Source organism: Copadichromis virginalis, linkage group LG23, assembly GCF_057382275.1.
Source record: "Copadichromis virginalis isolate Kocher_CV1m ecotype Utaka linkage group LG23, C_Virginalis_male_GT1.1, whole genome shotgun sequence".
Taxonomy (NCBI): Eukaryota; Metazoa; Chordata; class Actinopteri; order Cichliformes; family Cichlidae; genus Copadichromis; species Copadichromis virginalis.
In genome coordinates this window covers 46,352,900-46,424,988 of record NC_140639.1, presented here as the reverse complement: position 1 = coordinate 46,424,988, position 72,089 = coordinate 46,352,900, and the positions used below count along the sequence as shown (strand labels likewise).

At 42.8% G+C, this 72,089-nt stretch overlaps 2 protein-coding genes and 4 long non-coding RNA genes across 6 annotated transcripts; 4 read left to right on the top strand and 2 right to left on the bottom strand.

Moving 5' to 3' along the window:
• Positions 1–717: 717 nt before the first annotated feature.
• On the top strand, positions 718–3,256 carry LOC146681801 (uncharacterized). Its single transcript, XR_014917948.1, has 3 exons — positions 718–1,282; positions 1,586–1,724; positions 3,035–3,256. It is a non-coding gene; the product is annotated as an uncharacterized LOC146681801 (long non-coding RNA).
• Positions 3,257–15,382: 12,126 nt separating this feature from the next.
• LOC146681800 (uncharacterized) lies at positions 15,383–18,424 on the bottom strand. Its single transcript, XM_085448417.1, has one exon. The coding sequence runs from the start codon at positions 18,194–18,196 to the stop codon at positions 15,860–15,862; it is 2,337 nt and encodes a 778-aa protein (XP_085304543.1). The 5' UTR covers positions 18,197–18,424; the 3' UTR covers positions 15,383–15,859.
• Positions 18,425–34,981: 16,557 nt separating this feature from the next.
• LOC146681799 (uncharacterized) lies at positions 34,982–39,850 on the top strand. Its single transcript, XR_014917950.1, has 2 exons — positions 34,982–36,024; positions 36,131–39,850. It is a non-coding gene; the product is annotated as an uncharacterized LOC146681799 (long non-coding RNA).
• Positions 39,851–44,428: 4,578 nt separating this feature from the next.
• Positions 44,429–45,036, top strand: LOC146681798 (uncharacterized). Its single transcript, XR_014917949.1, has 2 exons — positions 44,429–44,788; positions 44,868–45,036. It is a non-coding gene; the product is annotated as an uncharacterized LOC146681798 (long non-coding RNA).
• Positions 45,037–52,630: 7,594 nt separating this feature from the next.
• On the bottom strand, positions 52,631–55,202 carry LOC146681797 (uncharacterized). The gene has a single exon (XM_085448418.1). The coding sequence runs from the start codon at positions 55,039–55,041 to the stop codon at positions 52,705–52,707; it is 2,337 nt and encodes a 778-aa protein (XP_085304544.1). The 5' UTR covers positions 55,042–55,202; the 3' UTR covers positions 52,631–52,704.
• A 332-nt stretch (positions 55,203–55,534) lies between these two features.
• LOC146681796 (uncharacterized) lies at positions 55,535–59,966 on the top strand. The gene is made up of 2 exons (XR_014917947.1): positions 55,535–55,954; positions 57,899–59,966. It is a non-coding gene; the product is annotated as an uncharacterized LOC146681796 (long non-coding RNA).
• Positions 59,967–72,089: the final 12,123 nt, after the last annotated feature.

Here is a 72,089-nt window from a genome sequence, read left to right as displayed (position 1 = left end):
GGAAACATGAACCTAGTCAAAAAAGTAATGCATTACACAGAACAGTGTTCTTAAAAGTATTGCAATGCATTATTTACTCATTACATCTGTCATTTTTTACAGTGTGGTATGTTGGAGCAGCAGTTTATCGGCAGCTGAGAGGAAGAGGTTGGATAAACTCATCAGGAAGGCCAGCTCTGTTCTGGGATGCACCCTGGACCCAGTGCAGGTGGTGGGAGACAGAAGGACTCTGGCCAAAATAACATCTCTGATGGACAGAGTCTCCCACCCCATGCATGTAGATGTTGCTGAACTGCAGAGCTCCTTCAGTGAGAGACTGCTGCATCCTAGATGCATGAAGGAGCGTTTCCGCAGGTCCTTCCTCCCTGCAGCTGTCAGACTGTACAATCAGAACTGCTCCCAACAAACATAGATGTTTACATCAATGCTGTAACTGCAATAAGTTAGTTAATTAACCAATTCGCACTACAACCTGGTTTGCCTCTTACCTGTAATTATTTTTATTTAATTTAATAACTGTACAGTACTCTCTGTTTATAGTAACCATTGTCCTTAATGTAAATATGTAAGAAAAATTGTGTATGTTTCTGTTCTGTGTCCTGTGTACTGTTTGTTTGTATATTTGTCTTTTTGGCTGCTGTTACAACCAAATTTCCCCTTGTGGGACAATTAAAGGATTATTCTATTTTATTCTACTTTTGTGTTACTCTGTAAAATAGCTGAAACACATTGTCACATTATAACCAGTAACAGTATAAACCTTAGGAAACAGTCCCACACACCAACACAAATCCCGGTCCTAATGAGGACACACATATGAACTTTCTCTTAGTATTTAGGTATGAACACAATGTAACAATGAAAGCCAGCCTTTAAAGCGATCGCCACAGTGATTCTACTTTGGAAACACGAACAGGTAGAAATGGAGGCGTCAAGCCTGATCGTTCAACCTGATTGTTTGGCCTGCAAATATGCAAGAAAACTTTTTTTTTCGTAAAACAGTAGAAAAGCCAGCTATGAGTGACAAACTACATTTGCGTGATGCTGTGGTCATGTTGCATTAAGTTTCTGAAACACAAACAGAGAAGTGGTACATTTTCTTAGAACTGGTGCACTGGTGATGTAGGTGATAATTTAAATGATTACATAAGGCGGTGCTGCTGAAATGTATAAAAATGAAAGTGACAAGAACCAAGTGTTCTTTGTTCCAGTTTGACTGACTTGAACGTAACAGCGTGTCTCAGCTACACTCTGCTCATCTCGAGTCTTCGCTCCTCATTTGGTAAGAATGTTTTGTTTGTGCAATAAAAATATTTAATTCTCAACAGGCTCATGTTCTACACCTCCAAGGAAGTATAACAACCCTCGCTCCTGCCACACTTTACCTACTTTTACAATCCAGACACGGGCTTAAAAACATGCTGACATTATCTGGGTTCTGTGAGCACACAAATCCTGCATAAGCTACATGCATGTACAGTTTGAGACCAGTCTTTATGTTAGATAATCTTTCATTTTCATTCACACTGACTATCAGATGTTGCCTATTCAGTCATGTATTTGATTTATTGTAATCTTTCGCCAGCTTCAGAGCCTTTCACCTGCTGCTCCACACGACCCACTTGTGCCTGAACCGCTGCAGGTTAACCAACCAACCAACCAACCAACCAACCAACCAACCAACCAACAACCACTCATTCACTCATCAGTGAAGCAAAAATAAGGTAATCTCATGCTGGATGCCTTTTAGTGCAGCAAAGGTCGTGAGGTTCTTGAGTTGAGTTTTATTCGTTTTCAGATGTGCAGTGCAGATTTGTTATTACAGACCAAGCCACAATACACGAGGAGATGTGAGGAAAGCTTCCAGCGTTTACATTTATGATGATTTCATGTCCGAGTCGACGTTTAAGTTCTTGCAAATTGTTTCATTGTGTGATGTAAAGATTTCTGGCTGGCGATCAGTTTGTGAAAAGACAAAATCAAAATTCTAATGTGTCTCACTATAAGACATTTAGATTCAACAGCAATTTAAGACTCGGCCCCTTAGTTCCAGTAAAAGATACTCTTAATGCTTCTACACACCAAAACACTTATGATACGTTCATGCTCCATAGTCTGTGGGAACAGTTTGGGGATGGCCCCTTCCTGTTCCAACGTCACTGCACACCAGTGCACAAAACAAGATCCATAAAGACATGGATGAGCGAGTTTGGCCTGCACAGAGTCCTGATCTCAACCTGAAAGAACTGCTCATAAATAGAGCAGAGACTGCAAGTTAATGTGTGAGATCAGTGGCTGACCTCATAAATTCCCCATACACTCCTAAACGCTGTGGAAAGCATTTACAGGGAGGTCGACATCATATGGATTAAAAATAGGATGTAATTCAAGTTTATATGTGTGTGTGAAAGCAGAGGAACAGAATCTTTTGGCAACATAGTGTATGTAACAGTAGAATATGAATGAAGGGGAAGGAGTGTATGAGAAGTCCCTGAGCACCCAAAGACAAAAGCAAAGTAACTAAGCAATCATTCAGCAGCTGATCCGACGCTTCTTGCTGGGCTTGAAGCCAGAATAGGAGCAGGCTCAACAGGAGAGGGCTGGGTGATAGTTGAAGCCTCTGCTTCCTGTTAGATTTGTATTGTTGGATTGTCATTTATGCTTAGAAATATATATTTATATATGCTTAGAAGTATATATTCATTTGTAGATTGAAAGAATGTCTCATCCTAGGAGGTCTGTAACAACTCTGTGTAGCATGAAGAGGGGGGTGCGTTCACTCCTCTTCAGAGAGACACTTGGCTCCAGGCAGGTCTCTCTCATGCATGAGTAACACAAAGAACTTTGCCTACTTGTGTCTTGATTTTTGCTGTGTAGTAAACTGTGGTTTATGCTACAAACCTATCACTTCCCATTCTACTTTAGGAACCACAAGTTAGCATGTAGACTCAAATTTATTACATATTTGTTGCAATAATTTGTGCTTTTTCTGGATAAAATTCTCAGAATATTGTTTCTGTTTTTTCTTCACCAGGTAATAATGAGGATCCTGTTTATCTGTTTGCTGCTCATTGCCACTGAGAGTTCAACGCTTGAAGAAGACGGCTATGGCCAGTTTAGAAGACAGCACATAAATGCCAAGATGACTGCAATGGATTGTGATACGGTTATAAGAAGGAAACAGATCTACAATGTTGACAACAGCTGTAAAGATACCAACACGTTCATCCTTGATAATCCAAGTGAGATCAAAAACATGTGTTGAGGGAATATTTGATGAAACACTTCAAATGACAAAAAGTCACAAGAAGTTCAAAGTTGTTAAGTGTGAACTAAGGAAGGAGGGAGCCAGAAAACCCAGATGCCAGTATACTGGTAATCTCCTCACTAACAGATATGTTGCAGTTGATTGTGAAAATAATTTACCTGTACACTTTGCAAGAGACATTCTGGTCTTAGACGGCTAACAACTAGTGTTAAGTATGTTCAGGAAAGCCCCTAATATTATTTTTTCTTTTCTCTTTGGTGGAAGCAAAACTTAGCTGTGAAGACTGTTAACCTGTAGCTAAACACACAATGAATTTGAATCTCTCTAAAACTGCAAAGTAATCACAGAACATCGAACGATTCCTGAAGCTCGTGTTGCTTTGAGTTTGTGGTCCAAAGCATTAACATGTCGTAACAGTAACATGCTGCCACTTGTTCAGTGATTCTGTCATCAGCCATGGCTGGCTTGTGACGCAGTGCCAAAGGTGACTGTTTCTGTGATACTTTTACAGTCTGGACGATGTCAATGACTAGTCTCATGATCACACACATTTCACTGAACACACATGAGCTGTTTCTGTCATGAATCGCTGTGCGGCAGGCAGGAGTTGGACCCAAAGTGCAGGACTCAGACTCAGGGAGGTGAACTCAAAACTCAGCTTTATTTGCTGGCAGGGAAAAAAACATACAAACTAATCTAAACTGGGAACTTGGAAAACTCACAGAGAGACACACAGGGAGATCCACACAGCATGAGGGACGACGCGACACTGACTCAGAGAAACACAGGGTTTAAATACACTGGGAAGTAACGAGGGGACAAGCAAAGCAGGACGCATTCACATGAGACACGGACCATCAAAGTAAAACAGGAAGTATCACACAGAGACGCGAACTTGACACAGTGGAGACAGCAACTAAGAAATACAGAGACATAAACCATAAGGCAGAGGTCTAAGAACCAAAATACACAGGGAAATACTCAGCTGGGAACACAAGAGACTAGACTAGAGAGAGTAACAAAAAAAACCATGAGAACATAATGCACAATGCAGAGTGACAGAAAACAAGAAACTCAAACATGCAAAGACACACAATTACACAGAACAGAGGGGACACAGAGAGACATGAAGGGCAAGGGATCAAAACTAGAAGCCATAGAATAAATCACACACACACACACACACACACACACACACACACAAGTACAATAATACAAAAATCACAAAGAACTAAAAACGCTGGGTCAGGAGACCCAGGACCGTGACAGTACCCCCCCCCCTCTCAAGGGCTGGCTCCAGACAGCCCAAACACAGAAAAACAAAACCAAACAGAAAACAACCCAGGGCGGGCGGCGGGGGCCCAGGACGGAGGGCTCGGAACAGAAAACAAAAGAAGAGCACAGCAAACACCGGAGCCCAAGAAAACAACCCAAACAGAGCAGTTCAGGGGGCCGACCATGCGCAAGGCAACGGCGGCGACGTGGAAACAGTTCAGGAGGCCGGCCGCGCGCAAGGCAACGGCGGCGGCGAAGGAGACAACGGAGCAGTTCAGGGGGCCGACCGCGCGGAAGGCAGCGGCGGCCCTCCAGTCTCAGGCGTGCTGGCCATGGCCTGGTGGGCACAGGACCAGACGAGGCAGGACCAGGCGAAGCACAGGCTGAGGCCGGACCAGACGAGGACGAAGAGGCTGAGGCCGGACCAGACGAGGACGAAGAGGCTGAGGCCGGACCAGACGAGGACGAAGAGGCTGAGGCCGGACCAGACGAGGACGAAGAGGCTGAGGCCGGACCAGACGAGGACGAAGAGGCTGAGGCCGGACCAGACGAGGACGAAGAGGCTGAGGCCGGACCAGACGAGGACGAAGAGGCTGAGGCCGGACCAGACGAGGACGAAGAGGCTGAGGCCGGACCAGACGAGGACGAAGAGGCTGAGGCCGGACCAGACGAGGACGAAGAGGCTGAGGCCGGACCAGACGAGGACGAAGAGGCTGAGGCCGGACCAGACGAGGACGAAGAGGCTGAGGCCGGACCAGACGAGGACGAAGAGGCTGAGGCCGGACCAGGCGGAGCTGCAGAGGCTGAGGCCGGACCAGGCGGAGCTGCAGAGGCTGAGGCCGGACCAGGCGGAGCTGCAGAGGCTGAGGCCGGACCAGGCGGAGCTGCAGAGGCTGAGGCCGGACCAGGCGGAGCTGCAGAGGCTGAGGCCGGACCAGGCGGAGCTGCAGAGGCTGAGGCCGGACCAGGCGGAGCTGCAGAGGCTGAGGCTGGACCAGGCGGAGCACAGGCTGAAGCCGAAGCTGGACCAGAAGCAGAGGCTGAGACCGGACCAGGCGTAGCAGAAGCACAGGCAGATGCAGCCGGACCAGGCGACGACGAGGCGGTCGCAGGTGGCGGCTGGACAGGCTCCTCGGGCCCTCCAGCTGATGCGGCGTGAGGCTGAACGGGCCCCTCGGACCCTCCAGCGGAGACAGGAGGCTGAACGGGCCCCTCGGACCCTCCAGCGGAGACAGGAGGCTGAACGGGCCCCTCGGACCCTCCAGCGGAGACGAGGAGGTGCTGGCCGGGCTCACTGGAACCCCCAGCGGACGAGGTAGATGGCGGCGTGGGAGCCGCGGAGTCCTGGATGAGCTCATCCAAGCTTCCAGCAGGAGCTGATGTAGAGCCAGAGAGGTTTGGGACCCCTGGCTGAATGTTAAGCCGAACAGAAGACCGTATTGCTATCGGGGACTGGGCCAATGGTTCAGGTGCGAGCTGAGCTACTGGAGATGCGGATGAGAGTGGGAGCTGAGCTACTGATGGTGGTGAAGTAGATAACTGCACGGGAGACTGAACTGAGGGCGTCTGCACTGGCACAGGGGACTGAACTGATGTCTGTTGTAACGGAGGTGGTGAGAGTGGAGTAGGCAGTGGAGTTGATGACTTCACAGGAGACTGAACCAGAGGTGAGTGCACAGGAGACTGAGCTAGAGGTGGTAGTGATAGTTGAGGGGAAAGTGGAGCTGGTGATTGAGTGGATGACTGTGCTAAGGGATGCTGCACTGGGGACACTGGAGACTGCACTAGAGACTGCAGTGACGGTTGTAGTGGAGGTGTAACGGGTGGAGGAGTGGCTGAAGTGGCTGCGGGTCGGGCAGCTAGTGGCTCAGCTACAGAGTGTATTAACGGCAGGGCTATGGGTTGAATGTCTGACTGAGTAGCAGCCTGAATGGCTGGGTGTAGTGATGGTGGTGGTGGAGGCGGCGACTGGGCTTTAGGCCGGGCGGCTAACTGAGCTGAGGGCTGGGGAACACACAGTTCATTTTTAACCGAACCCTCAGGACCCTTCATTTCAGTTTGTAGCTCACAACCATCTGAGTCTAAAACAGTCTTTGGATCCTTGGAGTTATTGAGCACAGAGACACCAATCTTCCTAGTTTCATGGATAGGCTCGAAAGGAACAGGAGTGACGCAGTTTGAATGGCTCAATGGGCCAGAATAATTGTCCTTAAAATAAGCAGTTCTTTCATTTCCGGTGCCGCTTACACAACAAGCCGGCCCGGAATTAACAGTTTTTATTTCTGCAGGAGCCAAAAGAGTAGCTCCACCACTCACCCTAGCCGACTGTACAGGAAGAAATCCAGGCCCTCGCTGGGGCTGTGAATGCTGGCGGGGTGTCTGCCGCTTCCCTGTTGAAGAGGGAGAAGGGCTGGCTGAAGGTGATGTGGGAAAACTCGGCTGCAGTTGCTCCTGCTGCGGTGTGGAAATGTTGGGTGCACTGGGGGGAACAATGATAATCCCCAGCATTTTATAAAATGCCTGTGCTGGCGTGAGCTGGTTGCTCGCAGGCTCATAGTATTCCTCGCGGTGCCGCCTCGGGTGCTTTCCTCGGGTCCGGGTCGCAGGCGTCAACAGTGGAGAGGAAACAGAAAAGTGAGTAGACGGGTTAGTGGCAAACGAAGACGACCGGCTACACGGAGGACCCCCAAGAACCAACCGGGTCCCATCAAAAGCCAAGCGGCGCCTCCTCATTGAGTCCGCTGGATCCTTTTTGTGGTCGCGTCGTTCTGTCATGAATCGCTGTGCGGCAGGCAGGAGTTGGACCCAAAGTGCAGGACTCACAGACTCAGGGAGGTGAACTCAAAACTCAGCTTTATTTGCTGGCAGGGAAAAAACATACAAACTAATCTAAACTGGGAACTTGGAAAACTCACAGAGAGACACACAGGGCGATCCACACAGCATGAGGGACGACGCGACACTGACTCAGAGAAACACAGGGTTTAAATACACTGGGAAGTAACGAGGGGAATGAGACACAGAAGGAGGGCACAGCTGGGAGAAATCAGGACTGACGAGACAAGCAAAGCAGGACGCATTCACATGAGACACGGACCATCAAAGTAAAACAGGAAGTATCACACAGAGACGCGAACTTGACACAGTGGAGACAGCAACTAAGAAATACAGAGACATAAACCATAAGGCAGAGGTCTAAGAACCAAAATACACAGGGAAATACTCAGCTGGGAACACAAGAGACTAGACTAGAGAGAGTAACAAAAAACCAACCATGAGAACATAATGCACAATGCAGAGTGACAGAAAACAAGAAACTCAAACATGCAAAGACACACAATTACACAGAACAGAGGGGACACAGAGAGACATGAAGGGCAAGGGATCAAAACTAGAAGCCATAGAATAAATCACACACAAGTACAATAATACAAAAATCACAAAGAACTAAAAACGCTGGGTCAGGAGACCCAGGACCGTGACAGTTTCTCTGTCAGTCACAGCAGGAGGAAGACTGTCACTTTTTTGTCTTTTTACCTTTGACTCTGTCATTTCTTTTGGAGCTTAGTAAACAACCTGAACACGCGTTAGCCACTTTTTAATTTCTTTCTTTGTTTTTAGCAGCATTCCAGGGCTGTGTGCTGCCCAGCAATTTTGTTTTTCAAAGCATGTTTCTTGTGTTTGAGCAATAAAAAAAGTTACTAAAAAAAACATCTGGTTACACGTCATTTTTCTTTATACTACCTGAGCTGGTACATAATAAATACAACAATAAATACTGTACCTTCTACAACACGACTTGTGTAGATGAGTTAGTAATATCTCTCCCGAGCTTGCAGAATTAACTAAATTAAACCACATCCCACTTTTAAAGACAGTAGAAGGCGACCTGGCTAGATGGATTTCTCTACCCATATCACTCATGGGAAGGGTCGCCGCTATAAAAATGATGGTCTTGCCAAAAATAAACTATTTATTTTCAATGATCCTAAATAAGCCATCACAAGATTGGTTCAGATCTCTAGACTCGTATATTTCTAAATTCCTTTGGAAAGATAAATCCCCACGTATCAGCTTAAAAACACTACAAAGGACCAAGGATAAAGGAGGATTAGATCTGCCTAACTTTAATCACTACTTTTTAGCCAACAGGCTTCAGTTCATCTCTAGATGGTTTAAACACATCTTCTTAGATGAAACCTGGATAGATGTAGAACAGGCACTATGTAATAACCTAGAGATTTCAGACCTACCATTTATCAGCTCAAACATCAAACGACATGAATGCTTTAAAAGCATCAATATCAGCTCTTCTCTGACAGCATGGTGGGAGTTTCTAAAATTGACGGCGTCTTCATTAATCCCATGCAAACGTACACCTATCTGGAACTATCCGGACATATTACAAAACAATAACATGATAAACTTTCCAGTTTGGAGTTATAAAGGAATTAAAAACTTGGAACATATATTGGAAGGAACAGACTTTATTTTATTTGACAGACTAGTTACACAATATGGGATCAACAAGAAAATACTTTTGGAATATCAACAAATTAAATCCATAGTAAAAAAAAGAAATTTAATTCCAGTGAAGCTGAATTACAAACACCACCAAGTGTGGTACAATTTTTTAATCTAACCCCCCCCCCCCCCAAAATTATTGTCTAAAATATACAGCACACTTTCTAAAGTAGATGAATCAATATCCCTTCCGATTGCAAAATGGGAAGCAGATTTATCAATCAGCTTAGACCAAATCCTTTGGTCTCAGATATGCTTAAAAACCTTTCAATGGATCAGAAATCCCAGTTTGCCATTAATACAATACAAAATATTACACAGAGTGCACTATACTGGTCATAGGATGTTCAAGATCGGCTATACGTCTTCCAACAACTGCTCACACTGCACAGCAAATACACCGGACAATTATATCCACGCTCTTTGGTTCTGTCCACCAGTTCAGAAGTTTTGGCGCAAGATATGTGACGACTTATCAAAGTGTCTGAAATGTAACATTCCAGCCTCCCCTTTAGTGTGCTTGCTGGGCAACTTGGATGAGGTCACTACAGAAATAAACACAGCCCACGTTGTTTTTACGGCCCTATGCATTGCCAAGAAAATGGTCCTCATTAACTGGAAAAATAAAAATAATCTTAATTCTAACCAATATAAAAACCATCTAATAGATCACATTAGTCTTGATACAGCCTCTGCCATCACATTTGATCAATCCCTCTGGACTACTTTGATTGGCTTCATCACCTAGTGGGGGTGGGGGGTCATGGTTTAGTTCTGCCTTCGCTATTGTGGTTGATATGGGGGTCGGGACGGCCTTAGGGCATCTAGGGATTCCCTAGGGACGTTTTCCCTGTGGCCATGACCTGGTAAGGGGCTCTGGTGGCTCTTAGATGGTGTTTTCCTTGTGGCTGCTTACAGCGGAGATGGGGGAGGGTCTGTGCTGGTGGACGTTGGTTACTGGCCTGGTAGCCTGGCTGCCCCTGGGTGGGTCCGGGATGGGCGTGGAGGCTTGGGGGTCTGGGGGTGCTCCGCCCCCAGGCTGGGGCTCTGGCTGGGCCTTGGGGCCTTGGGTCCTGGTTGTTGTGTCGCCGGGGTGGTGCATGGGGGCTCAGCCCCGGAGCGGGGGACCTCTGGTGCATCGGCCTGAATGGAGGGCTCTCTAACTGGTGGGGAGGCTGTTACATCTTTGCAGGAGGTCTCCTCTCTACAGGAGCAGACTCTGCAGGTGGGGGAAAGATATTGGAGAGGTGGAGAATGACTCAACCTGGGTGTCTATTGTCTTGTGTAGTCTGGGAGAAGATTGGATGACGGGGTGGGTGCATTTTTCTCTGCAGTGGGGTCGGGTGGGCTGTCCCGGACTCTGTGGGGCCGGGTGGTGCTGCTGCTGTGGGTCCCGGTCCGGATGGGCCTGGGCCCTCTTGCCCCGGTGGGTTCCAGAGTGTGGGGGTGCCTACTGGGGTCAGCGGGGGAGCTTGGGTGTAAGACTCCACCTCTCTGGGGACATCTCGGGCTCTCCGAGGTGTGGAGACCTCTCCCCCCTCGGCACGCTCCCTGCCGGTGGCTGGTGTTGGTGTGTTGGTGGTTCTGGGGGCGACTGTGGCTCAGGGATTTGGGAAGCCTCGCTTCTGTCAGTCTGCCCCAGGGCAGCTGTGGCTACAACTGTAGCTTGCCTCCACCAGTCTTATGAATGTGAGAGTGAATGAATAGTGGAATTGTAAAGCGCTTTGGGTGCCTAGAAAAACTCTATATAAATGCAATCCATTATTGTTATTCGTTTTGGTGTCTGGGGCGGGGCGCTCATGTATTTACCGACTCACTCCTGGTGGCCGATTGGCGGGGCCTGGCACCTGTGGCCCAGCTAGGCCCCTTACGGGGGGTCGGGTGCCCTCAGGCCTCTCGGCCTGATACCCGGTCTTCTCTGGCACAGCTGGCTGCTGGCAGAGCCCGCGGGCACATCACTGCAACCCCCTCTGGCCTCTGCTCCGTGGCTGCTGGGTGACCTCTCGTTTGGGGCTCTCCTCAGCTCTTCCCAGGAGGGTGGCACGTTGGCCCCCTGGTGGTCCTCCTCGGGTCCTCGTACTCTGGGGCCTCTGGATGTCTGGGGCCTGGATCTCCTCCATACCTGCTTCATGCCCTGGGGGACGGGGCTATGGCTCCCCACACTCCCTAGCAGATCGTTACATGGAGAAACCTTTTGAATACAAGCGTGCTGATCCACACAGGTGTGTACACAGGTGTGCACATAGGTGTTCACAGACACAAACTACACCTTTCTTGGCTGCTGCCTGAAAGCACATTGTGCGCTGTCGATCTTGCGTGCTGTAACATAACATCTAATATTTGGTATCTACTGTTATCTACTGTTAGCTGTTTTATTGTGATGGTGCTATATTTATTATGTTGCTCTTTCTTGTTTGTTTTCTCTTCTGTTTTTTCTTATCTCCATACAGGTGATCCAGGTGTTTTGTTTGTTTTTCTTTTTTTCTTCCCCCCTTTCTCACCGTCTCTTCTCCCCTCTATTTTTTTTTCTCCCCCTCTCTTTCTTTCATTCTTTCTCCCTGTCCTATCCCCCAGTCATGTCTGTCCCATCTGTAACAACCAAAAATCAAATCAAATAAATATATAATTATAATAAAGGTCAATCAAATGGCCCAAACGCAAGACCGTGATGATCCAATTGGTAAAGTAAAGCCGCTTGGCATCTTTCTTGGCCTTCAGACAACAATTCTGATGGCTAAAGATCCAAACGGGACAGGCAAAAAAAAAAAAAAAAAGATGAGTCAGTGAAGCAAACTGATCAGCTGTCTTATTGTGTCTTTTGTGTGTTTGGTTTTGTGTATTCAATGAACCGAACGCCGTCTTTACTGCACGAGGGTGTGACCATCCACATCCTTTCATCTGTCCACTGTCAGCCAATAATTTTATAAAAATCTGGCCAAGTCTTCCAAGTGTGCGTGCTTTTCCTTCTGACCAGATGCAGATTTCTGTACCATCACTTTATTGCCCTTATACTGTTCAGCACACAGTGTATGTGCGCTAAAACAGAAACTGTTTCACTGCTTCTTTGTAGTGGCAGGTTACAAAACATCATAAGATGCTGAGTGGCCATACAAGATGGAATTTGGTTAGCAACAACTCTCTGAGGCCTTTACTGTGAAACACAACGCTGTCTTATCCGGTTAACTTCAAGATTTAATGTGGGATTTTTTTGTAATCCAAGACATAATGCCAGGTCAACTCATGCTTTGAACCTAATCTGCTCCAGAGCAAATCATGTTCCAAATGTGAGATCAACAGGTAGAAAATCACCACCTACTAACCAGTAAGACCGAAAAAGAACAAAATAAATAAAATCCCCGATCCTGGAAGATCCCTCAGACCACTGTGTGCAGAGAGTAGGAGGGTGTAATGTCTTTGTCTTTCCATGATGAGCAACAATAATGAACATAGATTCTCTACAACAACTTTATTGTTTTGGAAGTATTAATATATTATCCCAAAACTTCTACATTTAACCTTTTAATCAGACCAGCAAAAATCTAGTATTGAATTTTAGCAGCAGTCATAAAAAATTATTTGCTAAAAGCATTTTTGCAGCTGAATATTTTAAATTACAGTTAACTTTACTTTTTGGCTGTTTTACCTGTAAGACATTAAAATAACATGCTAAGGTTTAATAGTCTATATGGAATACACTCTGAGGCCTGGGCAGTGTTGTGCTAATAAGAGAAGGTTTGTGTGTGCAGTGAAACAGTAATTTTTTGTATTTCACAATTTATTGATATGTTTGATCCTTTCTGACCTGCGTTAATGAAGCAGTCATTAGAGCACCATGTCCGCTATAATAGTTCTGTAGTTTGATGCTTGAGTCGTTGCAGACTTGTTGAAACTCCCTCACCCGTCAAAGCAGCGTCTTTGTTATTCGAGTCCAGCAGATGGCAGTGTTTCACTGTCATATGACGGCTGTCTGAAGCTTCAATATGATTGTTCGTTTAAATTAGATCGTTTTATACAATAGTTTGTGTTTGCTAGGTTTGCTATGCAACAGTGGGGAGGAAAAACTCCGTTTTAACAGGAATATCTAGACATGAGTGATTACTGCAGTGGGGCACTATCTGTGCTATCTATAAGAAATGTTAGCAACAATAAAACTCTGAGGATCAGGGCTCCATTTCACTCCAGTGTTCAGTGGCATTTTAAAAGAGTGAATACCGACGCTGAATGTCTTTGTAAAGCAAAAGCACTTTGTTAGCCTTTACAGAGCAAAGCTATGGATCAATGTGCAGTGAAGAAAAATCCAGGTGGCCAGTCTGTCCTTTCCTAACCAATCACAGAGCTCCTTACATTGTTGCGCTGGAGAATAACTAAATATAATATAAAGATGATATTGAAAATAATCTTTTGTAGAGTCACTACTTAGTGGGCAGAGGACAGTTATCACTTTGCTGGATGCTTTAAAGTCGCATGTTCTGTATTTGCAGATTAACAGGATATTAACAGATTAACAGCTTTCATTAGACTTCATATGATAATCAACAGTGAAGTGTTTCTCTTTCAGTGTTTATTCTTGCTCATTGAATGGTCTCTGTTCAGATAATATGCTGCACTCATCTCATGTTTCTTTAAATACGGCATCACTTGTCCAGCTGTCAAACTCTGAAAGAGTTACAGTTTCACCACTGAGCACTTTGAATGGTTATTCTTTTATTTAAAAGCACTTATTCTAGCTGCATCATCAATACGACAAAAACTGTGACTTTAGCAAAAGTTTATCTAAAAATATTTAGGGGGAAATGTTCCTACACCCCTCATGTAAACGTTACACCTCCAAAAGGGAGAAATAATCAGAATAAGGCGTAATCATTGTCTTGATAATAATGACCATGAAAATGAAACTAGGCCTACCTTTAGTTCAGCACACTCAGTGTTGCATAAAGACATGCGAACATGCCATCATCCATTCTGGAGCCTACTTTTAAAAAGAGCGAGCTGTTTATTCTGGCTGAGTAGCAAACAGAACCAACCATGACAACCTAAACTGGGAAAACACTTGGAAACCTTGAACACTGGGAATATGGAGACACAGGGGGTAGGTGAACAGACACTCTGACAAAGGACAGAGGAAAACAGAGACAATATATATAAGACAAGAAGTAACACAGACACCCTTTTCGGTGACAAAAAAGAGAAAATATCCAGTGAAAGGCAGTTCTCTTGGAAAAACTGCCTTATTGATGTCAACGGTCAGAGAAAAATGTCTGATAGGAAGGCAACCGTAGCTCATACAACCATTTGTTGCAACCAAAGAATGCAGAAGAGCGTTTTGGTCAGCTAAGAACAGGAAATTGAAGCTACAGTTCTCAAAATTTGACATGAGAAGATTGGATAAATGTTGCCTGGTCTGATGAGTCTTGATTTCTGCTCTGACATGCAGATGGTCGGGTCAGAATTTGGCATAAATAGCATGAAAGGATGGATCCATGCTGCCTTATGTCAGCTGTGCAGACTAGTGGTGGTGGTGTCACTGTGGGGGGGAGGGGCGGTATTTTTTTGCTGAAACGTTACATAGTGAGTGTGTGTGTGTGTGTGTGTGTGTGTGTGTGTGTGTGTGTGTGTGTGTGTGTGTGTGTGTGTGTGAGTGAGAGAGAGAGAGAGAGAGAGAGAACAACTTGAAACAAACTGCAGCAATAAGGGCAAACTAGTGCACAGTTATGTTTACGTGAGCGTTATTTTGTATGCATTTGTACAGTTCCATAACTGTGAGAATACATTGATAGCATTTAACTCTAGTAACAGGCATTTGTACCAGTAAGCATGAAAAAGTAGGGAAAAGAACTAGTATGTAAGCACTGACTAGTACTGTAAAGTATATGTGTATATAGGTCAATCGTGGCTCAAGAGTTCGCAGTTCATCCTGTAATTGGAAGGTTGCCAGATTGAGCCCCGCCTCCGACAGTCTCGGTCGTTGTGTCCCGGGGCAAGACACTTCACCCGTTGCCTACTGGTGGTGGTCAGAGGGCCCGGTGGCGCCAGTGTCCGGCAGCCTCGCCTCTGTCAGTGCGCCCCAGGGCAGCTGTGGCTACAATGTAGCTGCCATCACCAGTGTGTGAATGTGTGAATGACTGAATGTAGTGTAAAGCTCTTTGGGGTCCTTGGGGACTAAGTAAAGCGCTGTACAAGTACAGGCCATTTACTGTGCATGTGTTTATGCTCAAGTGTATGAATAAATTAGTCAGTTTTAAACAGTTGCAATTTAAACAGTAGAAGAGTGGCACTATATTTATATATTTATAAAGAATTTCAAACAACAATTAATTGATGCTCAAAGCAGGTTTATTTAATTAATATCCAGATTTCCAATTAGTTCCGAATTGATTCAGCAGCAAATCACATCACCAGTCACTTCAAGGCTGTATGTATTATTGTAAGGTAGACCCTACAATAATACATACAGAGAACCCAACAATCATATGACCCCCTATGAGCAAGCACTTTGGCGACAGTGGGAAGGAAAAACTCCCTTTTTACAGGAAGAAACCTCCGGCAGAACCAGGCTCAGGTCGGGGCGGCCATCTGCTGCGACCGGTTGGGGTGAGAGACTGAAGACGTTTGTTGTAGGTCTGATTGAAGGACTGATGTGATGGTAAGTTGTCTGCTGCTCCGCTTTGAATATTGAGAGATTAGTTGATGGATTTCAAGCCAAATTGTGCCCAAGTTTAAGACCACATTCATTGGTTGTTTTTGTTGATGTTATTGTTTTGGGCTTTTTTTCCACAAGAATTTCTAGCTCCCCTAGAATTCTGGCCACCCAAACGATGATTGCTGCTGAGAGAACACAAGGTTTTGTCCCCCTGTACTATTCATGTCAGTGCAGGGGGTTCTCCTTGAGAGGCCAGGGTGGAAAAAGGGATGCTTCAGAACCTCCGAGGGTGTTATGCGCAGATTTGCATCCAAGGCCAACATTTCTTTGATTAGCCTTACAAATAATGTTTGGCCATTTTCCGGTCCTCGCCTAACTTTCAGCAGTTTTTCGAGGTCATCGAGACACTTAAGTTTTATATATCGAGTTTCCTTTGATCGATAATGTGTCTCGTATTGAAATTGTTCTTGGGTCTTAAATGTCCAGCGCTGTTTGTTGTAGTTATCCTCGATGAAGTAGCAGTCAGTGTACAAGCCAGACTCTAGGAGATGATCTGGTAGCTGACCCTGGGTTTCAATTATGAATTTTAAAACATCATAATCGTCTTCCCCAGGATAGAGAGGCACCCCTGTAGCAAGCTCCACAGCTACCAGCCCCAGAGACCACATGTCGATTGCTTCGTCGTATGGAATGCCAAGCATAACCTCAGGTGCACAATAACCAGTTGTCCCCACACGGTCACCAGGAATCACTGCAGAAGCAGGACATGCGAGGCCAAAGTCTATGAGTTTGACTTTGACGGGAGACTCACTGTGGTTCAGCACCATGATGTTTCCAGGTTTGAGGTCAGCATGCACTATTCCCACAGAACCCAGGTGGAACAGAGCATTTGCAAGCTGATGCAAAATTGGCCTGAGTTCTCTCATTGGGAGACCTCGGTTATTCCGGTCCCCAATGTAGTCCCACAGGCTTTGGTCAAGCAATTCGAAATTCAAGCAAATGCGCTGTCCATCGAGGAAATAGTCGTTCCATTCCACAATGTTGCACCTGTCTGGATCCAAGCGTCGTAGCTGCTCCAGGATGAAAATTTCCAGTTTTGCCTGGAGCAGAATTTCAGGGTCGCTCTTGTTGACTTTAATAGCAACGGTTTTGTTGTTTTTTGTATCGCGACATCTGGTTACCAAACCAAAGCCTCCTTCTCCAAGGAAAGCCTCTACCACGTGGTGATCTCCTAAAATGGTCCCTTCCGTTATTTGAAGATCATCTTCAGAGGCAGATGGGTTGGCTGAGGTGTTGATGTCTCCTTTTTGAGGAAATTCAACTGAGTTTTGGAAACTGCAGCTGAATTTTTGCAATCCATGACTTTTCCAGCTTGAAGGCTGCTGAGAGAGCACAAGGAGTTCTCCCCCTGTACTATTCATGTCAGTGCAGGGGGTTCTCCTTGAGAGGCCAGGGTTGAAAAAGGGATGCTTCAGAACCTCCGAGGGTGTTATGCGCTGATTTGCATCCAAGGCCAACATTTCTTTGATTAGCCTTACAAATAATGTTTGGCCATTTTCCGGTCCTCGCCTAACTTTCAGCAGTTGTTCGAGGTCATCGAGACACTTAAGTTTTATCGATCGAGTTTCCTTGGATCGATAATCTGTCTCGTATTGAAATTGTTCTTGGGTCTTAAATGTCCAGCGCTGTTCCTTGTGGTTATCCTCGATGAAATAGCTGTCAGTGTACAAGCCAGACTCTAGGAGATGATCTGGTAGCTGACCCTGGGTTTCAATTATGAATTTCAAAACGTCATAATCGTCTTCCCCAGGATAGAGAGGCACCCCTGTAGCAAGCTCCACAGCTACCAGCCCTAGAGACCACATGTCAATTGCTTCATCATATGGAGTGCCAAGCATAATCTCAGGTGCACAATAACCAATTGTCCCCACACAGTCACCAGGAATCACTGCAGAGGTGTTACATGCGATGCCAAAGTCTATAAGTTTGACTCTGACTTGAGACTCACTGCGGTTCACAACCATGATGTTGACAGGTTTGAGGTCAGCATGCACTATTCCCACAGAACCCAGATGGAATAGAGCATTTGCGAGCTGATTCAAAATTGGCCTGATTTCTCTCATTGGGAGACCTCGGTTATTCCGGTCCCCTATGTAGTCTGACAGGCTTTGGTCGAGGAGTTCAAAATTCAGGCAAATGCGCTCTCCATCGAGGAAATAGCCGTTCCATTCGACGATGTTGCACCTGTCTGGATCCAAGCGTCGTAGCTGCTCCAGGATGAAAATTTCCAGTTTTGCCTGGAGCAGAATTTCAGGGTCGCTCTTGTTGACTTTAACAGCAACAGTTTTGTTGTTTTTTGTATCGCAACATCTGGTTACAACACCAAAGCTTCCTTCTCCAAGGAAAGCCTCCACCATGTGGTGATCTCCCAAAATGGTCCCTTTAGATATTCCAAGCTCATCTGAGCCGAAGGCTGGGTTGGCTGACATGGTGTAATGTGTCTGTTTGCGCTGTGAATTGGTGAGAAACAAAACTGAACTTGTTTTGGTTTCTCTCGTAAATTGCTCTCAAAGCTTCTCAAAAGGGTTTTAGTTGCTGCAGGTCAACGTCCGTTAAGCATAAAGTAACAGGTGAGCGCTTCTATTTATAGGTTTTGGATCAAAGCAAAGTTATGACGTCAGAAAGGATCAAAGCAAAGTTATCACGTCACAAGCGATCGAAGCGATTCTAATATGTGCGCATGCGCACATATGAGAAGCGATCGAAGCGATTCTAATATGTGTGCATGCGCACATATGAGAAGCGATCGAAGGGATTCTAATATGTGCGCATGCGCACACGTGCTTGCTTGTGTAATATTGTTCACAGTAAACTTGACCCTAATCAATTTAATATCAGTCAATCAAAGAAAATGTTAGTTTTGGAAAATTTTAAAATGACATAACTGACAGTTAAAACATTTTTTGTTCATGTATTTGTATTTGTATTGTCTTCGGGGTTTTTTTTGCATACCATGTCAAGCTTTTCTGTATATAGTCATGTCGTAGATTTCGGAGCAAACAAGAAATTGAATTGGATTTTAATATTGCAGTGCTTGGATTTCGGATTTGGTGCTTAAAACTTCTTGAAACTGTAACCGTATTTCATTCACCACAAAGAACTATCTGATTGAATAGTTTTCTTATCAGATAGAGAAATAAAACGAGTCGCAAAGTCTAAAAGCAACATTTGTCTGCCTGGGCTGTACCTCTGCACGTTAGTCTGTTTCAATGTGTGACCCCCCACCCCCTCCCTGATCAGTCGGGGGTGAGTGCGCTAATGTGCCTGGAGGCCGTTTTAATGAGTGTTTGCTGGAAAACGAAAAATACAAGAAGGATTTGTACGTTTTCACAACGGGGGAGTTGCGTAAGTACTAGTAAATAATTTTCTCGAGTGTGTACGTTACACATGTTATTTGTTTAAAATTGGTATTATTATTTTGCTAGCTAGCAAACTCGCGGGATAAAGGATTGAAGTGCACTCAGTGCGATACAATACGGTGACGCTATTCTAACAGTTAGTTATTGCAGGGTAACTTGTAGAATATGCTGTGAATTGAACCAAGATTACACAGCAGTAGCAGTAATACGAGTTACTTCCCTCAAGTGAAAGCGTTAAACGTTAGCCCGATGCTTAACTAGCCAACGTCAGGCTTTCTGATTGAAGGCTAAAAGCGACGTTGTCACCAAGTAAACAGAATATTGATGATATTTTTGTGTATCGCTGCAGCCTTTTCAAGTATTAACCTGGTGTCTTTGGGAACAGCTTAGGGGGAAATGACGGTAATATGACTGAACCATATGGGAAGAAAGAATAGGCACTTTTTGTGCTAGCGAAGTTTCCTGGCTTTCATTCAAAATCTGTTTATCATTAAACAATTGAAACATAATGGCTTCGAGCTGACATTGAGGCCTGTGGGGCACTATCAGCCACTGAGACAGTAGACAAGTGACTATTTCACACTTTAAGGCTGCCTGTTTATTTAAGGGAGATGAACAGTACATTCTAACTGTACATAATAATATCAATGATGATAGATTAAATAAATGGGTTTTTGAAAGACGCTTGTGCATTTTTAAAGTCTAAAGTGTTGAATTGATCTGAGTATGTCATGTGTTCAAAGCCTCTCCCAGTCAGTGCTGTTCTCTATGCCTGTCTTACTCTACATGATGTTATTAGCACAAACACTTTAAAGGTGATAATTAGGTCTACAACAATAACACAGACTGCAATGTAGTTAAGCGTCTTACAGTTAGTTTTGAATGAATGAACTTAAAAAACAACACAAGCAAAGATCTGTCTCCTCCTGTTTTTTGTGTCACATAAGAAAGAAGCATCAATATCTGATGAGAAGACTTATTCATTTGGCCTTTCACGTGGTCTTACTCAGGTGATGCGAAGTGAAAGATGCATCCTTTTTATGGTAATGTGCTGGAAAATGTTGAAAATGGACATTAAACGTGCTTACAAAGTGCTTGAATTTGACCCTGAAAGGTGTATGAAAGGTGTATGAAGCCAGAAAAAGTCACACTTGGAGTAAAAACCTCTCATAGCAAGTTAATCATATTCAATTGATTTGATGCTTTCAGCACAAAATTTAGCCACACAGTCAGGACAGCGTCTGCTTTACCTTCATCGGTAAACGTGTTTATGCAGTACATAGTAACAGTGTGGCTGAGTCCTCTGGTTCAAATCAGTTCCAGTACATTTGGAGATGTAAGTCTTAACCTTTCACATGCATCGGGAAGGAAAAAACATTTGATCTTCACAGTACTGCCGAAGTGCAGCGATACATTGTGAAGTGCACATTTGCATTTCTCATACAGTACCGAGCAAAAGTCTTGAACCACCCCCTTATTTTTTCGTGTTTTGCCAGGTCAGTCTGTGTTAACGGTGTTATTAACTGCATTCTTCAACTAAAGAAGTGAGAACAAATGATGTGGGCTTTTGTTTTTTTGCAATAGGCTGCAAGTAAATGTGTACAGATACAATTTAAAATTGGTTCTTTGTTAAGTTTTCTGGTCCTTTCCGTGACTTAGGTGTCTGTTTATGTTTGAATGTTTCAGAGATTAGTGTGAAGGGTCTTAACAGACAAAAAGTGGTCAAATACAAGCCCTGGATTAAAAATCAGAAACACTTTAAAAAGCCTGGAGAGCTATTCCTTAATACCACTTTAAAGATTACAGGGAAGTCCGGATCCCTGGAAGCAAATGAGGGATGGCTCAAGACTTTTGCACAGTGCTGTACATGTCATGTTCCCTGTTTTATAGCTCAGCTCAAACTGACACGTTCTCACTAACTGCTTCTCATTTTCTCCACAGTAAACTTTGACCACTTCCAGATACTGCGGGCCATCGGGAAAGGAAGCTTTGGAAAGGTAATGCAGCCTCCATTTTTCACGCCACTTGTATATTGTTTGCCCTTAATTACCCACCACGGTCGTCATCTCTAAAGAATCAGTGCAAGCGAAGCGAAATGTGCTGGGATTACACTTTAGTTCTCGTGTGCTGCTGTTATTTAATAACAGTTATAAATGCAGCTGATGTAATTATTTCTATAAAGTCAGTTAGAGGAGAGCCGATTTCTATTTCATCTCACTCAATCTAGGTGGGAATTTTGACCCCACGTCTCAATTTAATTACACAGCAGCAAAATTCTGCGGCTCTATTTGTCATCGCGCTCAACGGTTGGGCTGAAGGCAGGAGGAGAACTTAGTGTGTGTGTGTGAGATACACAATTGGGGCTGCAGAGATTGGAATAGTTTACCTTCATTTTAAATATCACTGCCCTGTGCACATTGTCGGCTTTAAAATTCAAACTTAAAGAGTTTGTAAGTAAACTGGCTGAGATGAGACAGACGATGCACCGGGTCCTCGTCTGAGTGCTGGCTTTCAGTTGTGCTGTCTCTCTTGCCCAGCCATGCACACACAGACACTGTGCTACACTTACACAGTGAGACAGATGCTCACAGAGACGTCCAGATACATTTTGTCCTTGCTGGAGGTCATCTTGTGTTTTTTGGCCCACTGTGGCCTCACACCGAGCTCCTGCTGTTTTTTGAACACTTTAACAGCTAACAACTTTTAGCTTCCTGTTGAACACACAGGGGGGGGGGGGGGGGGGTGCAGGAGGTAATAAATCAAGTTTGATTATCCTAATTTATAGCTGTCTTTATGTTAATGATTAAAATAAAATTGACAAGAGGAAGGTGTTGGTGTGTGTGGTTGGGAAGAGAAGGGCGAAGCTAGTATGAAGCACAAACAGAGGGAGCTGTTTGCCTCTCGCTGTAGCGCTGTGAAACACGATCTGTAGATTGCAGCTTGTGTAGGTGCTCCAAGAAAATGGGTTCATCGGCATGCAACACTGTAGATGTGCACGTATGCACTCGCGAAAGAGAGAGGATGCTTGTGTTGCTGAGCTTGTTCTTGCACAGCGGGGAGATGTGAGGTAGGTTGGGGCTACCTCATAACTCCCCGCTGTGAGGCTGCCAGATGGGAAGAAGAGGAAACCGCTTCGTTGTCCTGAAACGCTCATTTTCCTCTGCTCACTTTTCATCTTTACAATCTCAGCACTTGGGTGTGTATCTTCTTGCAGTGGGCCTCTCAGTTTCATTCTTATTCATAAGCTCCTCTTTGTGTTATTAGGGCCCGAGCACCGAGAGTGCGAAGGCCCTATTGTATCTGCTCCGTTTCTTATTATTATTATTATTATTATTATTATTATTAGGGCCCGAGCACTGAGAGTGCGAAGGCCCTATTGTATCTGCTCCGTTTCTTATTAGGGCCCGAGCACCGAGAGTGCGAAGGCCCTATTGTATCTGCTCCGTTTCTTATTATTATTATTATTATTATTATTATTATTCAGGCGAAACAAGGGCCTTTTTGAGGGCCTAAACATGCTCAAAAACTCATGAAATTTTGCACACATGCCAGGTCTGGTGAAAAATTTTGTATTTTAATGGTTTTACATATGAGCACTGGGAAATGGCTCTAGAGCGCCACCTATGCCTTGTTAAATGCAGCCCTACGACCACATCGTTTGAGCTACATGTATGAAATTTGGCACACATGTGTATCATGCCAAGACGAACAAAAAAGTCTGTGGGCCCATTGACGCAAACCCAACAGGAAGTCCACCATTTGGAAGAGAAGGTGACATTTTGGCTCTAATTTTGCCATTTCCATGCCTCGAACTTTTGCGAACTCCTCCTTGGGGTTTCATTTCATAACCTTCAAATTTGGACAGTGTCAACTACACCCTTGTGCCATGTTAAATTGCGGAGCTTTTGAGTTTTCACAATACTATGAGGCCGTGGTGCCATGGCGAATTTCGATGACTCGCCATGAAAATCTTATTGCCTCTCATTTTGTCATACATTTTCTGACCTTGACCAAAGTGAACACATATGATAAGGCTCCACCCCGGAACATATTTCAACTGCCATATTTGACACCAGGGACAGCGCCACCTAGTGGGAACAGGAAATGTCATGTTTTACACTTTGGGGTACAGTATAGTGATGGGTGACACCTGCAGCCTCAAATTTCTCCAGGAAAGCCTTAAGGAGTTGGTCTTGGGTTACAGTGAAAACTGTGACTTTTCGCAAAAGGGTGTGACCCCAGCAGCATGGCGAACTTTGATGTCACGCCATGAAGAAACAAATTAGTATAACTCAATGAAATCCAGTCTGTTCAGTACCAGACATTACAGGCATGATGTCAGACCCGCCCTGAACAGATTGATGTGCCCATTGTCGGGAATACGTACAGCGCCACCTAGTGGCAACAGGAAATGTCATGTCTTACACTTTGTTGTACTGATTTTCACAGGTTCATTGTGGATACCTCAAAAGCGGTGAATGTCACCGTCAGTCCTTCATGATGCTGCAGTGCGAAAATTGTGACTTTATACTGAACGGTGCACCCTGGTGGCAACGCTGTTCACCATGAAAAATGAAGTGGTTTTTGAGGGGCTTGGAAAGTTTAAAAAGTCTTGAAATTTGGCCCACACCTCCAATGTGCTTAAGGCTTTGTTGTTATGTGATCATTTTCATTGAATATCCCAAAATGGCTCCACAGCGCCCCCTACAAAATTTCAAAACCACAGCCCCAGCTCTGTGTTTTATGTATGAGTCTGAAACCTGGTAGGCTTATAGGAGATATCAAGATGTACAAAAAAGTCTCTTGGAGCAATATCCCAAATACAACAGGAAGTCAGCCATTTTAAAATTAATGTGCAATTTTGGCAACATTTTCCCCTCTTTCCAGGCACCGTTCTTTGACGAACTCCTCCAAGGGATTTCATCAGATTGAACCAATCTCCAGTGTGTGGAATCTAAAGACCTTTGTGATGTTAAATTGCGAAGCTTTTTACGTTCAGGGAAACGGGGTTGTCATGGCGGCACGTGGAGTTTCAATCACTCGCCAAAAAGCAGTAATCTGCTGTCACTCAAAATCAAAATGTCCAAACTCTCCCAAAGGTCGCAGGCGTGATGAGACACGAGCTAGGAAATGTTTGTTATGCCATTTGTCAGTAATGGTTAGAGCGCCACCTAGTGGGACGACTATAATGATGATTGAATGAGATGAAATGTTAGCTGGTGGTTAAATGCATGAATTCCATCAATGTGACATCAGATCGGAGGTGCTGGTTGTAGGTGTTGGGTGTGGCTCGACGCGATGGGGTGCGAGGGCCCTCATAACGCTGCTTGCAGCTTTAATTATTATTAGGGCCCGAGCACTGACAGTGCGAAGGCCCTATTGTAATTGCTCTGTTTATTATTATTATTATTATTATTATTATTATTATTATTATTATTATTATTATTATTCCGGCAAATGAATTGGCCTTTTGAGGGCCTAAACATGCTCGAAAACTCATGAAATTTTGTACACGCGTCAGGTCTGGTGAAAATTTACGTATTTTAATGTTCCCAGACATGGCCAGGGAAAATTAGCTCAGTAGCGCCACCTAGAAAAATGAAAAACGCGAGCCCCCGGTATGGGTATGACCTACACATTTGAAAGTCGGTACACCTATATAACGTTCAGAGTCGAACAAAAAAGTCTAATATGGCAATGTCCTAAACCCAACAGGAAGTCCGCCATTTTGGATTGAAGGTGACATTTTGGGTCTGATTTTACCGTTTCCATGCCTTGTACTTTAACGAACTCCTCCTTGGGATTTGGTCCTATAAACTTCAAATTTGGACAGTGTCAACTACACCCTTGTGCCATGTTAAATTGCGGAGCTTTTGAGTTTTCACAATACTATGAGGCCGTGGCGCCATGGCGAATTTCGATGACTCGCCATGAAAATCTTATTGCCTCTCATTCTGTCATACATGTTCCGATCTGGACCAAAGAGCACACATATGATAAGGCTCCACCCCTGAACATATTTCAACTGCCATATTTGACATCAAGGACAGCGCCACCTAGTGGGAACAGGAAATGTCATGTTTTACACTTTGGGGTACAGTATAGTGATGGGTGACATCTGCAGCCTCAAATTTCTCCAGGAAAGCCTTAAGGAGTTGGTCTTGGGTTACAGTGAAAACTGTGAGTTTTCGCAAAAGGGTGTGACCCCAGCAGCATGGCGAACTTTGATGTCACGCCATGAAGAAACAAATTAGTATAACTCAATGAAATCCAGTCTGATCAGTACCAGACTTTACAGGCATGATGTCAGACCCGCCCTGAACAGATTGATGTGCCCATTGTCGGAAATACGGACAGCGCCACCTAGTGGCAACAGGAAATGTCATGGCTTTAACTTTGTTGTACTGATTTTCACAGGTTGATCGTGGCCACCTCAAAAGCGATGAATATCACCATCAGTCCCTCGTGATGCTTCAGTGCAAAAATTGTGACTTTAAACTGAACGGCGCACCCTGGTGGCAACGCGGTTCATCATGAAAGATGAAGTGGCTTTTGAGGGGCTTGGAAAGTTTATAGAGGCTTGAAATTTGGCACACACCTCCAAATGGATGAAGGCATTGTTGTTATGTAACCATTTTCCTTGAATAGCGCAAAATGGCTCCACAGCGCCCCCTACAATATTTCAAAACATCAGCCCCTGCTCTGTGTTTCATCTATGAGTCTGACACTTGGTAAGCTTGTGTAAGATATCAAGATGTACAAAAAAGTCTCTTGGAGCAATATCCCAAATCCAACAGGAAGTCAGCCATTTTAAAATTAATGTGCAATTTTGATGACATTTTCCCCTCTTTTCAGGCGTCATACTTTGACGAACTCCTCCAAGGGATTTCATCATATTGAAGCATTCTTCAGTGTGTGGAATCCAAAGACCTTTGTGTTGTTAAATTGCGAAGCTTTTTACGTCCAGGGAAACGGGGTGGTTATGGCGGCACTTAGAGTTTGAATCACTCGCCAAAAAGCAGTAATCTGCTGTCACTCAAAAACACAATGTCCAATCTCTCCCAAACGTCTCAGGTGTGATGAGACTCGAGATTGGAAGTGTTTGTTATGCCATTTGTACATAATGGTTAGAGCGCCACCTAGTGGAACGACTAACTAATCATGAATGAATGAGTTGAAATGTTAGCTGGTGGTTAAATGCATGAATTCCATCAATGTGACATCAGATCGGACGTGCTGGTTTTAGGTGTTGGGCGTGGCTCGACGTGCCGGGGGTGCGAGGGCCCTCATAACGCTGCTTGCAGCTTTAATTATTATTATTATTATTATTATTATTATTATTATTCACCCCAAACAAGGGCCTTTTTGAGGGCCTAAACATGCTCAAAAACTCATGAAATTTTGCACACATGCCAGGTCTGGTGAAAAATTTTGTATTTTAATGGTTTTACTTATGAGCACTGGGAAATGGCTCTAGAGCGCCACCTATGCCTTGTTAAATGCAGCCCTACGACCACATGGTTTGAGCTACATGTATGAAATTTGGCACACATGTGTATCATTCCAAGACGAACAAAAAAGTCTGTGGGCCCATTGACGCAAACCCAACAGGAAGTCCGCCATTTGGAAGAGAAGGTGACATTTTGGCTCTAATTTTGCCATTTCCATGCCTCGAACTTTAACGAACTCCTCCTTGGGATTTGGTCGTATAAGCTTCAAATTTGGACAGTGTCAACTACACCCTTGTGCCATGTTAAATTGCGGAGCTTTTGAGTTTTCACAATACTATGAGGCCGTGGCGCCATGGCGAATTTCGATGACTCGCCATGAAAATCTTATTGCCTCTCATTCTGTCATACATGTTCCGATCTGGACCAAAGAGCACACATATGATAAGGCTCCACCCCTGAACATATTTCAACTGCCATATTTGACATCAAGGACAGCGCCACCTAGTGGGAACAGGAAATGTCATGTTTTACACTTTGGGGTACAGTATAGTGATGGGTGACATCTGCAACCTCAAATTTCTCCAGGAAAGCCTTAAGGAGTTGGTCTTGGGTTACAGTGAAAACTGTGAGTTTTCGCAAAAGGGTGTGACCCCAGCAGCATGGCGAACTTTGATGTCACGCCATGAAGAAACAAATTAGTATAACTCAATGAAATCCAGTCTGATCAGTACCAGACTTTACAGGCATGATGTCAGACCCGCCCTGAACAGATTGATGTGCCCATTGTCGGAAATACGGACAGCGCCACCTAGTGGCAACAGGAAATGTCATGGCTTTAACTTTGTTGTACTGATTTTCACAGGTTGATCGTGGCCACCTCAAAAGCGGTGAATATCACCATCAGTCCCTCGTGATGCTTCAGTGCAAAAATTGTGACTTTAAACTGAACGGCGCACCCTGGTGGCAACGCGGTTCATCATGAAAGATGAAGTGGCTTTTGAGGGGCTTGGAAAGTTTATAGGGGCTTGAAATTTGGCACACACCTCCAAATGGATGAAGGCTTTGTTGTCATGTAACCATTTTCCTTGAATAGCGCAAAATGGCTCCACAGCGCCCCCTACAATATTTCAAAACATCAGCCCCTGCTCTGTGTTTCATCTATGAGTCTGACACTTGGTAAGCTTGTGTAAGATATCAAGATGTACAAAAAAGTCTCTTGGAGCAATATCCCAAATCCAACAGGAAGTCAGCCATTTTAAAATTAATGTGTAATTTTGATGACATTTTCCCCCCTTTTCAGGCCTCATACTTTGACGAACTCCTCCAAGGGATTTCATCATATTGAAGCATTCTTCAGTGTGTAGAATCTAAAGACCTTTGTGATGTTAAATTGCGAAGCTTTTTCCGTTCAGGGAAACGGGGTGGTCATGGCGGCACGTAGAGTTTCAATCACTCGCAAAAAGCAGTAATCTGCTGTCACTAAAAAACACAATGTCCAATCTCTCCCAAAGGTCGCAGGTGTGATGAGACTCGAGCTTGGAAATGTTTGTTATGCTATTTGTCAATAATGGTTAGAGCGCCACCTAGTGGCATGACTATAATCCTGGTTGAATAAGATGAAATGTTAGCTGGTGGTTAAATGCATGAAATCCATCAATGTGACATCACATCGGACGTGCCGGTTTGAGGTGTTGGCAGTGGCTCGACGTGCCGGGGGTGCGAGGGCCCTCATAACGCTGCTTGCAGCTTTAATTATTATTATTATTATTATTATTCACCCCAAACAAGGGCCTTTTTGAGGGCCTAAACATGCTCAAAAACTCATGAAATTTTGCACACATGCCAGGTCTGGTGAAAAATTTTGTATTTTAATGGTTTTACATATGAGCACTGGGAAATGGCTCTACAGCGCCACCTATGCCTTGTTAAATGCAGCCCTACGACCACATGGTTTGAGCTACATGTATGAAATTTGGCACACATGTGTATCATGCCAAGACGAACAAAAAAGTCTGTGGGCCCATTGACGCAAACCCAACAGGAAGTCCGCCATTTGGAAGAGAAGGTGACATTTTGGCTCTAATTTTGCCATTTCCATGCCTCGAACTTTTGCGAACTCCTCCTTGGGGTTTCATTTCATAACCTTCAAATTTGGACAGTGTCAACTACACCCTTGTGCCATGTTAAATTGCGGAGCTTTTGAGTTTTCACAATACTATGAGGCCGTGGCGCCATGGCGAATTTCGATGACTCGCCATGAAAATCTTATTGCCTCTCATTTTGTCATACATTTTCTGACCTTGACCAAAGTGAACACATATGATAAGGCTCCACCCCTAAACATATTTCAACTGCCATATTTGACATGAAGGACAGCGCCACCTAGTGGGAACAGGAAATGTCATGTTTTACACTTTGGGGTACAGTATAGTGATGGGTGACATCTGCAGCCTCAAATTTCTCCAGAAAACCCTTAAGGAGTTGGTCTTGGGTTACAGTGAAAACTGTGACTTTTCGCAAAAGGGTGTGACCCCAGCAGCATGGCGAACTTTGATGTCACGCCATGAAGAAACAAATTAGTATAACTCAATGAAATCCAGTCTGATCAGTACCAGACTTTACAGGCAGGAAGTCAGACCCGCCCTGAACAGATTGATGTGCCCATTGTCGGGAATACGGACAGCGCCACCTAGTGGGAACAGGAAATGTCATGGCTTTAATTTTGTTGTACTGATTTTCACAGGTTCATCGTGGCCACCTCAAAAGCGGTGAATATCACCATCAGTCCGTCATGATGCTTCAGTGCGAAAATTGTGACTTTATACTGAACGGCGCACCCTGTTGGCAACGCGGTTCACCATGGAAAATGAAGTGGCTTTTGAGGGGCTTGAAAAGTTTAAAAAGTCTTGAAATTTGGCGCACACCTCCAATGTGGTTAAGGCTTTGTTGTTATGTGATCATTTTCATTGAATATCCCAAAATGGCTCCACAGCGCCCCCTACAAAATTTCAAAATCACAGCCCCTGCTCTGTGTTTTATGTATGAGTCTGAAACCTGGTAAGCTTATAGGAGATATCAAGATGTACAAAAAAGTCTCTTGGAGCAATATCCCAAATCCAACAGGAAGTCAGCCATTTTAAAATTAATGTGCAATTTTGGCAACATTTTCCCCTCTTTTCAGGCATCGTTCTTTGACGAACTCCTCCAAGGGATTTCATCATATTGCACTATTCTTCAGTGTGTGGAATCCAAAGACCTTTGTGTTGTTAAATTGCGAAGCTTTTTACGTTCAGGGAAACGGGGTGGTTATGGCGGCACGTAGACTCTCAATCACTCGCCAAAACGCAGTAATCTGCTGTTACTCAAAAACACAATGTCCAATCTCACCCAAAGGTCGCAGGCATAATGAGACTCGAGTTCGGAAATGTTTGTTATGCCATTTGTACATAATGGTTAGAGTGCCACCTAGTGGAACGACTAGCTAATCATGAATGAATGAGTTGAAATGTTAGCTGGTGGTTAAATGCATGAATTCCATCACTGTGACATCGATCGGATGTGCTGGTTTTAGGTGTTGGGCGTGGCTCGACGCGCCGGGGGTGCGAGGGCCCTCATAACGCTGCTTGCAGCTTTAATTATTATTATTATTATTCAGGCAAAACAAGGGCCTTTTTGAGGGCCTAAACATGCTCAAAAACTCATGAAATTTTGCACACATGCCAGGTCTGGTGAAAAATTTTGTATTTTAATGGTTTTACATATGAGCACTGGGAAATGGCTCTACAGCGCCACCTATGCCTTGTTAAATGCAGCCCTACGACCACATCGTTTCAGCTACATGTATGAAATTTGGCACACATGTGTATCATGCCGAGTCGAACAAAAAAGTCTGTGGGCCCATTGATGCAAACCCAACAGGAAGTCCGCCATTTGGAAGAGAAGGTGACATTTTGGCTCTAATTTTGCCATTTCCATGCCTCGAACTTTTGCGAACTCCTCCTTGGGATTTGGTTGTATAAGCTTCATCTTTGGTCAGTGTCAACTACACACCTGGGCCATGTTAAATTGCGGAGCTTTTGAGTTTTCACAATACTATGAGGCCGTGGCGCCATGGCGAATTTCGATGACTCGCCATGAAAATCTTATTGCCTCTCATTTTGTCATACATTTTCTGACCTTGACCAAAGTGAACACATATGATAAGGCTCCACCTCTGAACATATTTCAACTGCCATATTTGACACCAGGGACAGCGCCACCTAGTGGGAACAGGAAATGTCATGTTTTACACTTTGGGGTACAGTATAGTGATGGGTGACACCTGCAGCTTCAAATTTCTCCAGGAAAGCCTTAAGGAGTTGGTCTTGGGTTACAGTGAAAACTGTGACTTTTCGCAAAAGGGTGTGACCCCAGCAGCATGGCGAACTTTGATGTCACGCCATGAAGAAACAAATTAGTATAACTCAATGAAATCCAGTCTGTTCAGTACCAGACTTTACAGGCATGATGTCAGACCCGCCCTGAACAGATTGATGTGCCCATTGTCGGGAATACGTACAGCGCCACCTAGTGGCAACAGGAAATGTCATGGCTTTAATTTTGTTGTACTGATTTTCACAGGTTCATCGTGGCCACCTCAAAAGCGGTGAATATCAACATCAGTCCCTCGTGATGCTTCAGTGCAAAAATTGTGACTTTAAACTGAACGGCGCACCCTGGTGGCAACGCTGTTCAACATGAAAGATGAAGTGGCTTTTGAGGGGCTTGCAAGTTTGTAGAGGCTTGAAATTTGGCCCACACCTCCAAATGGATGAAGGCTTTGTTGTCATGTGATCATTTTCATTGAATAGCGCGAAATTGCTCCACAGCGCCCCCTACAAAATTTCAAAACAACAGCCCCTGCTCTGTGTTTCATCTATGAGTCTGAAACCTGGTAAGCTTATGGAAAATATCAAGATGTACAAACAAGTCTCTTGGAGCAATATCCCAAATCCAACAGGAAGTCAGCCATTTTAAAATTAATGTGCAATTTTGGCGACATTTTCCCCTCTTTTCAGGCTTCATACTTTGACGAACTCCTCCAAGGGATTTCATCATATTGAACCATTCTCCAGTGTGTGGAATCTAAAGACCTTTGTGATGTTAAATTGCGAAGCTTTTTACGTTCAAGGAAACGGGGTGGTCATGGCGGCACGTGGAGTTTCAATCACTGGCCAAAAAGCAGTAATATGCTGTCACTCAAAGACACAAAGTCCAATCTCTCCCAAAGGTCGCAGGCGTGATGAGACTCGAGCTCGGAAATGTTTGTTATGCCCTTTGTCTATAATGGTTAGAGCGCCACCTAGTGGAACGACTAACAAATCATGAATGAATGAGTTGAAATGTTAGCTGGTGGTTAAATGCATGAATTCCATCAATGTGACATCAGATCGGAGGTGCTGGTTTTAGGTGTTGGGCATGGCTCGACGCGCCGGGGGTGCGAGGGCCCTCATAACGCTGCTTGCAGCTTTAATTTAGTTTGTACCTGAAAAGTCTAATTTCTGCCTTTGTACACAAGTACAAATAAAAGGAGTACCACGTACTTTAATGGGTCAGCTTGGGTCCAGACCTGAATTAGAGATAATGTTGGGCTGTTTTAGGTCTGAGCCACTAACCTGACGAAAACGCAACACAACTGCTGGTTGTTTAAAACAGATGGTTGGAGAGGCAGGTCAGTGCTTTTAAAGGTTTATCAGGTGCCAAATCATTTTATAGATGTGAAATGTAGGACTGTGCAAAAGTTTGAGCCACACCTTAATTCTAACATATAACTTACTGGGTGGAACTTACTGGAAACGGGTGCAACAGTTTAAATTTGAAAAGTTTACATGAAAATACAATATAAAAGGCGTCATACAGAGTTGATATAATGAGCTTGAGCATCTTTATCTTCAGCACGCCCTGAACTCTCTTAGGCACATTTCTTTGGAATTCCTTTAAGTAGTCTTCAGGAATAGTTCTCCGAGCTTCTTTAAGGACATTCAGAGCTCTTCTTTCAATATCAGCTGCCGTTTTGTTCCATTCTCTGCCGAGATGATCCCACACGGCTCAGGTCAGTCCATGAATGATGGTGTTTCGATGTGTTTAGTAAGCTGCTGCCGATCAGACGCTTTCCAGATGGTATTGCATGGTGCATCAAAGTCTGGTGGTACTTTTCATAATTCCATCAATTTTGACGAAATCCCCAACACCCTGGCTGAAATGCAGACCCAAACTATGGCAGAGCTGTACAGTAGTTTACAGGTGGTTGTAGACATATTACCAGCAATTTGAACCAGAAATGTCAAATTTTGGTTCATCACTCCATCAGACCTGCTGCTACTGATTTTCAGTCCAGTTCATGTGTAATTTGGCATCCCTCAGCCTTTTCTCCCTGTTCCCTTCCTTAATAATGGCTTCTTGACAGCCACCCTTCACTGACACCATGAGATGAGGCTTTGGTGAACACTAGATGGATCAACTGAAGGACCAAGTGCATCTTTCAGGTCCTGTGTCAGGTGTTTGCTGAATCTTTTTTGACATGACTTTCAGGTACTGTTCCTCCACTGTAGATAGATTTTTCAGCTTCTCCCCTTTTTTTCTGTCTTCTACTTTCCCAATCCAAAGAAATTAAATAGTGTGTTTCTGTGGCAGGTTGCTAGTAACAAAGTGCCTAAAGATAAAATTTAAAATTGGTTCTTTGCTAAGTTGTGTGTTTTGTATTGTATTTGACAACTCGGGTTTGTCCCCTTGAGTTAGGTTAAGTGGTTTAACCCCCCCAAAAACAAAAATATCGCTCTGAAAGCGATCAGGTACAAGGACTGGACTGAAAATGGGTGAAAAAGCAGTTATTGTCCAAAGAAAAACTTTAAATGACCTTCAGAAAGTCTAAAGAAAGGAAGAAGAAGAACATCTGACTCAGGACAGGCAAAATATAAAGAACCGAGGAGAGGCTCAAGACTTATTCACAGATAATCAATCAAATTAATCAAGCGTCATCTGGAAGCAGCCTCCTGGCTATAAGAGCGTCTCGTTTTTGTCTCATTAACTGTCTGGTGGCGCTCACAGTAGTCTGCTGTGACGGGGACCTCGAGGACTAATGTTACAGGGAAATCATTAGGAAAGTGCTTTGGACTGAGCTTTACTGAAATCTCAGTTTTCCCCCTGTCGGAGAGCTCCACCACCTCCACCCCTCCTCCTCCTATTCCTTCTTTTTAAACGTCAGTACAGGTACCGTCTCCCTCCCTCCCATCCCTGTCTTTTTGTTACATAGAACTTAGTGGCTGTGCTCACTGTTCAATTCAAGTTGGTTTAAGAGAGATGGTAGTTTAAAAAACACAAAAACAAGCTGTTTTGGTAAAGCAATATATATGATTATTAAAGATAAAGTATGGCGTTAATTTTGTTTGAGTTCCTGCCGTCTCTTTACTTCTCACTCTGTTTTGAAGCATCTGCCTTCCAGCAGATGGGGGAGACTGTAATGGCAGCTGCTTTCCAGGAGGATGTAGCTCATCTGTATCATGAGGCCTGTTGGGCCATATACGTCCTAAGAGTAAGAGTAATTTCCTGCTCTCTCTTTTCCTCTCTAACTTTTCCCTGTGTGCATCAGACTTCCCCCCCCTCTTCTTTGTCACTCCAACGTTCTCAGCTCAGGCTGCATAGAAAGCTGGCATTTCTCTTGCCAGGCTTATTAAAGCCTGTGCTTTAGAGCTCTGGAGGGGGGCTAACACTCGAGGGGGACATGACAGTCATTGGCAGCGACAGCAGTTTAGTGACAGCTTCCTAATGTCAACAGTCACATGGACAGGTGAACATCTAAACGGATAGAAGAGAGGTGGATGGAGAGAGACAGGGAAGGTCAGAAGTTGTGGATGAACTCAGCGTGCGGTTCCTGCGTCTTCTTTCCCTGCGCCGTGCAGCTGCTTCAGTGGGAATAAAGCCTCATTAGGATGGAAATGGGAAGGCAGACTAACAGAGACGGCTGCTGGAAATGAGTGGGAGTAAAAACGAGATGGAGATGAGGGAGTAGATGGTCAAACCTTCAACGTTTTCAACTTTTTTTTCCTTTTTTTTACATCCGTTGGGCTCCCAGACGGCCAATCAGTCCTTCTGTCTGTAAAGACTGACAGTAGCTGCTTTTTACTTCTCATCCCTCCCTTCTTTGCACCTCTCAAAACCAACTCTCGTCTTTACTTGATGAAAGTTGTTTTTGCAGAGTTAATCTTGCAGCTCAGCCACAGCATAGCCCTCGGCAACCTAGAGCATGCTAGCGGGCCGTTGTTATTATGTTATTACTGTGTTTTTCGGAAAATAAGGCACTCTAAAAATCAGTCCTTTGATTTTTCTGGAAATCGACAGTGCTCCTTATAATCCAGTTCGCCTTATGTCTCTACCAGCTTTGCACATCTACAGACTGAAATCTTTGCCCATTCTTCTTTGCAAAACAGCTCCAGCTCAGGCAGATTAGATGGGCAGCGTTTGTGAACAGCAGTTTTCAGATCTTGCCACAGAGTCTCGATTGGATTTAGATCTGGACTTTGACTGGGCCGTTCTAACACATGGATATGTTTTGTTTTAAACCACTCCATTGTTGCCCTGGCTTTATGTTTAGGGTCGTTGTCCTGCTGGAAGGTGAACCTCCGCCCCAGTCTCAAGTCTTTTGCAGACTCCAAGAGGTTTTCTTCCAAGATTGCCCTGTATTTGGCTCCATCCATCTTCCCATCAACTCTGACCAGCTTCCCTGTCCCTGCTGAAGAGAAGCCCCCCCAGAGCATGATGCTGCCACCACCATATTTGACAGTGGGGATGGTGTGTTCAGACTGATGTGCAGTGTTAGTTTTCCACACATAGCGTTTTGCATTTTGGCCAAAAAGTTCCAATTTGGTCTCATCTGACCAGAGCAGCTTCTTCCACATGTTTGCTGTGTCCCCCACATGGCTTGTGGCAAACTGCAAACGGGACTTCTTATGGTTTTCTGTTAACAATGGCTTTCTTCTTGCCACTCTTGCATAAAGGCCAACTTTGTGCAGTGCACGACTAATAGTTGTCCTATGGACAGATTCCCCCACCTGAGCTGTGGATCTCTGCAGCTCGTCCAGAGTCACCATGGGCCTCTTGGCTGCATTTCTGATCAGCTCTCCTTGTTCGGCCTGTGAGTTTAGGTGGACGGCCTTGTCTTGGTAGGTTTACAGTTGTTCCATACTCCTTTCATTTCTGAATGATCGCTTGAACAGTGCTCCGTGGGATGTTCAAGGCTTGGGAAATCTTTTTGTAGCCTAAGCCTGCTTTAAATGTCTCAATAACTTTATCCCTGACCTGTCTGGTGTGTTCTTTGGACTTCATGGTGTTGTTGCTCCCAATATTCTCTTAGACAACCTCTGAGGCCGTCACAGAGCAGCTGTATTTGTACTGACATTAGATCACACACAGGTGATGATCTGTTGCTTGTGAAGCTCGCACACAAGAATTTCACTCACATGTGCTGTACCAATGTACCTGCACATGTGATGTGACAATAAAAGTGATTTGATTTGAGGTGCACTCTGTTTAGTCATTAGCACTCATCAGGCAACGTCTATGTGCAACTGACTGCACTCAGACCAAAGGGGGCTGAATAATTACGCACACCCCACTTTGCAGTTATTTATTTGTAAAAAATGTTTGGAATCATGTCTGATTTTCGTTCCACTTCTCACGTGTGCACCACTTTGTGTTGGTCTTTCACGTGGAATTCCAATAAAATTGATTCATGTTTGTGGCTGTAATGTGACAAAATGGGGAAAAGTTCAAGGGGTTGAATACTTTTGCAAGCCACTGTATGAATTCTGGTTGTGTTTACTGACCTCGAAACGATTTTATGTACACGGCGCTCGAAAATCTGTCAAATGTTTTAGTACGACTTTGCTAAGCTACGAAGCCGCACCGCTTGATGGATTGTCGGAGCATTACGGCTATCGTAGGCAGGAGCCTCGCGGAGTGATACGTACTGTGCTTCAACATAATATTACTGTATTGTGTGTTTGTTTAACCTCTTTTTAAGTTTTGTGGATATTATACATGGTTGTGCTGAGGATATGTCGGCCAGTTTCCACTGGAAATGCCTTTTGGTTAAACTGTCAGCAAGGAATTTGCATTTGCACTGTTACATTTTTATATAACTTTAATGCAGATAAAACAGCTGCTTATTTAAGTGTAAATACATTGATGTTTTTTTTTTTTTGCACAAATGAAGTGGAGTTGTAAAGTATTTTGTCTCGTGTCAGTTATATCGTTATCGCACATTTTCAAATTTATATCGTGATGAATATTTTTGGCCATATCGCCCTGCTCTACTTCTACAACACGCCTTGTGTAGATGAGTTAGTGAGGCAAACTTACCAGCTGTCTTATTGTGTCTGTTGAGTGTTTGGTTTTGTGAACGGCCTCTTTAATGCACGAGGGTGTGACCATCCACATCCTTGTATCTGTCCACTGTCAGCCATTCATTTTGTGCAAATCTGGCCAAGTCTTCCAAGTGTGCGTGTTTTGGGTTTTTTTTGGGTTTTTTTCCTTCTGACCAGATGCAGCTTTCTGCAACATCACTTTAATGTCCTTATACTGATCACCACACTGTGTATGTGCGCTAAAACAGCAATCATTTCACTGCTCCTTCGTAGTGGCAGGTTACAAAACGTCATTAGATGCTGCGTGGCTGTACAAGATAGACTTTGGTTAGCAACAACTCTCTGAGGCCTTTACTGTGAAACAGAACGCTGTCTTATCCAGCTAACTTCAAGGCTTAATGGGATCACTGCGGTTCAGCTCAGTGTGACTTCATGTGTCTGAAAGCATCAGCAGGTGAAAGATGCACCAACATTATCTCCTGGCTTTAGTTTCCAGACTGTCAGCAGTTGTTCCTGCAGTCTGTAGCTTCCTGAACACGCCTGATCTTGTCTGATCTCGGAAGCTAAGCAGGGTCGGGCCTGGTCAGTACTTGGATGGGAGACTGCCTGGGAATACCAGGTGCTGTAAGCTTTTACACACAAACTGCAGAGGGCGCTGCTGCTCACTCACAGAAAACAGCATCAGGAAAAAAACTTGATGACAACACTTCACTAAAAAGAATGTGTTAAGTTTGTGTGTAAAAATAAATAAATAAAAAATACAAATCATCTTACGTTATCCACTTTTCTGGAGACACACAATTCAGCTAATCCAAAATGCTGCAGCAAGAGTCCTGACAGGGACTAGAAAGAGAGAGCAGATTTCTCCTGTTTTGGCTTCCCTTCATTGGCTTCCTGTTAAATCCAGAATTGAATTTAAAATCCTGCTCCTCACATACAAGGTCTTAAATAATCAGGCCCCATCTTATCTTAATGACCTTGTAGTACCATATCACCCTATTAGAGCACTTCGCTCTTGCTCTGCAGGCCTACTTGTTGTTCTTAGAGTATTTAAAAGTAGAATGGGAGGGAGAGCCTTCAGTTTTCAGGCCCCTCTTCTGTGGAACCAGCTTCCAGTTTGGATTCGGGAGACAGACACTATCTCTACTTTTAAGATTAGGCTTCAAACTTTCCTTTTTGCTAAAGCATATAGTTAGGGCTGGACCAGGTGACCCTGAATCCTCCCTTAGTTATGCTGCAATAGACGTAGGTTGCCGGGGGATTCCCATGATGCATTGAGGTTTTCCTTTCCAGTCACCTTTCTCACTCACTATGTGTTAACAGACCTCTCTGCATTGAATCATATCTGTTATTAACCTCTGTCTCTCTTCCACAGCATGTCTTTTATCCTGTCTTCCTTCTCTCACCCCAACCGGTCGCAGCAGATGGCCCCGCCCCTCCCTGAGCCTGGTTCTGCCGGAGGTTTCTTCCTGTTAAAAGGGAGTTTTTCCTTCCCACTGTTGCCAAAGTGCTTGCTCATAGGGGGTCATATGATTGTTGGGTTTTTCTCTGTATCTATGAAGCGCCTTGAGGCGACTTTTGTTGTGATTTGGCGCTAAATAAATAAAATTGAATTGTTTCCTTACCCCTTGTGTCAAAGTGGCTCGGACTGAATTCATTTCCCATTTGTCATTTGTGTTCTTTTATCTTATAGTCAATCATAATGCTTTAATGTAAACACAGCACATGTAACCTTGCCTCTGCATACTATCCCGGGTCTATTTGTGGTAGCATTGGTTATATTCATTACTGCAGTGCAAATGTTCTTAAAGCTAAATGTCACTTCATCATTAGTTGATTTGAATCTTTCATTTGGTTATACTTATCATTGTGTGTTCCTTTGAGCAGGTCCTATGTGTAAAACAGGTATGTGGGAGGGGCCGCCCTAGTACTTCCTGATTATATAGGATATGATGTCATTGATCATGTCAATTGGGTATAACCAAATGAAGGGGTGTTTCTTTTGTGTAAAATTGTTTATTTCCTATAAAATAACCTCATGAGTCAGATTTTGTGCAGAGATTGACTTTTCAAACCGTTTAGTTGGGTGAATGAGTTTGTTAAGTGCAAAAATGATTTTATTCCCGTTTCTTTGCCTAGACTGTTATTTAGTCTACCCTGTTTTCCCAATGGTAGAGGTTAATGAGGTTCAGATGTGAGTGGAATTCTATATAAAGCAGGGGAGATTTTGACTGCCGAGTTCTTCTGTTTTGTGAAACAATGGTTGAAAGGTGATGCCAGAAAATAAAGCACAATTAAAAGAAGCTTTAACAGTCTGCAGATGCTGTCTTCCTATCACTTTCCTTGCTGTCTATGTTGTGCTGCCTCACACCCCTCCAAGATCAAATGTACAAATCTAGCTAAGGTCACTCATTTCATTTTTCAAGCTTCCATGTTAGCTTGAATTATTTGTCGAGCAGAAAGGCAACTTTTAAAATCATTCTCTATCTCCTTCCATATTCACCTACTGTGCTAATATTCACTCCTGTTTTATCCAGATGCTGTCATCTCTTTTCTTAACGTTTTTGCTTCTTTGGTGGAGAGAACCCCTTCTCAGATGATAAAGGTATGACCAAATATATATTGAGTCTGAAGGAATAGATGCAAATTTAAATTAGTCTCCACAGTACAGGGATGCTTACGAATTCTCTCCTCCACCTTTGGCCCACTACAGCACACATGTGGTTGGTCTCTGATAAAGGTTATTATAGATGATTATTGTGTTAACATCTATAATTTTGCCATATTTTGTTGTAGTGTTGATGTTTTCTGAACTTAATTAAGAAATTGTTTCATTATTTCTTTTTAACTTTATTAAAGATTTTTATCATTAATTTTTATGTTTGTTTTCTGTTAATGCTGCATATACTTACAAATTTCCCACATATGTATAAATGCAATAAAGGTTAATTTCAAGTCTAAATCATCAGCATCAAATAATACAACGAATGATTCAGAGGCAGGAAATTGATTTAAAGTTTACAGTTTGTTTACAGTAAACAAGTAAATAGTGGCATCTAATCATAATCACACTGAAGCTGCAATTGGTAAGTGCAATAAAAATGTTATATGGAGTATACAAGGTGTGCGGTTCATTGAGTAACTACATCAGTTTTCTCAGACCCTCGGGAGGCCCGTCACTCTTGGTGTTCCAGATGCTCAATAAAAAACATTTCTTACACATTTTACAATAACAGAATAAATGATTTAAATAAACAAGTGAATAATAAATAAATAAATGATAGAAAGTTGGTCCACTGTTGGTAAATTAGGAATGTGTTTATGTTACTTACTTTAAGAAGGAACAGAGGGCATTACTGTAAATAACTCCATAATCAATAAAGCCCACAGTAATGCGTGACAACTTGTGGTTGTGAAGCTACAGTTCACATTATTACTCACATTATATAAGGAGTGATCTACAATGCCAGAAGACAAAAGCAAAAATGTGATTGTGGACTACAAGAAACAACTGCAAGATGATATTGAACCAAAAGGATAGTCTATTGATTATTAAGACTGCTATAAAATTAATGAACACTGGCATTTTGTGTTGTTATTAAAAATATTTTAATACTTCCTGTTTCAGCATTATCTACTCTTTTGCATCATTTTTAGCAGAAAAATTAGGTTGAGAGCGGATATGTTCTAGAAAACATACAAACAGGAAGGGTTTAGGCTTAAAACTTTCCTTTTTGCTAAAGCATATAGTTAGGGCTGGACCAGGTGACCCTGAATCCTCCCTTAGTTATGCTGCAATAGATGTAGGCTGCCGGGGGATTCCCATGATGCATTGAGTTTTTCCTTTCCAGTCACCTTTCTCACTCACTATGTATTGATAGACCTCTCTGCATTGAATCATATCTGTTATTAACCTCTGTCTCTCTTCCACAGCATGTCTTTATCCTGTCTTCCTTCTCTAAAGCAAAGGGTGAGAGGTTTCCTTTTTGCTAAAGCATATATGCTTTAGCAAAAAGGAAAGTTTGAAGCCTAATCTTAAAAGTAGAGATAGTGTCTGTCTCCCGAATCCAAACTGGAAGCTGGTTCCACAGAAGAGGGGCCTGAAAACTGAAGGCTCTCCCTCCCATTCTACTTTTAAATACTCTAGGAACAACAAGTAGGCCAGCAGAGCGAGAGCGGAGCGCTCTAATAGGGTGATATGGTACTACAAGGTCATTAAGATAAGATGGGGTCTGATTATTTAACACCTTGTATGTGAGGAGCAGGATTTTGAATTCAATTCTGGATTTAACAGGAAGCCAGTGAAGGGAAGCCAAAACAGGAGAAATATGCTCTCTCTTTCTAGTCCCTGTCAGGACTCTTGCTGCAGCATTTTGGATTAGCTGAAGGCTTTTCAGGGAGTTTTTAGGACTTCCTGATAATAATGAATTACAGTCATCCAGCCTGGAAGTAATAAATGCATGAACTAGTTTTTCAGCGTCACTAAGAGACAGGATGTTTCTAACTTTAGAGATGTTGCACAAATGGAAGAAAGCAGTCTTACATATTTGTTTAATATGTGCGTTGAAGGACATGTCCTGGTCAAAAATGACTCCAAGGTTCCTCACAGTGTTACTGGAGGTAATGCCATCCAGAGTAAGAATCTGGTTAGAGACCATATTTCTAAGATTTTCTAAGGTTTTCAGGGCCGAGTACAATAACCTCAGTTTGATCTGAATTAAGAAGACATCTCACAGACACTGACAGTTTTCCTGTTAATGTTCCCCCTGCTGTGTTTTGCCCCAGCTCTTTTAATTTAGTTATCAAACTGTTCACAAAAAACACCCCAACATCCTACAAGGTGTTTTGTGAATTCTGATCTTCCAGTCTCAGAAAGTATGGAAATAACAAACACACACAGAGGAAATCAGTCTCTTTTTTTCTCAAACTACGTTATTTGTGCTGTTTAATAAGAACACTATTTTCCCTTTTCTTCAACAGAGGATCATGAAGGTTCAATTTGTCTGCTTGCTGCTGTGCCTGTTTTCTGCTGTGGAGCTGTCTGCAAGCCAGGACTTCTATCTACAACATGTCATTGGACTCATGCAGCCAGACCAATGTACTACAGTGATAAGGGAGAGAGGAATCAATCATAACACTCCATGCAAAGATACAAACACGTTTATTTTGGCCAATGAAAGACAGGTCAATGCCATCTGTTCACGTGGTAATGGAAATGGAAAACAACAATATGAATTTTCAATTATTGAATGCAGGCATGATGGTCGCAGTAAAAGTCCTAATTGTATATATGCAGGTCAACGCTATGATCGCAGGATTGTTGTTTTAAAGTGTAACAATGGAGAGCCAGTTGACTTGGATAGTACAGTCCAAATTGGCTAGTTTTGAATTGTTGCTTTTTGCTTCATTTGAAGTTGACAGCCATCCTGGCTGCAATCTCATGTTATTGCTTATCATGATTTTTCTTCAGCTTGCTTTAAAAAAACAGTGAATAGTGAAAATGCAATAAAGCACTTTTTCTGCACTCAGTTGTCTTACATGGATTTGCTGAACTCAGCTTGTCTTTTTTCTGCTGAAATGATAAAATAAATTTATGAACCAGCTTTCTGCTTCAGAGAATTTCCATCACTTAAAATTTTACAAATTGTATTTTCCTACATAGATTCAAAGTGAAGCTGTCTCACATTTAGTTCAGTAACATTAAATAATGAAAAAATGAAAACAAAGTTTTCAACAAATGAATTAATTTCTATGGATTTTTCAAGGTTGATATTTCCTGTACCAAATATAACAGCAATGTAAGAATTTCACTTTAAACCTCTACACTCCTACATGTCAGGGAGAATAACTCTGAAAATGAAATATAATCTGCTGTAGAGTCACTACTTAGTGGGCAGAGGACAGTTATCACTTTGCTGGATGCTCAAAAGTTCTTTATTTGCTGCATGTATCTAAACTGAACTGCAGTCTTTCATTTATTGATATTATTAATAGTTTACCCATATTAGACTCTTTCAGTCCACCCGAATCACACAAAACAACATGTTACAAGCTGTTTTGCTGCTTCCAGTGTCTCAGATCTCATGCAAACAAGTGGCTGGCTCATTGAATGTTAATTTAGTGCATGTTATATCTCTGTTCAAACATAATGTTGTATTTATTTTTTCTTTATTCAAATAAGAGCATTTTTTGTTTGTTTTTATCAAATTCTGAATGAGCCGCAAAGTAGTTTCTCCTCAGAGCAACGTTCCCGTTAACTTTTGCACCACTTATTGAAGCAAGATAATGTTCCCATCAAGATAATGGGAACATTGTTACAGCAGAATAAATGTATGTTTAATCAAAAATAATGAAAAAAATGGTGTTTACTAAGTGAGAGGATTTACTCAAACAACATGTACATGACTTACACTTAACTGTGTGAAATACATTTGGATTTGCTAAGAGAACTGCGGCAAGACCCGGTGCTAAAATAGCCTGGATCTAAGCCATCAGCGAGATTTTGCTCAAACAAACACACTCCACAACTTTCTGGCTTATATCCACGTCTTCTGGATACTCACAATATTACTGACATATTGTTACAGCTCATTTTGGTAATGCCAAACACTGAAAACTTACCAAGATGGAAGAAGTAATCACAAGAGTGGTGAATTGGTATTTTTTTTAATTTTTTTTTTTAGCTTTAACTCCTTCTTTTAACATGATGAGATTTTACTGCTTTGAAATTTCATATATCTCATAACTTTTCATCTTTGTAACTAAATCACAGAATTTGAATTTTACAACATGCAAATAGTTTCTTGTTATTTTAACCGGTCCCACTCAAACAGGACTATAAGACCCTCTGTGTGTTTACACAGTTTGTTGTGTGATTGCATCTTCTTGCTTCGTCTTGCTCCTAGTCTTGTTCTCTGAGTCAGAGAGACTGAGGTCCATGGTGCCATGTAAAACTACTTTGAAATTCTGACTGTTTGATAATAAATGATGAAAACTTGTAATTTGAGCATATTTGTCTTCTCTCATAAAAAACCCAGCAGCACAGGGTTTATGAAGGTACTAGCTAGCCAATATTTGTGTGTATGCTGCTGCCTCTCGTCTCGTGTTACTTAAAAAATTAACCCCACAGCTTCAATAACCGTATCTAAAAATCTCTCAGTGAAAGTTACGGTTGTAGGTTTGGAAACATTTTGGGGTAGCCAGTGTTAAATAGAGACAGGGCCACATTCTTTATCTAGTCATTGTAATGAAAGAAGCACATTAAAAACTATATGAGAGTTTGCTTTTAACAAGCATGTAATGACTCTACTTAGTTTAGGTAGTCTTAGGGAGTCAAACTGAAAGTAGCATTTTGTGGATGTTTTCCCTGCTGCCCGATCCCATCAGTCTCTTAAAGCATCATTTTTTATGCGCCCTGGTGTGACAGAGGTTTCATGGCGCTATCAGCACATCAGGTATATTACGGTTGAAAACAAGTGCCCGGCCTTCCAGTGGGTGTTCGACCCCTCGTGCACAGCTCAGGAGTCTAAACGACCCAGCAGTTATGGACATGTGTGTTTTTGGTGTGCTGTCCCTCGTTCTCCCTGCTTGCAGGTGTGTGTGTGTGTGTGTGTGTGTGTGTGTGTGTGTGTGTGGATGCCGGCGTTTCTGAGAGCACCTGTTTACAGGCACCTTCAGGCCTGGTGGGTGTGGCCCTGCCAGGTGGTTGGCCACACCTGAAGACCATCACACAGCTGATCAAGCCTTGTCGGAGGAGCTACTTAAGAATGCGGTGGCGCTCTCTCTGATGCTGGATCATTGCGTGACTTCACGTTAGTCTCTCGGCCAGTCAGTACGGATAGTCTGCCGCATTGTATGTGTCTTACGGCTGCCTGTTTGTTATCTCCCCAGGAGAAGCGTGGAGACGAGAGGGCAGCGAGCACGGGGTGCTCAGACACTGAGGAGCGGAGACAAGGAACACTAGCAGTGGGAAGAGGACATTTCACGGGAGTCGGGAACGCACTGCGGATTTATTGTTATTTTCCATTCACTGTAAATAAACGCACTGCTTGCATTCAGAGCTCCGTGCCTGGCTCCTCCTTCCTCACATCCCCACGGTTGACGCTGGCCAACCGTGACAAATAGCTGTTCTTAGATTCATTATTAGTTCAACATTGACAAATAGTAGTTGACTAATATCAGGAGCCAAAAAGAAAACAAAAAACAAACTAAATAAATATTTCAGACGCTGAAAATAAATTATTACGGTCGTTTAAATTTGCTGTCAGCAAGTTAGGTCTAATACATGTAGTCAATCTAATGAATCAATATTACATGTAAAAAGTGCAGAACTGAAAATGAAACTAAAATATAACGGTAAATGAACTGGTTCTTGTATAAAACCTTTCTACTCTCTACAACTTGCCTCATTCATGCACTCACTTTTTTCTATGCTTTTTCTCTGTAAGTGCTTTCTATCTAACATTAATACGCATTCATCCTCCCGATGGATGCATCGGAGAGCAACTTGGGGTTAGCATCTTGCCCAAGGATATTTGGCATGCAGGCTGGAGCAGGCGGGGATTGAACCAGCAACTTTCTGATTAGTAGGTTTCCTGCTCTACCTGAGCTACAGACACCCCAATTTGTGGTGCTCTGGAAACAACACGTTCTCATCCCAACAGGTAACGATGCTATGTGACAAATCATCGGTATGTGTAAATGTGTTTTTTGTTCTAATCATGAATCGCTTTGTAAAACAAGACCTGATAGGGTTAAGGTTAAAGTTATGGTTAGAGTTAATGTTAGGGATAGGGCTGGAATGGACGGCTGGAGCCTCTCCTCCAAGTGTGTGTTACTGCCGCGATCAGCATTCTGTTGTATGCTTTTTCTCTGTAAGCGCTTCGAGCCTGTACTTTTTTGCTTTAGCTGAGTAATGAAGTTGAATCAGTACTTTAACTTTCACTGGAACAATAGTATTTTTACTTCTACTTAAGAATGTCTGATCTTTTGCCAACTCTGGCTGTCTCTCAGTCTTGGAATACCCACTTGTTGTCCAGCGGTGTCCTGGGAATATGGGAACTAGACAGACTGGGGAAACAATGGGAGGAGACACAAAGATGGAATCACTTTTACCATCTTTGATGTATTTGCTGGTCGTCTTATTTCTTCTATTTTGCAAGCACAGTGTTGCAATCATTGTCTTTGTGGTACAATGACACAGGTAGAATGCAGGTGTTTTCATGTAACACGATGCCAGAAAGATGAGTAATGTGTTTTGAAGAGAAGATAAAACATCATGTTTGAACAAAGATAAGCAGCAGACACGTCTGTGTGTGAGTTATTCAGGTTCAGTAAGAAGGTAATATGTCTGCAGAATTTGTAATTCTTATGAAGATATTGCTTGTACAATAAATAAAATCCCTTTAACTTCTTCTTCTGGAGAGTGTCTTTATATATTTAGTCATTTATTTAGGCTTTATTTAGTAGTAACGCTAGTCGGGGATATATATCAGAGTTTACTTTCAGATATGAGCATTGTGTTTTCTGTGGATGAATGAATGAATTATTTATTTATGTATTTTTTGAAAGACTGGCTCATGTAAAATCTCTGAAAGTATGACACAGCTCTCCTGTTACACTTTATGGACTCCTGAGCTTCACCATGAGGGCCTGTCTTTATTCACTGAAATCCACTTTTATAATGAATTCACAGTAATCACTGACACCTTCAGAGCATTACATTCATTAAAGACGTCTTCTACACCTACTCTTCCAGACGACCGACACATACTTCAACCACTGCAGGTTAACCAGCCACTCATCAGTAAAGCAAAAACTAAATGTAAATGTCCTCATGTGGAAAAGACTGAAACACAACTCCCACATATCACTAATGTAACAGATCCATTTAGGGAGAGTGAGAACACTAGGCTGGATGTGTTTTAATGCAGGAACATTCATCATGTCTTGAGTTCAACAAATCATTTACATTGAATATGTGAGCTGGATGGTTACACGATACAATGTGATTGTCAACAATAACTGCAATGAACGCTGGTTTGAGGGCGGAGTCAAGGAGGCCATTTACGTGAAAAGGGAAAGACCCTCTCTGAATCAAGGAGGGGGCCTAAGGGTACATCTGTCACCATCTTACAATACGAAGCTGTAAAAAAGTAATTATAAAAAAGCATTTTTGTAGCTGAATGTTACTGGATAGCTGTTTCATCTGTAACACATCAAAATAACCTGCTAAGGTTTAATAGGCTATAAGGAACACACTCACTTCCTGAGCCCTGGGCAATAAGAGACGTTTTGTGTTTTATAATTTATTGATATGTTTGATCCTTTCTGACCTGCGTTAATGAAGCAGTCATTAGAGCACCATGTCCGCTATAATAGTTCTGTAGTTTGATGCTTGAGTCGTTGCAGACTTGTTGAAACTCCCTCACCCGTCAAAGCAGCGTCTTTGTTATTGGAGTCCAGCAGATGGCAGTGTTTCACTGTCTGACGGCTGTCTGAAGCTTCAGCTGGATTATCCGTTTGCTATGTTTGCCATGTTACAGTGGGGAGGAAAAACTCCTTTTTAACAGGAATATCTAGACATGAGTGATTACTGCAGTGGGGCACTATCTGTGCTATCTATAAGAAATGTTAGCAACAATAAAACTCTGAGGATCAGGGCTCCATTTCACTCCAGTGTTCAGTGGCATTTTAAAAGAGTGAATACCGACGCTGAATGTCTTTGTAAAGCAAAAGCACTTTGTTAGCCTTTACAGAGCAAAGCTATGGATCAATGTGCAGTGAAGAAAAATCCAGGTGGCCAGTCTGTCCTTTCCTAACCAATCACAGAGCTCCTTACATTGTTGCGCTGGAGAATAACTAAATATAATATAAAGATGATATTGAAAATAATCTTTTGTAGAGTCACTACTTAGTGGGCAGAGGACAGTTATCACTTTGCTGGATGCTTTAAAGTCGCATGTTCTGTATTTGCTGTATGCAGATTAACAGGATATTAACAGATTAACAGCTTTCATTAGACTTCATATGATAATCAGATAAGATAGAACTTTATTAATCCCTTGGGTGGGTTCCTCTGGGAAATTCGGTTTCCAAAAGCACAGCACCGACAGAAGTTACAGTTACAGAATGAATGTTATATATATACATACATACACACACATATATAAATACAGAGACAAATATAAATAAAAATAAAATATACGAAGGGGATAAATAGAATAAATAGGAATAAAAAATAAAAATACAAGTGAATTGCACATTTCAAGTATTGAGGTCTATTTGCACCATTGACTATTAACAAAAGTATTGCACAAAGGTATTGCACAGTGAGGTGAAGAGGCACTACAGCTTAGTTGTTCCCCCCTCCTTTGTCCTCCTGTCTCCCCTCCCTCTCCCCTCCAGAGAGGAGTTAAACAGTTTGATGGCGTGTGGGACAAAGGAGTTTTTAAGTCTGTTAGTTCTTGTCTTGGGGAGAAGCAACCTGTCACTGAACAGACTCTTCTGGTTGTTAATGGCCGTGTGCAGAGCAGCATTGTTCATAATGTCCATCAGTTTCTTTAATGTCCTTTTCTCTGCCACTGTCACCAGAGTGTCCAGCTTCATGCCGACCACAGAGCTAGCCTTCCTGATCAGTTTCTCCAGCCTGCGTGAGTCCTTCTTTGCTGTGCTGCTCCCCCAGCACACCACAGCATAGAAAAGTACTCCAGCAACCACTGACTGGTAAAACATCCTCAGGAGCTTCCTGCAGATGTTAAAAGACCTCAGCCTCCTGAGGAAGTACAGTCGGCTTTGGGCTTTTTTATACAGGTGCTCTGTGTTGCATGACCAGTCCAGTTTATTGTCCACCCACAGCCCGAGGTACTTGTACTTGTTGACCACCTCCTCCCCCTCTATCTGAACCGGCAGTGGACCTGCTCTAGACCTCCCGAAGTCCACAACCAGTTCCTTGGTCTTTGAGGTGTTGAGTTGCAGGTGGTTTGTGCAACTCAACACCTCAACAGTGAAGTGTTTCTCTTTCAGTGTTTATTCTTGGACATGGATATGCATATACATGGATTTTATTAAAATATGAAATTATTGTGTAAATAACGCTACATGTTAGATCAAAAGTTAGTAGAATTACAAAGGGTTTGTAGATTGTAAATGCAAAATGAGTTTGATTAGCCTGTAGAAACACAAAAGAGAGTAACAGGAAGTGTGTGTGTGACAGGACCTTTGCATGCCTATAGAAGGAGTGAGCACCCAGAGAGAAAAACAGAAGAGACAGACTCTAGCCAGATGAAGCAATGGAGGCTTTAAGAAAAGACATGAAAATGATATTAATGGTATGGTTTAGTGTGTTAATATAGGCCACAAATAGATAAAGGTGGACTTTCCTCAACCTAGAATTTTGAGCATAGCAGCAAAACCATAGATTTAACATAATTGGGAAAAAACAAGCCAAAGTTTGGCTTAAAATTTTACAGCTTGACCTCCCACTTATCCCGATCCTGAGAAGAAGCTCAAAGGACAGTCAATCTCCTGATGAAGACCAACAGAGCATCGTGAACCTGAAGAATTAACAGCAGGCTGGTAAGAACAGTGTGACATAACTGTTTAAAGGCATTGAATGTGATATTTTGCCTGGCTGGGACTTAATCTACAAGGAAAATACTGAAAGGAAACGGAGAAGAAACAGATTGTGTTTGCTGGAGATTTAAGACAACAAAGGACACTTTGAGAAGGGTACAGGGGCCAGTGGGAAGGTGAAGCCCAGAGGAGTATAATTGGGTTGAAATTGAAGCCTGAAAAAGGCCCAACAGAGACTGTACTTCCTGAGAATTCTCAGGAGGAATAACATCACACAGAGACTGCTGGTGTCCTTCTACAGAGCCACCATTGAGAGTGTTCTAACTTACTGCATATGTATTTGGTACACTAGCTGCACAGGGGCTCAGAGGAAAGCACTCCAAGGGATCATTAACACCGCCCAAAAGATCACTGGCTGCCCTCTCCCCACACTGGACGTTCTACACAACGCCCACTGTTTTAAAAAGGCCCAAAACATCATAAAAGACACCTCACATCCTGGCCACTCCCTGTTCGAACTGTTGCCCTCAGGCAGACGGTACAGGGCAATCAGAGCAAGGACTAATAGACTCAAACACAGTTGTTATCCAACTGCAATAACACATCTGAATACTACAAAAAAAATGTCCATCACGCCACTCTTGTGTTAATCTATGCACGGTCTGAAGCATGTGTGTGGGAATGTATGTGAATGTTTTACTGTTACATCTTATTAGTATTTTAAGTATTCTATCTATTTTATTTATTGAATTTTATTGTTTTATTTATATTTTGATATTGCTAGGGATGATGCAATGATCGGGGACCATTCTTCATTTCGTTGTTCTCGTGACAATGACAATAAAGTTTCTGATTCTGATTCTGAACTCATGATGGTGTTTAGAGATGTCCACCAGAGCACAACAAAGAGTCTCTTGCAGATTAAACCCAGGCGATAAGGTCCATACCAAGTACTCCTAATGACGCCAACAGTTTGCAAAATCGCTGAGAGGCCCTTTTGGATCCACCAGAGCCATTGCAAAAAAGTGGAAGTGAGTGACAGCATAACCTAAAAGACACCACCACCCCGACTCTTTGGTGATCTACAGGTGAAGGGAGGGCTGATTGGGTATATCCCGCCTTCTACTTCTCACCTGTAGTCTACTCACCAGAGAAATCGGTGTGTCTGGTCATCATGAAGATTATTCTGTTTACCACCTTGGCCCTGCTGCTTACAGCATGGACTCTGATGCACTTAATGGATCAAGAAGCCAACTTGTATAGAAGGACATGGACATATGACAATTCACACCTGGTCGAAGTGACACAGGACCACATCCATCCCTGGATGAACAACGCCTGATACAGATATATATGCTCACACATGCCTACTACAACGCAGCATGCTATATTATATGGCAAACCTATGAATATGACTCAAGTGACATGCGCAGCAAGCTTTGCCAATCTAGATTATCAATATTCAGGAATTGTCCTAACCACAGCGACCCCCTGACTATGGGACTATTATTTTGGGCTGTTTTTAAATGCATCGACCACCATCAACAAAGAGCAACTTCTCCTCACACTTGTCCAGCTGTCAAACTCTGAAAGAGTTACAGTTTCACCACTGAGCACTTTGAATGGTTATTCTTTTATTTAAAAGCACTTATTCTAGCTGCATCATCAATACGACAAAAACTGTGACTTCAACAAAAATGTATCTAAAAATATTTAGGGGGAAATGTTCCTACACCCCTCATGTAAACGTTACACCTCCAAAAGGGAGAAATAATCAGAATAAGGCGTAATCATTGTCCTGATAATAATGACCATGAAAATGAAACTAGGCCTACCTTTAGTTCAGCACACTCAGTGTTGCATAAAGACATGCGAACATGCCATCATCCATTCTGGAGCCTACTTTTAAAAAGAGCGAGCTGTTTATTCTGGCTGAGTAGCAAACAGAACCAACCATGACAACCTAAACTGGGAAAACACTCGGAAACCTTGAACACTGGGAATATGGAGACACAGGGGGTAGGTGAACAGACACTCTGACAAAGGACAGAGGAAAACAGAGACAATATATATAAGACAAGAAGTAACACAGACACCCTTTTCGGTGACAAAAAAGAGAAAATATCCAGTGAAAGGCAGTTCTCTTGGAAAAACTGCCTTATTGATGTCAACGGTCAGAGAAAAATGTCTGATAGGAAGGCAACCGTAGCTCATACAACCATTTGTTGCAACCAAAGAATGCAGAAGAGCGTTTTGGTCAGCTAAGAACAGGAAATTGAAGCTACAGTTCTCAAAATTTGACATGAGAAGATTGGATAAATGTTGCCTGGTCTGATGAGTCTTGATTTCTGCTCTGACATGCAGATGGTCGGGTCAGAATTTGGCATAAATAGCATGAAAGGATGGATCCATGCTGCCTTATGTCAGCTGTGCAGACTAGTGGTGGTGGTGTCACTGTGGGGGGGAGGGGCGGTATTTTTTTGCTGAAACGTTACATAGTGTGTGTGTGTGTGTGTGTGTGTGTGTGTGTGTGTGTGTGTGTGTGTGTGTGTGTGTGAGAGAGAGAGAGAGAACAACTTGAAACAAACTGCAGCAATAAGGGCAAACTAGTGCACAGTTATGTTTACGTGAGCGTTATTTTGTATGCATTTGTACAGTTCCATAACTGTGAGAATACATCGATAGCATTTAACTCTAGTAACAGGCATTTGTACCAGTAAGCATGAAAAAGTAGGGAAAAGAACTAGTATGTAAGCACTGACTAGTACTGTAAAGTATATGTGTATATAGGTCAATCGTGGCTCAAGAGTTCGCAGTTCATCCTGTAATTGGAAGGTTGCCAGATTGAGCCCCGCCTCCGACAGTCTCGGTCGTTGTGTCCCGGGGCAGGACACTTCACCCGTTGCCTACTGGTGGTGGTCAGAGGGCCCAGTGGCGCCAGTGTCCGGCAGCCTCGCCTCTGTCAGTGCGCCCCAGGGCAGCTGTGGCTACAATGTAGCTGCCATCACCAGTGTGTGAATGTGTGAATGACTGAATGTAGTGTAAAGCTCTTTGGGGTCCTTGGGGACTAAGTAAAGTTTAAGACCACATTCATTGCTTTTTTTTGTTGATGTTATTGTTTTGGGCTTTTTTTCCACAAGAATTTCTAGCTCCCCTAGAATTCTGGCCACCCAAACGATGATTGCTGCTGAGAGAGCACAAGGTTTTGTCCCCCTGTACTATTCATGTCAGTGCAGGGGGTTCTCCTTGAGAGGCCAGGGTGGAAAAAGGGATGCTTCAGAACCTCCGAGGGTGTTATGCGCTGATTTGCATCCAAGGCCAACATTTCTTTGATTAGCCTTACAAATAATGTTTGGCCATTTTCCGGTCCTCGCCTAACTTTCAGCAGTTTTTCGAGGTCATCGAGACACTTAAGTTTTATATATCGAGTTTCCTTGGATCGATAATGTGTCTCGTATTGAAATTGTTCTTGGGTCTTAAATGTCCAGCGCTGTTTGTTGTAGTTATCCTCGATGAAGTAGCAGTCAGTGTACAGGCCAGACTCTAGGAGATGATCTGGTAGCTGACCCTGGGTTTCAATTATGAATTTTAAAACATCATAATCGTCTTCCCCAGGATAGAGAGGCACCCCTGTAGCAAGCTCCACAGCTACCAGCCCCAGAGACCACATGTCGATTGCTTCGTCGTATGGAATGCCAAGCATAACCTCAGGTGCACAATAACCAGTTGTCCCCACACAGTCACCAGGAATCACTGCAGAAGCAGGACATGCGAGGCCAAAGTCTATGAGTTTGACTTTGACGGGAGACTCACTGCGGTTCACAACCATGATGTTTCCAGGTTTGAGGTCAGCATGCACTATTCCCACAGAACCCAGGTGGAACAGAGCATTTGCGAGCTGATGCAAAATTGGCCTGAGTTCTCTCATTGGGAGACCTCGGTTATTCCGGTCCCCAATGTAGTCCCACAGGCTTTGGTCGAGCAATTCGAAATTCAAGCAAATGCGCTGTCCATCGAGGAAATAGTCGTTCCATTCCACAATGTTGCACCTGTCTGGATCCAAGCGTCGTAGCTGCTCCAGGATGAAAATTTCCAGTTTTGCCTGGAGCAGAATTTCAGGGTCGCTCTTGTTGACTTTAATAGCAACGGTTTTGTTGTTTTTTGTATCGCGACATCTGGTTACCAAACCAAAGCCTCCTTCTCCAAGGAAGGCCTCTACCACGTGGTGATCTCCTAAAATGGTCCCTTCCGTTATTTGAAGATCATCTTCAGAGGCAGATGGGTTGGCTGAGGTGTTGATGTCTCCTTTTTGAGGAAATTCAACTGAGTTTTGGAAACTGCAGCTGAATTTTTGCAATCCATGACTTTTCCAGCTTGAAGGCTGCTGAGAGAGCACAAGGAGTTCTCCCCCTGTACTATTCATGTCAGTGCAGGGGGTTCTCCTTGAGAGGCCAGGGTCGAAAAAGGGATGCTTCAGAACCTCTGAGGGTGTTATGCGCTGATTTGCATCCAAGGCCAACATTTCTTTGATTAGCCTTACAAATAATGTTTGGCCATTTTCCGATCCTCGCCTAACTTTCAGCAGTTGTTCGAGGTCATCGAGACACTTAAGTTTTATCGATCGAGTTTCCTTGGATCGATAATCTGTCTCGTATTGAAATTGTTCTGGGGTCTTAAATGTCCAGCGCTGTTCCTTGTGGTTATCCTCGATGAAATAGCTGTCAGTGTACAAGCCAGACTCTAGGAGATGATCTGGTAGCTGACCCTGGGTTTCAATTATGAATTTCAAAACGTCATAATCGTCTTCCCCAGGATAGAGAGGCACCCCTGTAGCAAGCTCCACAGCTACCAGCCCTAGAGACCACATGTCAATTGCTTCATCATATGGAGTGCCAAGCATAATCTCAGGTGCACAATAACCAATTGTCCCCACACAGTCACCAGGAATCACTGCAGAGGTGTTACATGCGATGCCAAAGTCTATAAGTTTGACTCTGACTTGAGACTCACTGCGGTTCACAACCATGATGTTGACAGGTTTGAGGTCAGCATGCACTATTCCCACAGAACCCAGGTGGAATAGAGCATTTGCAAGCTGATGCAAAATTGGCCTGATTTCTCTCATTGGGAGACCTCGGTTATTCCGGTCCCCTATGTAGTCTGACAGGCTTTGGTCGAGGAGTTCAAAATTCAGGCAAATGCGCTCTCCATCGAGGAAATAGCCGTTCCATTCGACGATGTTGCACCTGTCTGGATCCAAGCGTCGTAGCTGCTCCAGGATGAAAATTTCCAGTTTTGCCTGGAGCAGAATTTCAGGGTCGCTCTTGTTGACTTTAACAGCAACAGTTTTGTTGTTTTTTGTATCGCGACATCTGGTTACAACACCAAAGCTTCCTTCTCCAAGGAAAGCCTCCACCATGTGGTGATCTCCCAAAATGGTCCCTTTAGATATTCCAAGCTCATCTGAGCCGAAGGATGGGTTGGCTGACATGGTGTAAAGTTTGCGCTGTGAATTGGTGAGAAACAAAACTGAACTTGTTTTGGTTTCTCTCGTAAATTGCTCTCAAATCTTCTCAAAAGGGTTTTAGTTGCTGCAGGTCAACGTCCGTTAAGCATAAAGTAACAGGTGAGCGCTCCTATTTATAGGTTTTGGAATCAAAGCAAAGTTATGACATCAGAAAGGATCAAAGCAAAGTTATCACGTCACAAGCGATCGAAGCGATTCTAATATGTGCGCATGCGCACATATGAGAAGCGATCGAAGCGATTGTAATATGTGTGCATGCGCACATATGAGAAGCGATCGAAGGGATTCTAATATGTGCGCATGCGCACACACGTGCTTGTTTGTGTAATATTGTTCACACTAAACTTGACCCTAATCAATTTAATATCAGTCAATCAAAGAAAATGTTAGTTTTGGAAAATTTTTAAATGACATAACTGACAGTTAAAACATTTTTTGTTCATGTATTTGTATTTGTATTGTCTTCGGGATTTTTTTTGCATACCATGTCAAGCTTTTCTGTATATAGTCATGTCGTAGATTTCGGAGCAAACAAGAAATTGAATTGGATTTTAATATTGCAGTGCTTGGATTTCGGATTTGGTGCTTAAAACTTCTTGAAACTGTAACCGTATTTCATTCACCACAAAGAACTATCTGATTGAATAGTTTTCTTATCAGATAGAGAAATAAAACGAGTCGCAAAGTCTAAAAGCAACATTTCTCTGCCTGGGCTGTACCTCTGCACGTTAGTCTGTTTCAATGTGTGACCCCCCACCCCCTCCCTGATCAGTCGGGGGTGAGTGCGCTAATGTGCCTGGAGGCCGTTTTAATGAGTGTTTGCTGGAAAACGAAAAATACAAGAAGGATTTGTACGTTTTCACAACGGGGGAGTTGCGTAAGTACTAGTAAATAATTTTCTCGAGTGTGTACGTTACACATGTTATTTGTTTAAAATTGGTATTATTATTTTGCTAGCTAGCAAACTCGCGGGATAAAGGATTGAAGTGCACTCAGTGCGATACAATACGGTGGCGCTATTCTAACAGTTAGTTATTGCAGGGTAACTTGTAGAATATGCTGTGAATTGAACCAAGATTACACAGCAGTAGCAGTAATACGAGTTACTTCCCTCAAGTGAAAGCGTTAAACGTTAGCCCGATGCTTAACTAGCCAACGTCAGGCTTTCTGATTGAAGGCTAAAAGCGACGTTGTCACCAAGTAAACAGAATATTGATGATATTTTTGTGTATCGCTGCAGCCTTTTCAAGTATTAACCTGGTGTCTTTGGGAACAGCTTAGGGGGAAATGACGGTAATATGACTGAACCATATGGGAAGAAAGAATAGGCACTTTTTGTGCTAGCGAAGTTTCCTGGCTTTCATTCAAAATCTGTTTATCATTAAACAATTGAAACATAATGGCTTCGAGCTGACATTGAGGCCTGTGGGGCACTATCAGCCACTGAGACAGTAGACAAGTGACTATTTCACACTTTAAGGCTGCCTGTTTATTTAAGGGAGATGAACAGTACATTCTAACTGTACATAATAATATCAATGATGATAGATTAAATAAATGGGTTTTTGAAAGACGCTTGTGCATTTTTAAAGTCTAAAGTGTTGAATTGATCTGAGTATGTCATCTGTTCAAAGCCTCTCCCAGTCAGTGCTGTTCTCTATGCCTGTCTTACTCTACATGATGTTATTAGCACAAACACTTTAAAGGTGATAATTAGGTCTACAACAATAACACAGACTGCAATGTAGTTAAGCGTCTTACAGTTAGTTTTGAATGAATGAACTTAAAAAACAACACAAGCAAAGATCTGTCTCCTCCTGTTTTTTGTGTCACATAAGAAAGAAGCATCAATATCTGATGAGAAGACTTATTCATTTGGCCTTTCACGTGGTCTTACTCAGGTGATGCGAAGTGAAATATGCATCCTTTTTATGGTAATGTGCTGGAAAATGTTGAAAATAGACATTAAACGTGCTTACAAAGTGCTTGAATTTGACCCTGAAAGGTGTATGAAGCCAGAAAAAGTCACACTTGGAGTAAAAACCTCTCATAGCAAGTTAATCATATTCAATTGATTTGATGCTTTCAGCACAAAATTTAGCCACACAGTCAGGACAGCGTCTGATTTACCTTCATCGGTAAACGTGTTTATGCAGTACATAGTAACAGTGTGGCTGAGTCCTCTGGTTCAAATCAGTTCCAGTACATTTGGAGATGTAAGTCTTAACCTTTCACATGCATCGGGAAGGAAAAAACATTTAATCTGCACAGTACTGCCGAAGTGCAGCGATACATTGTGAAGTGCACATTTGCATTTGTCATACAGTACCGAGCAAAAGTCTTGAACCACCCCCTTATTTTTTCGTGTTTTGCCAGGTCAGTCTGTGTTAACGGTGTTATTAACTGCATTCTTCAACTAAAGAAGTGAGAACAAATGATGTGGGGTTTTGTTTTTTTGCAATAGGCTGCAAGTAAATGTGTACAGATACAATTTAAAATTGGTTCTTTGTTAAGTTTTCTGGTCCTTTCCGTGACTTAGGTGTCTGTTTATGTTTGAATGTTTCAGAGATTAGTGTGAAGGGTCTTAACAGACAAAAAGTGGTCAAATACAAGCCCTGGATTAAAAATCAGAAACACTTTAAAAAGCCTGGAGAGCTATTCCTTAATACCACTTTAAAGATTACAGGGAAGTCCGGATCCCTGGAAGCAAATGAGGGATGGCTCAAGACTTTTGCACAGTGCTGTACATGTCATGTTCCCTGTTTTATAGCTCAGCTCAAACTGACACGTTCTCACTAACTGCTTCTCATTTTCTCCACAGTAAACTTTGACCACTTCCAGATACTGCGGGCCATCGGGAAAGGAAGCTTTGGAAAGGTAATGCAGCCTCCATTTTTCACGCCACTTGTATATTGTTTGCCCTTAATTACCCACCACGGTCGTCATCTCTAAAGAATCAGTGCAAGCGAAGCGAAATGTGCTGGGATTACACTTTAGTTCTCGTGTGCTGCTGTTATTTAATAACAGTTATAAATGCAGCTGATGTAATTATTTCTATAAAGTCAGTTAGAGGAGAGCCGATTTCTATTTCATCTCACTCAATCTAGGTGGGAATTTTGACCCCACGTCTCAATTTAATTACACAGCAGCAAAATTCTGCGGCTCTATTTGTCATCGCGCTCAACGGTTGGGCTGAAGGCAGGAGGAGAACTTAGTGTGTGTGTGATACACAATTGGGGCTGCAGAGATTGGAATAGTTTACCTTCATTTGAAATATCACTGCCCTGTGCACATTGTTGGCTTTAAAATTCAAACTTAAAGAGTTTGTAAGTAAACTGGCTGAGATGAGACAGACGATGCACCGGGTCCTCGTCTGAGTGCGGCCCGATGTCCATGTTGTCATTTATGAGCAACACGAATGCCACAACAAAGGAAGACGTCGCAGCGATGATGTATCTGTGGCTTTTTGTCACACTTGGAAACCACGGTGTTGTGCAGCTATTTGCCTTGTTGCAGGGTTTTAAAAAAACTGCAGTTTTGATTTTAGTGAAAGACACCGTCTCATGACTCATTGAGTGCCGCGACTGACAAGCCAATCCGTGGCCTGCAGTCTGACGATGTCACATTTCCTGACTGCTTGGAACCCCGACTAAGTCGTCCTGTAGCTCACATCATAATGTTTCCATCTCTCTGCTTGACTGCAGGGATGCTATTTTTTGCATCACACTCCTATTTCAAAAGGTCAGTTAAAGCCACATAATTTCGTTTCATCTCCCCACAGCACTTTCTCCAAAGTCTTCCCTGAATCATTTAGATGTTCACTGGCACTTGAGATGGGCCTATACATGTTTCTCCTTGAACAGGTAGCTACCCTATGTTAGCCTAGCTTTCTATCACTGATGCTCTGTGTGTATGCTGCTGCCTCTCGTCTCGTGTTACTTAAAAAATTAACCCCACAGCTTCAATAACCGTATCTAAAAATCTCTCAGTGAAAGTTACGGTTGAAGGTTTGGAAACATTTTGGGGTAGCCAGTGTTAAATAGAGACAGTGCCACATTCTTTATCTAGTCATTGTAATGAAAGAAGCACATTAAAAACTATATGAGAGTTTGCTTTTAACAAGCATGTAATGACTCTACTTAAAAACTGAAAGTAGCATTTTGTGGATGTTTTCCCTGCTGCCCGATCCCATCAGTCTCTTAAAGCATCATTTTTTATGCGCCCTGGTGTGACAGAGGTTTCATGGCGCTACAGGTTACCTGAGCACATCAGGTATATTACGGTTGAAAACGAGTGCCCGGCCTTCCAGTGGGTGGTCGACCCCTCGTGCACAGCTCAGGAGTCTAAACGACCCAGCAGTTATGGACATGTGTGTTTTTGGTGTGCTGTCCCTCCTTCTCCCTGCTTGTGTGTGTGTGTGTGTGTGTGTGTGTGTGTGTGTGTGTGTGTGTGTGTGTGTGTGTGGATGCCGGCGTTTCTGAGAGCACCTGTTTACAGGCACCTTCAGGCCTGGTGGGTGTGGCCCTGCCAGGTGGTTGGCCACACCTGAAGACCATCACACAGCTGATCAAGCCTTGTCGGAGGAGCTACTTAAGAATGCGGTGGCGCTCTCTCTGACGCTGGATCATTGCGTGACTTCACGTTAGTCTCTCGGCCAGTCAGTACGGATAGTCTGCCGCATTGTATGTGTCTTACGGCTGCCTGTTTGTTATCTCCCCAGGAGAAGCGTGGAGACGAGAGGGCAGCGAGCACGGGGTGCTCAGACACTGAGGAGCGGAGACAAGGAACACTAGCACTGGGAAGAGGACATTTCACGGGAGTCGGGAACGCACTGCGGATTTATTGTTATTTTCCATTCACTGTAAATAAACGCACTGCTTGCATTCAGAGCTCCGTGCCTGGCTCCTCCTTCCTCACATCCCCACGGTTGACGCTGGCCAACCGTGACAAATAGCTGTTCTTAGATTCATTATTAGTTCAACATTGACAAATAGTAGTTGACTAATATCAGGAGCCAAAAAGAAAACAAAAAACAAACTAAATAAATATTTCAGACGCTGAAAATAAATTATTACGGTCGTTTAAATTTGCTGTCAGCAAGTTAGGTCTAATACATGTAGTCAATCTAATGAATCAATATTACATGTAAAAAGTACAGAACTGAAAATAAAACTAAAATATAACGGTAAATGAACTGGTTCTTGTATAAAACCTTTCTACTCTCTACAACTTGCCTCATTCATGCACTCACTTTTTTCTATGCTTTTTCTCTGTAAGTGCTTTCTATCTAACATTAATACGCATTCATCCTCCCGATGGATGCATCGGAGAGCAACTTGGGGTTAGCATCTTGCCCAAGGATATTTGGCATGCAGGCTGGAGCAGGCGGGGATTGAACCAGCAACTTTCTGATTAGTAGGTTTCCTGCTCTACCTGAGCTACAGACACCCCAATTTGTGGTGTTCTGGAAACAACACGTTCTCATCCCAACAGGTAACGATGCTATGTGACAAATCATCGGTATGTGTAAATGTGTTTTTTGTTCTGATCATGAATCGCTTTGTAAAACAAGACCTGATAGGGTTAAGGTTAAAGTTATGGTTAGAGTTAATGTTAGGGATAGGGCTGGAATGGACGGCTGGAGCCTCTCCTCCAAGTGTGTGTTACTGCCGCGATCAGCATTCTGTTGTATGCTTTTCTCTGTAAGCGCTTCGAGCCTGTACTTTTTTGCTTTAGCTGAGTAATGAAGTTGAATCAGTACTTTAACTTTCACTGGAACAATAGTATTTTTACTTCTACTTAAGAATGTCTGATCTTTTGCCAACTCTGGCTGTCTCTCAGTCTTGGAATACCCACTTGTTGTCCAGCGGTGTCCTGGGAATATGGGAACTAGACAGACTGGGGAAACAATGGGAGGAGACACAAAGATGGAATCACTTTTACCATCTTTTATGTATTTGCTGGTCGTCTTATTTCTTCTATTTTGCAAGCACAGTGTTGCAATCATTGTCTTTGTGGTACAATGACACAGGTAGAATGCAGGTGTTTTCATGTAACACGATGCCAGAAAGATGAGTAATGTGTTTTGAAGAGAAGATAAAACATCATGTTTGAACAAAGATAAGCAGCAGACACGTCTGTGTGTGAGTTATTCAGGTTCAGTAAGAAGGTAATATGTCTGCAGAATTTGTCATTCTTATGAAGATATTGCTTGTACAATAAATAAAATCCCTTTAACTTCTTCTGGAGAGTGTCTTTATATATTTAGTCATTTTGGGGCGATCCTTTATTTAGTACTAACTCTAGTCGGGGATATATATCAGAGTTTACTTTCAGATATGAGCATTGTGTTTCCTGTGGATGAATGAATGAATTATTTATTTATGTATTTTTTGAAAGACTGGCTCATGTAAAATCTCTGAAAGTATGACACAGCTCTCCTGTTACACTTTATGGACTCCTGAGCTTCACCATGAGGGCCTGTCTTTATTCACTGAAATCCACTTTTATAATGAATTCACAGTAATCACTGACACCTTCAGAGCATTACATTCATTAAAGACGTCTTCTACACCTACTCTTCCAGACGACCGACACATACTTCAACCACTGCAGGTTAACCAGCCACTCATCAGTAAAGCAAAAACTAAATGTAAATGTCCTCATGTGGAAAAGACTGAAACACAACTCCCACATATCACTAATGTAACAGATCCATTTAGGGAGAGTGAGAACACTAGGCTGGATGTGTTTTAATGCAGGAACATTCATCATGTCTTGAGTTCAACAAATCATTTACATTGAATATGTGAGCTGGATGGTTACACGATACAATGTGATTGTCAACAATAACTGCAATGAACGCTGGTTTGAGGGCGGAGTCAAGGAGGCCATTTACGTGAAAAGGGAAAGACCCTCTCTGAATCAAGGAGGGGGCCTAAGGGTACATCTGTCACCATCTTACAATGCTGTGATTGCAGCCGTTCTCCAACTCTCTGTGAATGGTACTCAAGACCATTGATCAGTGGTTGTTGATCAATGGTCATGAGAATTTGCATAATCATGATTAAGGAACTGACCTCCCAGCCCATTGTTCCTTCAGTCGGCTGGTTTCTCTGACTGAAAACGCTACGTCCAGAAGAACAGGATCAACTTTTGGAGATTTACTTCCCTGGATGATTGAGCACGCATCAAGACCTTTAATCAGGCCAACAAATATCTTGTACTCAATTTTAGCAGCAGCCATTGTGACACTGATGATAAAACTTGTGTAAAAGTGCGAAGCTGTAAAAAAGTAATTATAAAAAAGCATTTTTGTAGCTGAATGTTACTGGATAGCTGTTTCATCTGTAACACATCAAAATAACCTGCTAAGGTTTAATAGGCTATAAGGAACACACTCACTTCCTGAGCCCTGGGCAATAAGAGACGTTTTGTGTTTTATAATTTATTGATATGTTTGATCCTTTCTGACCTGCGTTAATGAAGCAGTCATTAGAGCACCATGTCCGCTATAATAGTTCTGTAGTTTGATGCTTGAGTCGTTGCAGACTTGTTGAAACTCCCTCACCCGTCAAAGCAGCGTCTTTGTTATTGGAGTCCAGCAGATGGCAGTGTTTCACTGTCTGACGGCTGTCTGAAGCTTCAGCTGGTTTATCCGTTTGCTATGTTTGCCATGTTACAGTGGGGAGGAAAAACTCCTTTTTGACAGGAATATCTAGACATGAGTGATTACTGCAGTGGGGCACTATCTGTGCTATCTATAAGAAATGTTAGCAACAATAAAACTCTGAGGATCAGGGCTCCATTTCACTCCAGTGTTCAGTGGCATTTTAAAAGAGTGAATACCGACGCTGAATGTCTTTGTAAAGCAAAAGCACTTTGTTAGCCTTTACAGAGCAAAGCTATGGATCAATGTGCAGTGAAGAAAAATCCAGGTGGCCAGTCTGTCCTTTCCTAACCAATCACAGAGCTCCTTACATTGTTGCGCTGGAGAATAACTAAATATAATATAAATATAATATAAAGATGATATTGAAAATAATCTTTTGTAGAGTCACTACTTAGTGGGCAGAGGACAGTTATCACTTTGCTGGATGCTTTAAAGTCGCATGTTCTGTATTTGCAGATTAACAGGATATTAACAGATTAACAGCTTTCATTAGACTTCATATGATAATCAACAGTGAAGTGTTTCTCTTTCAGTGTTTATTCTTGCTCATTGAATGATCTCTGTTCAGATAATGTGCTGCACTCATCTCATGTTTCTTTAAATACGGCATCACTTGTCCAGCTGTCAAACTCTGAAAGAGTTACAGTTTCACCACTGAGCACTTTGAATGGTTATTCTTTTATTTAAAAGCACTTGTTCTAGCTGCATCATCAATACGACAAAAACTGTGACTTCAACAAAAATGTATCTAAAAATATTTAGGGGGAAATGTTCCTACACCCCTCATGTAAACGTTACACCTCCAAAAGGGAGAAATAATCAGAATAAGGCGTAATCATTGTCTTGATAATAATGACCATGAAAATGAAACTAGGCCTACCTTTAGTTCAGCACACTCAGTGTTGCATAAAGACATGCGAACATGCCATCATCCATTCTGGAGCCTACTTTTAAAAAGAGCGAGCTGTTTATTCTGGCTGAGTAGCAAACAGAACCAACCATGAAAACCTAAACTGGGAAAACACTCGGAAACCTTGAACACTGGGAATATGGAGACACAGGGGGTAGGTGAACAGACACTCTGACAAAGGACAGAGGAAAACAGATACAGTATATACACTGAGGGGTGATCCGGGAGTGGACAAACATGGGAACACAGACTAGGATTATCAAAATAAGACAAGAAGTAGCACGAACACAGAGACTGAGATAAGGACACATGAGCTTGACACTAGGATGGAAATAAACAAACATGGGAACACACGACGGACTGAGGAGACAAGGACAACACACAAAGAGAGGGACACTGGAAACAGGTAAAGGAGACAAAAACCCAGAGACAGCACTAAGACACAAAGAGAGGGAGACACAAGACGGGCTGGGGACACTAAGGGGACGCCGAGGACAGAACACAGAGACGAACTCTATGACAGACATTACGTGACAACAAGACTGACATCCACAGGAGACACAGAAAAAACAATAATCAGAAAATTCACGAATGCAGGAAAAGTAAACTAGGAAACTTCAGTCAGTATAAGAACACAACAATAATGATGAAGCAACATTCAAAAGTCCACCAACACAAAACACTGGGACAAAGACCCAGAACCATGACACACAGACACTGACAGTGTTCTTGTTAATGCTCTGCCTCCTCTGGATCTTTAGTTAGCTAAAGTGGACTGCAGTCTTTCATTTATTGATATCATTAATAGTTTACCCATATTAGACTCTTTAGTCCACCTGAATCAAACATAACAACATGTTACAAGCTGTTTTACTGCTTCCAGTGTCTCAGATCTCATGCAAACAAGTGGCTGGCTCAGTGAATGTTAATTTAGCACATGTTATATAGAATAGAATAGAATAGAATAGAATTCAACTTTATTGTCATTGCACATGCACAGGTACAGGGCAACGAAATGCAGTTTGCATCCATCCAGAAGTGCTTTAGTGATATAGATATATTACAATATATATTAGCAATAGTATAGATATGTAAGTATATTACAGAAATGGGTCTATTATGGTATGTTATAATGTACACGGTATGAAGTATGTTGTGAATATTCTATAACTATAAGTATGTACAGGCTGTAGTGAGTACAAGCTATGTACAGGCTATGAACAGGATATAAATATGAAAAACTATACAGAATATGAAATAAATAACTTTACAGAAATCTGAGATATACAGCTATACAGAAATGTGAACTATGCAAGTTGTAAACAGTTGTAGGGTTAAAGATTATCGAATGTACAGAATGATTATTTACACAGAGCTATACAGTAGTGCAGTTAAGATAAGTGAGGGTGTAGATAGTTTCTACAGAGGCTATATAAAGTGCTAGTGGTTGTGAGTGGTGGTTCAGTCCATGTTATTATTGTGTGTTTGAGGGTACAGTTGTCCATTGTGGGTGTGTGTATGTTCAGTCCATATGTTAACGTGGGTCAGATGTCAGGAGGCAGAGTTCAGGAGTCTGACAGCTGTGGGGAAGAAGCTGTTCCGGTACCTGGTGGTCTTAGTCCGGAGGCTCCTGTAGCGCCTCCCAGAGGGCAGGAGGGTGAAGAGTCCATGTGATGGGTGACTGGGGTCTTTGATGATTTTCCCAGCCCTTTTCAGACACCGCTTCCTGTAGATGTCTTTTATGGCAGGAAGTGGTGCTCCGGCGATGCGCTGGGCAGTTTTCACGACCCTCTGCAACGCCTTCCGGTCCGAGGCAGAGCAGTTCCCGTACCAGACTGTTATACAGTTGGTCAGGATGCTCTCGATGGTGCAGCGATAGAAGTTCACCAGGATGTCTGAGGACAGGTGGTTCTTCCTCAGAGTCCTCAAGAAGAAGAGGCGCTGATGAGCCTTCTTGACCAGCTTGGAGCAGTTGGTCGTCCAGGTGAGATCCTCGGAGATGTGGACTCCCAGGAACTTGAAGCTGCTCACACGCTCCACAGCCGTCCCCTTAATGTGGATGGGTGGATGTGGGTCAGCATTCCTCCTGTAGTCCACGATGAGCTCCTTGGTCTTCTCGGTGTTAAGCAGCAGGTTGTTTCTGTCGCACCACTCAGCCAGACGATCCACTTCCTCCCTGTAGGCGGCCTCATCGTTGTCACTGATGAGGCCAATCACCGTGGTGTCATCTGCAAACTTAATGATGGTGTTGGAACCATCAGCAGGTCTGCAGTCGTGGGTGAAGAGGGAGTAGAGGAAAGGGCTCATCACACAGCCTTGTGGTACACCGGTGTTCATTGTGATGGTAGATGAGCAGTGGTTATCCAGCCGGACATGTTGGGGGCGGTTGGTCAGGAAGTCCAGTAACCATTTGCAGATGAGGGAACTGATGCCCAGGTCTGTCAGTTTCTTGATGAGTTGTGAGGGGTGGATTGTATTGAATGCTGAACTGAAGTCTATAAACAGCATTCTGGCGTAGGTGTTGTTGTTGTCCAGGTGTGAGAGGACAGAGTGCAGTGCGATGGAGACTGCATCCTCTGTGCTCCTGTTCTGGCGGTATGCGAATTGGTGGGGGTCCAGGGTGGGGGGGAGACAGGATTTGAAGTGTGCTAGGACCAGCTGCTCTAAGCACTTAGTGATGATGGGGGTGAGTGCTACTGGGCGGTAGTCATTGAGGCAAGATGGGTTGGAGTTTTTGGGTATCGGGACGATGGAGGTGGATTTGAAGCAGGCCGGTACCACAGCGTGGGCCAAGGACAGATTGAATATGTCTGTGAGCACTCCTGCAAGCTCCCCAGAACACGCTCTGAGAACACGCCCGGGGATGCCATCGGGACCTGCAGCCTTGTGGACATTGATCCTGCTCAGCACCGCTCCTACATCGGTGGGGGAGAGAGTCAGAGGTTGGTGGTCTGGCGTCATGTCTGCTTTGGTTGTGGTTGTGGGGTTCCCTCGCTCAAAACGAGCATAAAAGTTGTTGAGCTCGTTGAGGAAGGAGACATCAGAGGATGCGGGGGAGGGTTTGGTGGTCCTGTAGTCTGTAATGGTCTGGAGTCCTTGCCACATGCGTCGGGGGTTGGAGTTGGAGAAGTGTTCTTCTACCTTCTTTTTATAATGGTGTTTGGCTTTTTTGATGCCCTTCTTTAGATTAGCCCTGGCTGTGCTGTAGGCGTGTGCATCTCCTGACCTAAAGGCGGTGTTGCGGGCCTTCAGGAGGAGACGAACATCCCGGTTCATCCAAGGCTTCTGGTTGGGGTACATGGTGATCCGTTTCTGGGTGGTGACCAGAAACGGCTCCAGCCAGGTTGGAATACACATGGTCTAAAGTCTTGTCTCCTCTGGTGTGGCAGGAGACATGTTGGTGGAATCTGGGGAGGACTGTCTTTAAGTTGGTGTGGTTGAAGTCGCCAGCAACAATAAAAGCAGCCTCGGGGTGTTTATTCTGGTGTTTGTTAATGGCTGCAGAAAGTTCTTTCATGGTCCGATATATCTCTGTTCAGATATTATGTTGTACTCATTTTTTTCCTTTATTCAAATAAGAGCAGTTATTGTTCATTTAATCAAACGCTGCTCAATCATCCATGTAACGAAAACTTTGATTCTCTTCATCTGGATGTAACGTTTTCAGAATCAACTTTTTTGGGAGCTGCAAAGCAGTTTCAGCTCAGAGCACCGTTCATGTTAACTTTTGCACCACTTATTGAAGCTGCATCATCATTTCCATCGAAGCTGTGTGTTGACACAGCTTCTTCTGTCATTGCATCCTCTTGTTTTTTTCTTGCTCTTGGCCTTTGTCTTTGAGCCAGAGAGATGGAGGTCCATGGCGTCATGTAAAACTACTTTGAAATTCTGACCATTTGATAATAAATTGTGAAAATGTATAATTTGAACATATTTGTTTTCACTCAGCACTACAAGCTGTATGTTCTTGCTTTTGAGCCCCGCACTCCCTCCTTTTTCCAATTCGTTTACTTCTCATTAGCACTCAGGGATCTGCACAGCTTAGGAGTCGCTGGCTGTCCCCTCTGTGACCTTCCCCAAACTGCAGCTTAAATTCATGCTCGAGCCATCTGCCATTATCTACTAAAAATGCTATCAAACCTAAAAAAAGGATGCGGTCTCAGCTGGTGAAATTGCATTATACACCGCTTTGAGGCAACTGTAGATAATTCATTTATCATTATTCAACATTGACAAATAGTAGTTGACTAATATCAGGAGCCAAAAGGAAACAAAAAAAACAACAACCCCAAACTAAACTAATATTTCAGATGCCGGAAAAAAATGATTACAGTTGTTCAAATTTGCTGTCACCGAGTTAGGTGTGATACATGTACATCAATCTTACATGTAAAAAGTAGAAAACTGAAAGTAAATCTGAAATATAAAAATGAACTGGTTCTTATATAAAACCTTTCTACTCTCTACAACTTGCCTCATTCACCCAATCACTTCTTTTTTTTCTCTGTAAGTGCTTTCTATCTAACATTAATACGCATTCATCCTCCCGATGGATGCATCGGAGAGCAACTTGGGGTTTGCATCTTGCCCAAGGATATTTGGCATGCAGGCTGGAGCAGAGGGGGATTGAACCAGTAACTTTCTGATTAGTAGGTTTCCTACCTGAGCTACAGACACCCCAATTTATGGTGCTTTGGAAACAACACGTTCTCATCCCAACAGGTAACGATGCTATGTGACAAATCATCAGTATGCGTTTGGAGGCATGAGAGCCGTTTGGAATGAATCTATACATGTAAATGTGCTTTTTGTTCTAATCATGAATCGCTTTGAAAAACACTACCTGATAGGGTTAAGGTTAAAGTTATGGATAGAGTTAATGTTAGGAGCCTCTGCTCCAAGTGTGTGTTACTGCTGCGAGCAGCGTTCGGTTGTTTTCAAATGGGAATCTGGAGCATCTCATAAGGATGCGGAAAGATACCTTTCACGTTACTATGAGATGCCTCAGGCCATGACAAACTTTTGGTATGTTATAAGAACTGAGGGCAGCTGTATTTGGGCCTTTATTGGCTACAGAGATTCATTAGAGGTAAGGGTAAGGAAATGTGGCTTCCAGTAATTGTCCTGAACATACACCTGAGAAAACTTCAAAATCAGAAAAAAAAGCATCAAAGTAATCTTAAAATGTGTAATGTGCTTGTTACTCTGCTACAACTGGGATCATGTACCGCATAAAAAGACTAGATAGTCTATGTGATGTGGATGCTAGAGCGAAAGCCATGGTTGATATTTGACCTTGTAGTATTTTATAGTTTCCTTCCTGGAGCCAAATAGAGAAACAAATGAAGGCCCCAATTGCAAGAAGATGCTAGCATAAAACAAGCAATATAAAGACAACATATTCTGATCAAATAGCGCTGCAGTCATTGTCTTCATACTGGTAGTGATGATGCATTTCTGATAAATGCCTGTAAAAGAAAGACTAACCATATATGGTGCTCAGTGGTGAAACTGCTTTGTAAGTTCCTTACAAACCATTTTATACTGATTAAAAAACCAGAAATGAGAACGCTATATCTGAGCAGAGATAAGCAACAGACAGCTGTGAAAGTAAGATATTCAAATTCACTGAGCCAAAGACGCAGCTACAGAACTCATGACTCAAGAGTTTGCAAAATATATCCTTTCAAGAAACAAAGTTAAAAATGAGCTTATTGTTCATTATGATAGCGAGCGATATTCCACAGGGCATTGACAGATCCAAACCACTTCACACTTCACACACTTTAGAATTAATCCTGAACAGCTCACCACAACATTGTTTTCTCCACGGGATCTGCACACAGGAAAATAAATAATGATGGGACATACTGAACATTTGTGGAGAAATCCAGTACGTTTTTTATGAAGCACGTATCAAGGCTTGCTTATTTAAGAGTGAGTAATGTCTCTGATAAGAAAATTATTAGAGTCTTGCTGTTTCAGAAAGTGGTTTGAGTGCTGGTGTGATTAATGACCATATACAGTGGTCCCTGGTTTATCGCAGGAGTCACTGATAGATGAAATCCATGAAGTAGCCAACTTTATTTTTTACAATTATTATAGATGTTTTAAGGCTGTAAAACCCCTCACTACACACTTTATACACTTTTCCCAGGCAGGCATGAACATTTTCACACTTTTCTCTCTTGTTTGAACACTCTCAAAGTCTTGTAGAAAAATAAGTCCAGTGTTATAGAAGGAAACCAAAGGCACCCGCCGGTGACGATGTTTTGTCGACATTGTTGTGTTTGTTGGGGAGAAAACTTACAAACATACAGTACAGCACGTCAGAGTCACACTGCTAGCGATCGAAGCTTTATGTAAATTTGACCAGCTGAACGCATTCTGTACTGTACAGGAGACACAACACGAGATTGATTGACAATGGTCTAATTTTCTACAGCCAGTCAGGACGCAGAATACAATGCACTTAAAAAAATAAATAAAAAATGCAACAAAAAAGAAAAAATCAGCGAAACAGTGAGGGACCACTGTATGTGCTATTGGATCCCTGCAAAATTCTTCTGCTCATGTTGGAGATTCACCTTTTTCACCTCTTTTTGTGTGTGTGCCAAGCAACTGGGGTACAACAACACCTAATCTATATAATCTAAGCAGAGGTGCATCTATCCAAATCTTTACAGGCTTTCTGTGGGATACCCTTAAACCCCTGCCTACTTAGTACCACGTGAAAGGGTTTTTCTCCAGAGATGGAGAGGTTATTACCAAAAAGAGAAACCGGCTGAGCCAAGGCACAGCGGAAAAAATATTATTTTTAATTAAACTTTATTTTTATAGAACCAAATCACAAAGGTGCTTTATATTGTACGATAAAACCCTACAGTAATACAAGGACAACAGAAGACCCAACAATTATATGAACCCCTATGAGCAAGTAGGGTGACACACAAGCAGGTAGGGATGGCATTCTCAATATCACTTATCAATATGATTCTCTTATTGATTCTTATTGGGTTGTAACTGGCTCCACGTTGAGATCTACAACCATCTCTAAGCAGCATATTAAAGGCATTACATTCATGCAGATGAATTGCATGCTGTGGGTCAAATGTTTGTGCATGTTGGAGGCATCGCCCGTTCTTATAGAGTTCAATACTGGGGAAACATGAACCTAGTCAAAAAAGTAATGCATTACACAGAACAGTGTTCTTAAAAGTATTGCAATGCATTATTTACTCATTACATCTGTCATTTTTTACAGTGTGGTATGTTGGAGCAGCAGTTTATCGGCAGCTGAGAGGAAGAGGTTGGATAAACTCATCAGGAAGGCCAGCTCTGTTCTGGGATGCACCCTGGACCCAGTGCAGGTGGTGGGAGACAGAAGGACTCTGGCCAAAATAACATCTCTGATGGACAGAGTCTCCCACCCCATGCATGTAGATGTTGCTGAACTGCAGAGCTCCTTCAGTGAGAGACTGCTGCATCCTAGATGCATGAAGGAGCGTTTCCGCAGGTCCTTCCTCCCTGCAGCTGTCAGACTGTACAATCAGAACTGCTCCCAACAAACATAGATGTTTACATCAATGCTGTAACTGCAATAAGTTAGTTAATTAACCAATTCGCACTACAACCTGGTTTGCCTCTTACCTGTAATTATTTTTATTTAATTTAATAACTGTACAGTACTCTCTGTTTATAGTAACCATTGTCCTTAATGTAAATATGTAAGAAAAATTGTGTATGTTTCTGTTCTGTGTCCTGTGTACTGTTTGTTTGTATATTTGTCTTTTTGGCTGCTGTTACAACCAAATTTCCCCTTGTGGGACAATTAAAGGATTATTCTATTTTATTCTACTTTTGTGTTACTCTGTAAAATAGCTGAAACACATTGTCACATTATAACCAGTAACAGTATAAACCTTAGGAAACAGTCCCACACACCAACACAAATCCCGGTCCTAATGAGGACACACATATGAACTTTCTCTTAGTATTTAGGTATGAACACAATGTAACAATGAAAGCCATGCAGCCTTTAAAGCGATCGCCACAGTGATTCTACTTTGGAAACACGAACAGGTAGAAATGGAGGCGTCAAGCCTGATCGTTCAACCTGATTGTTTGGCCTGCAAATATGCAAGAAAACTTTTTTTTTCGTAAAACAGTAGAAAAGCCAGCTATGAGTGACAAACTACATTTGCGTGATGCTGTGGTCATGTTGCATTAAGTTTCTGAAACACAAACAGAGAAGTGGTACATTTTCTTAGAACTGGTGCACTGGTGATGTAGGTGATAATTTAAATGATTACATAAGGCGGTGCTGCTGAAATGTATAAAAATGAAAGTGACAAGAACCAAGTGTTCTTTGTTCCAGTTTGACTGACTTGAACGTAACAGCGTGTCTCAGCTACACTCTGCTCATCTCGA

Bases quoted from the DNA above. Each gene is read 5' to 3' on its own strand.
- LOC146681800 (XM_085448417.1), bottom strand. From the start codon at position 18,196: ATGTCAGCCAACCCAGCCTTCGGCTCAGATGAGCTTGGAATATCTAAA.
- LOC146681797 (XM_085448418.1), bottom strand. From the start codon at position 55,041: ATGTCAGCCAACCCATCCTTCGGCTCAGATGAGCTTGGAATATCTAAA.